General features: G+C 55.2%; 19 protein-coding genes across 19 annotated transcripts in view; 9 read left to right on the forward strand and 10 right to left on the reverse strand.

The window, feature by feature from the left end:
- Positions 1-1,753: 1,753 nt before the first annotated feature.
- Positions 1,754-2,785, forward strand: E0L32_011681 (uncharacterized protein; the record flags this gene model as incomplete). Its single annotated transcript, XM_031134438.1, has 5 exons — positions 1,754-1,844; positions 1,947-1,994; positions 2,195-2,353; positions 2,445-2,545; positions 2,624-2,785. 5 exons carry the CDS (start codon positions 1,754-1,756, stop codon positions 2,783-2,785), a joined length of 561 nt encoding a protein of 186 aa, XP_031000105.1.
- Positions 2,786-3,356: 571 nt separating this feature from the next.
- E0L32_011682 (uncharacterized protein) lies at positions 3,357-3,959 on the reverse strand (the record flags this gene model as incomplete). Its single annotated transcript, XM_031134439.1, has 1 exon — positions 3,357-3,959. One exon carries the CDS (start codon positions 3,957-3,959, stop codon positions 3,357-3,359), a length of 603 nt encoding a protein of 200 aa, XP_031000106.1.
- A 1,195-nt stretch (positions 3,960-5,154) lies between these two features.
- Positions 5,155-6,858, reverse strand: E0L32_011683 (uncharacterized protein; the record flags this gene model as incomplete). The annotated part of the gene is made up of 3 exons (XM_031134440.1): positions 5,155-5,975; positions 6,079-6,516; positions 6,735-6,858. 3 exons carry the CDS (start codon positions 6,856-6,858, stop codon positions 5,155-5,157), a joined length of 1,383 nt encoding a protein of 460 aa, XP_031000107.1.
- A 2,564-nt stretch (positions 6,859-9,422) lies between these two features.
- Positions 9,423-10,595, reverse strand: E0L32_011684 (uncharacterized protein; the record flags this gene model as incomplete). Its single annotated transcript, XM_031134441.1, has 5 exons — positions 9,423-9,488; positions 9,565-9,648; positions 9,718-9,750; positions 9,816-9,863; positions 9,939-10,595. 5 exons carry the CDS (start codon positions 10,593-10,595, stop codon positions 9,423-9,425), a joined length of 888 nt encoding a protein of 295 aa, XP_031000108.1.
- A 10,163-nt stretch (positions 10,596-20,758) lies between these two features.
- Positions 20,759-21,942, forward strand: E0L32_011685 (uncharacterized protein; the record flags this gene model as incomplete). Its single annotated transcript, XM_031134442.1, has 2 exons — positions 20,759-20,896; positions 21,028-21,942. 2 exons carry the CDS (start codon positions 20,759-20,761, stop codon positions 21,940-21,942), a joined length of 1,053 nt encoding a protein of 350 aa, XP_031000109.1.
- Positions 21,943-23,986: 2,044 nt separating this feature from the next.
- On the forward strand, positions 23,987-25,970 carry E0L32_011686 (uncharacterized protein; the record flags this gene model as incomplete). The annotated part of the gene is made up of 4 exons (XM_031134443.1): positions 23,987-24,120; positions 24,184-24,191; positions 24,275-24,387; positions 24,441-25,970. 4 exons carry the CDS (start codon positions 23,987-23,989, stop codon positions 25,968-25,970), a joined length of 1,785 nt encoding a protein of 594 aa, XP_031000110.1.
- Positions 25,971-26,686: 716 nt separating this feature from the next.
- E0L32_011687 (uncharacterized protein) lies at positions 26,687-28,618 on the reverse strand (the record flags this gene model as incomplete). Its single annotated transcript, XM_031134444.1, has 5 exons — positions 26,687-27,028; positions 27,142-27,547; positions 27,621-27,707; positions 27,774-28,172; positions 28,335-28,618. The coding sequence occupies 5 exons, from the start codon at positions 28,616-28,618 to the stop codon at positions 26,687-26,689; spliced, it is 1,518 nt and encodes a 505-aa protein (XP_031000111.1).
- Positions 28,619-30,058: 1,440 nt separating this feature from the next.
- Positions 30,059-33,965, reverse strand: E0L32_011688 (uncharacterized protein; the record flags this gene model as incomplete). Its single annotated transcript, XM_031134445.1, has 4 exons — positions 30,059-31,726; positions 31,800-32,787; positions 32,850-33,246; positions 33,323-33,965. The coding sequence occupies 4 exons, from the start codon at positions 33,963-33,965 to the stop codon at positions 30,059-30,061; spliced, it is 3,696 nt and encodes a 1,231-aa protein (XP_031000112.1).
- A 944-nt stretch (positions 33,966-34,909) lies between these two features.
- On the forward strand, positions 34,910-35,951 carry E0L32_011689 (uncharacterized protein; the record flags this gene model as incomplete). Its single annotated transcript, XM_031134446.1, has 2 exons — positions 34,910-35,244; positions 35,315-35,951. 2 exons carry the CDS (start codon positions 34,910-34,912, stop codon positions 35,949-35,951), a joined length of 972 nt encoding a protein of 323 aa, XP_031000113.1.
- Positions 35,952-36,037: 86 nt separating this feature from the next.
- E0L32_011690 (uncharacterized protein) lies at positions 36,038-38,524 on the reverse strand (the record flags this gene model as incomplete). Its single annotated transcript, XM_031134447.1, has 3 exons — positions 36,038-36,121; positions 36,214-37,048; positions 37,113-38,524. 3 exons carry the CDS (start codon positions 38,522-38,524, stop codon positions 36,038-36,040), a joined length of 2,331 nt encoding a protein of 776 aa, XP_031000114.1.
- Positions 38,525-39,901: 1,377 nt separating this feature from the next.
- On the forward strand, positions 39,902-41,034 carry E0L32_011691 (uncharacterized protein; the record flags this gene model as incomplete). The annotated part of the gene is made up of 3 exons (XM_031134449.1): positions 39,902-40,304; positions 40,404-40,906; positions 40,987-41,034. The coding sequence occupies 3 exons, from the start codon at positions 39,902-39,904 to the stop codon at positions 41,032-41,034; spliced, it is 954 nt and encodes a 317-aa protein (XP_031000115.1).
- Positions 41,035-41,461: 427 nt separating this feature from the next.
- Positions 41,462-42,593, reverse strand: E0L32_011692 (uncharacterized protein; the record flags this gene model as incomplete). The annotated part of the gene is made up of 2 exons (XM_031134450.1): positions 41,462-42,268; positions 42,339-42,593. 2 exons carry the CDS (start codon positions 42,591-42,593, stop codon positions 41,462-41,464), a joined length of 1,062 nt encoding a protein of 353 aa, XP_031000116.1.
- A 6,238-nt stretch (positions 42,594-48,831) lies between these two features.
- Positions 48,832-49,963, forward strand: E0L32_011693 (uncharacterized protein; the record flags this gene model as incomplete). The annotated part of the gene is made up of 2 exons (XM_031134451.1): positions 48,832-49,086; positions 49,157-49,963. 2 exons carry the CDS (start codon positions 48,832-48,834, stop codon positions 49,961-49,963), a joined length of 1,062 nt encoding a protein of 353 aa, XP_031000117.1.
- Positions 49,964-50,390: 427 nt separating this feature from the next.
- Positions 50,391-51,523, reverse strand: E0L32_011694 (uncharacterized protein; the record flags this gene model as incomplete). Its single annotated transcript, XM_031134452.1, has 3 exons — positions 50,391-50,438; positions 50,519-51,021; positions 51,121-51,523. 3 exons carry the CDS (start codon positions 51,521-51,523, stop codon positions 50,391-50,393), a joined length of 954 nt encoding a protein of 317 aa, XP_031000118.1.
- A 1,377-nt stretch (positions 51,524-52,900) lies between these two features.
- On the forward strand, positions 52,901-55,387 carry E0L32_011695 (uncharacterized protein; the record flags this gene model as incomplete). Its single annotated transcript, XM_031134453.1, has 3 exons — positions 52,901-54,312; positions 54,377-55,211; positions 55,304-55,387. The coding sequence occupies 3 exons, from the start codon at positions 52,901-52,903 to the stop codon at positions 55,385-55,387; spliced, it is 2,331 nt and encodes a 776-aa protein (XP_031000119.1).
- Positions 55,388-55,473: 86 nt separating this feature from the next.
- On the reverse strand, positions 55,474-56,515 carry E0L32_011696 (uncharacterized protein; the record flags this gene model as incomplete). The annotated part of the gene is made up of 2 exons (XM_031134454.1): positions 55,474-56,110; positions 56,181-56,515. The coding sequence occupies 2 exons, from the start codon at positions 56,513-56,515 to the stop codon at positions 55,474-55,476; spliced, it is 972 nt and encodes a 323-aa protein (XP_031000120.1).
- A 944-nt stretch (positions 56,516-57,459) lies between these two features.
- Positions 57,460-61,366, forward strand: E0L32_011697 (uncharacterized protein; the record flags this gene model as incomplete). The annotated part of the gene is made up of 4 exons (XM_031134455.1): positions 57,460-58,102; positions 58,179-58,575; positions 58,638-59,625; positions 59,699-61,366. 4 exons carry the CDS (start codon positions 57,460-57,462, stop codon positions 61,364-61,366), a joined length of 3,696 nt encoding a protein of 1,231 aa, XP_031000121.1.
- A 1,440-nt stretch (positions 61,367-62,806) lies between these two features.
- Positions 62,807-64,738, forward strand: E0L32_011698 (uncharacterized protein; the record flags this gene model as incomplete). Its single annotated transcript, XM_031134456.1, has 5 exons — positions 62,807-63,090; positions 63,253-63,651; positions 63,718-63,804; positions 63,878-64,283; positions 64,397-64,738. The coding sequence occupies 5 exons, from the start codon at positions 62,807-62,809 to the stop codon at positions 64,736-64,738; spliced, it is 1,518 nt and encodes a 505-aa protein (XP_031000122.1).
- A 716-nt stretch (positions 64,739-65,454) lies between these two features.
- Positions 65,455-67,232, reverse strand: part of E0L32_011699 (uncharacterized protein) — a gene marked incomplete at both ends in the record, with an annotated part of 1,984 nt that continues 206 nt past the window's right edge. Inside the window, 2 exons of the mRNA XM_031134457.1 lie at positions 65,455-66,984; positions 67,038-67,150. Of these exons, the coding sequence (XP_031000123.1) occupies positions 65,455-66,984; positions 67,038-67,150 (1,643 nt within the window). The remainder of the gene's footprint in view (positions 66,985-67,037; positions 67,151-67,232) is intronic.

Raw genomic sequence — 67,232 nt, forward strand, 5'->3', positions numbered from 1 at the left:
ATCTTAGCTACGATCAAGTCAACCACCATTGCTCAGCAGCGCCCATCACTTACTGCTTACATAAACCCACACGCTTCCGATCCTACGAAGTAGTCTTGCCTCTTGGGATCAAGGATCGTCACATTAAGAGATGATTAGGACTAGTAAAAAGAATAGTAGTCTCTAGTTATACTAAATAAAAAGAACTTCTTAAGACCTAAAGATACTAAGAAGTTTAGAAATCTAACTAGAAATTAAACCTAGACCTCCTACTAAGAAAGATAGGTATCCTATTACTAAACTATTAGAACTACTTATAGAAAGTACTATACTATTATTTCCTATATATCTCTTTCTATTATTATTTAAGAGAAGGATAAAAAGATTAATATCCTCTATAGGGATTGAACCTATAGAATCTCCTAGTCTAGCCAACCTAAATAAGAAGCTAATAAACCTAAGAAACACCCTAGCTAAGACTATTTAAAACTATATCTTAAAGCTTAGAGGCATTTAAAACCTAGTTTAAAGATCTAACTAAGGTTTAAACCTAAGTCTTCTACCTTAGAAGGTAGGCATCATAACTACTAGACTATTAGATTAATTATTAGAAAGAGTAGGAGTTATTCAGAGCTATATAGGATATACCAGAATATATAAGAAAGGCATAAGAGTTAATAGTAAGAAGAGATAGTCCCTATAGGACCTCCTGCCTAATATATATCTATATTAATATCTAATATATAGTTAAATAGGCCGGAAGTGACTAATTGGTCTTTAACACCAAGTAAAATCATTAATTTCCTATTTAGAACATAGAAATAGCTTCAGATCTCCTGGAATCCCGGATTCCAGAGATCTAGAGGGGTGTATCAGAAGGGGCTGGTCCACTAAGGACAACCCCAGGGCAAATTTAGTATGTAGAGCTGTCTCTGCCCAACCATACCGCTCTTTAGGGCCACCTCAAAGGGCCGGCGGCCCCCTGGCGGCCTTCCCCTTTTCTCTCTTAGAATTAGACACCTCAACGAATAGAATTCGATTGATCCGACCCTTAGTTGACAAAAGTAGGTAGTTTGTATACTACCTGATGCAACGTCATTGACCCTGATGAACTCAGTCTTGCAGCCTCAACAGCTGTCAAAGACTCTTTGAACACTCGGACAGACCGGCTGTGTGTGCTGGATAGAGAATAAACAGACTGTTGTCAGAAGGCTTATTGTCAGACTAAAAAGAGAATTCCCTAGTAGCCTTCAGTACCGGATACCTTTTATGTCCAGCCTCTGACACTTATAGCACGCGCCTCTGGGAAGAGCCATGGCTCGTTCCACAGCCATATAACTAAGTAACTCAGGTACCTTACCTCTATGCTGCTGTACATACATACTACTATACCTAAAGTTAAGTACCTACCTTAGGTTCTGTATTCAGCTTCGTGCACCATGTGTGTGTTGCAGCTATGCGGAGTAGTGAGTGGCCAATGAGGATGCTCGAGACCGAGATGACATGACTTTTGGCAGACCGGGATCACGTGCACCTGGCCTGGTCCGTTGCTCTACGGAGTAAAGTACATGAGCAATTCCCAAAAAAATACCATGGTGTGGCCCGTGCTTCACTCCCCCCCGAAACTCACCCCCCAAAATCATCATCAGGCCATTTCCCTTCCGCGCCTACAAATCCCTCCCTCTCCTCCAGAACCCCGAATCTCTCCTCCCTCTCCAACCCGCCACCGAGACACCTCTTGACCTCTCGACCGCATCAATTGGTCTCTCGCACAATGTTTTTGCAGCGCTCTGCCATCGCCGTCGCCCGCCGGGCCGCCGTCGCCCCCGTCGTCCGCCGCAGCTTTGCTACCTCGATCGTTCGCTGTAAGAAATCTTTCCACTCTGCTCCAAGCTCCCGGCCGGCTGCTTCACCACCCGGCCCTGACGAGGCTTGCCTAAACTGACTCCTTTCTTCCTCTGCTATAGTCGATGCCGTCCCTAGCAACACCTCGACCAAGGTGAAGGGCCTGTCCGGTACGATACCATACTCTCTCCCCATTGCCGAGCTGTTACCGACCCACGATTCCCCAAAACATGCCATGCTGGTGGAACCTCATTCGAGCTACGCTACGCATGCCGTTCTCGACGACCAATTGACATGTTGACATTGTCTACTCACAACCAAAGAGGATGCGCGCAAAGGCTAACCAGAGCTGTTTTCTTCTGCAATATAGAGATCAAGACCTCGGCCGACCTTCTGGGCCCTGGTGCCAAGCCCGGCACTGTTCCTACCGACGTCGAGCAGTCAACCGGTCTGGAGCGCCTCGAGATTATGGGCAAGATGGAGGGTGTCGACGTCTTCGACATGCGACCTCTCGATGCCTCCCGGCTCGGTGAGTTGGGCCCCCCCCCCTCCCATCCGGGCACCCGCGCGCGCGTCGCGGATTGACACTACGATTGTGGACTGACTCTGTTACGATACAGGTACCATGGCTGACCCGATCCGCGTCCGTTCCGCCGGCGAGGAGCAGTACGTCGGTTGCACCGGCTCCCCCGCCGACTCGCACGTTGTCAACTGGCTCGGCGTAAGTGTTCTGACCCTTGCCGAAACGCATACACACGTGCCCATGTACTAATCCGTGTGATTTCTTTCCCGAATGCAGATGTCCCGTGAGCGCCCCATCGAGCGATGCCCCGAGTGCGGCAGCGTCTACAAGATGGAGTATGTCGGCCCCCAGGATGACGGCCATGGCCACGGCCACGACCACCACGGCTACGAGGAGCCCAAGACCTTTGCCGACTTTGTCAAGCCCGAGTACCGCTAAGTGGTTATGACGGCACGGTGTTTGGTCTGAACGGAGTAGATGAGAGCAGTGCAGCCGGCACCACTGCGGTGCGCGAGGCTTTGGTGGTGCAAAGCAATGAGTATGGAGTCAGCAGCAGATCTGCAGCGTGTGTGTAGAATAGTCCCGGGCAGTGGCAGCTGTATAGATTGTTTTCTATGTTAAGGTGTGATCTACTCAATCTTTTGAAGCAATCCCCGCTGCCGTGACAAGGGGCGCTATCAAGGCTGTGTGCCTGGCTCTGCAGTGCCTGTGCAGTGTCGTGAGCTCTGGCCGGGTTGGCGTGCCGTAACAGCACGCCTTTGCGCCGCAATAGGTTACGCCTGACCACTCATCCGTCCTTGGGCAGATCGATCCCATCCAGGTGCGATGCGGAAAGTCGCAGTCAGCGAACCTCGAGCCCGGCTCGGACCCTGCCAATACCGATATCCAAGGCTGGGCCGGCTTGTCGACATGGCCCTGGCGCCGCCATTTTTCGGCCTGGTGGTCTGCAACAGCTGGCAATGTAGATAGAATGCCGAAAAGCCGGTGATTCACCCACGGCTTGCCTCTCTCAGTCTCCATCGGCGTCGCCAAAGCTCAGTTTGATCTTCTTGGCCTTCTTCTTGCTCTTGGGGGTCTTGTCTCCCTTGGTCTCCCTGCCGGAACCGCCGTGCTTCTCTGGTCGTTTTCCTTGCCCCGCTTTTCCTTGCCCGGCATGCTTGCTCTCCGGTTCGTTCCGTTCTCCCTTTCCCTCCTCCTCCTCCTCCTGGGCGTCATCACCGCCGACAACCCTGCCGACCTTCCTCTTCTTGCCAGCGCCAATACCGGCCACCCTCTCACCCTCCCTCTGCGCATGGGTCTTGCCGTCCTCCTCCGCCGCAGCAGCACCAGCGGTGGCACCACCGTCCTGCGGCCCTTCCTTCCTCGACACGCTCCCGTCGACGCCGACCGCGACGTCGCTGACCACGTTGCCCTCCTCGTCGAGCACCAGCGGCGCGTCCTCGCTCGCCGAGCCCCTGCGCCTGGCCGCCGGCCGCCGGCTGCGCGCGGCCAGGATGGGGTCCGGCCCGTCGGCGTCCGAGGGCGCGTGCTGCCCGCGCAGCGCGGCGAGAAAGGGCGGCAGGTTCTGCGAGTAGGACAGGTTCTTGGACGTGATCTTTTGAGACGAGGACATGGCGCCCCAAATGTAATCCGTGCACGTGGGCACGGGCACAGAAAAGGGTGGGAAGGAGGCTCCTGGCTAGATGGCCCCGAGTAGATCGGCTGGTGCTTTGTTGCAGAGAGATAGACGCAGCCGAGAATACTTTTGAAGCGATGAAGAGTCTGGGAAGCGTGAGGGAAGGGGGGGAACAGAGTATTGCAGCCGAACAGCGATACTTCTCGGTAGTACTCGAACTGGAGCTCTCCCTCTCTCTCTCTCAACTTGACCTCCAAGGTCTCGGATGCAGAGGCGTTGTGTACCTACTTAGGTAAGTAGTGAAGGTAGGTAGTACCTTAAAGACTTGTAATAATTGGCGGCGCTGATTGGGCGGCTATTGGGCCCTGACTGTAGTGGGGTTAGGTACATCATATACCTGTACCGGGCCTGTAGCTACAGCTGTGGAACCGCACTTGTCACCCAGATGTTGAGCCAGGCCAGGGTCGGGTTTCAGCGCCGTTTAGACTTGCATCCAAGATGAGAGGTCGCCCAACTTTGATACAACCATTTTGGCATCTCAACTACAAGGCGCGGCACGCGAGGTCGTCGACCGTTCTCGCGAGAACCCGAAAAGGAATCTGGGGATGCCAACTCGCATGAACTGCATGAACTGATTTCTTCATCTCGTCCTACGCAAATACATACTCTCAGGTGTATATACACATGGATCACTTCATCATCTGTCAGTGCTTTTGCGAATCTTCGTCCAAAGCGACGAGAACAAGCTCTTTCCAAGCGACACGGCCTTGCACAGCCCTCGCACTCACGTCGTTGCTTTTGATAGATCGTTCAAAGGAGCGGACGGCCCAGAGAGCCATTACCTCCCTCCCTCCTGCGTACCTGGCATGCTTCCATCAAGCTCTAGAGCTCAGATGAGGCATCATGCCACATCAAAGCTCCAGACCCCTGTACCAGTTTGGTATTACATGTGTCGAGGCCATTAAAAAGTTTTGTTCGTAAATAACGGAGCTCCGCCAACCCGAGAGCCAAGGAGGCGGAATAAAGTATATCAAGGAAAATAAACCAAACCATACCCGCATGTAGTCGACCGGAAGAGCCGGGGAATCGAAAAGACGACAGACCATTAAAAGACAGACACCGGCAGCAGTATGCAGTTTATAAAAAGAAGGAAGCAGCTCCATTGGCCACAAGACATTGCACGAGGCACAGCTTACAGGAGCAGCATGCCCGCGAGCGCAACGACGGCAGCCAGACCGCTCGCGCCGAGGATCCTCTCCCCGCCGAGCTTCTGGCCATCGCTCTTGCCGCTGTTGCCGTTGCTGTTGCCGTTGCCGCCACAGCTCTGCGAGAAGCCCGTCGATTCGCACTTGGGGCCCGAGTCGGTGCCGCTACCGCCGCCGCCGCCGCCGCCGCTGGAGCCGCCGCTGCCGCTGCCATTGTCATTCCCGGCAGCCGGGCCATTGGTGCCCGGGCCGGTGCTGGTGCCGCCGGGGACGGTGTTGGGGGTGGCATCAGACGCGGAGCCGCTCGAGGTGCCCGAGGCCTTGTTGCCGCCCTTGTCCATGTCCACACCGGTGCCCTGGAAGGACTTGAGGATGGTGGGCTTGTCACCGTCGATGACGGTGTCGTTGGTGCCCTTGGCGCTGTTGTAGGTGTAGGACGTGCCCGTGTTGGTGCCGGGGGGCGACTTGGCATCGAAGCACTTGACTTCGATCTCGCCAAAGGTGGCAAAGTAGTAGCCGTAGTTCTTGATCTCGGCCGAGTTCCAGTCGATCTTGCCTCCGGCCCAGTCGACGGTCCCTTTAGCATTAGTGTCGGCGCCGCCGGGCCAGATGGACAGCTGCACACGGGCCGGGGTCTGGGGGTAGTCGTATTGGTTGGTGGTCGCGTTGAACGTCTCCGACTTCTTCTTGGTGCGGCCGACCTTGCCGTCTACGAGCCAGGTGATCTGGTCCGGGGTCCACTGGATCTCGTACTCATGGAAGTTGTCGTAGGTGTTGGACAGGCCGGTGATGTTGCCGGAATTGACATCTAGACGGGCGCGTGGGTTAGCTTCAGCTCTTGTCTCGGGGGCCCGATGCTTCCGCGGCGGCTCGTCCAATGCCACGTCTCGTTCGAGACTTTTGATACTTACAGCTCGGGATGCCCTGGTAGTAGTAGTTGGTCTGGGCAATGTCCAGCTCGGTACCAACAAACTCGTAGTCGATCTCATCCTTGACGTCGCTGAGCAGGATAAAGGCGGTGACCACGCCGGCGTCGCGCGAGGTCTTGAGCTTGGCCTTGACGCTCCCGTACCACATGTAGGTCGAGCTAGCGAGAACGGTGCCGACAGACTTGGCGGGCATGGTCAGGAGGACGGAGCCGTCGAAAAGCAGGGGCTCGCCCTGGGCGACCCAATCGGCCGTCTTGGGGTCGCCCAGATACTTGCTGACGTCGACGATGCCGTCCAAGCTGGTCATCGGGTACTTCTTGCTCTGGCAGACGGGGGCGGGGACGCAGGAGTCCAGGGTGTGGGACATGCGAGGATCGCAGCCGCCGAGGCAGTAAGCACCGACACCGCATTGGCCGTATTCTTGAACAAGGGCGAGTCAGCAAACGGCCGAGGGCTAGTACGATCAGAGGAGATATGTGCTGTGGTGCCACCCCAAGGTGCAGCGCTAGCTGCTCCAGCTCGTGCGATAGCAGCACAACAGCATCGCACGGGTCCCCTTGTCGGCAGAGGACGAAGGACGACACCGTCCCAGGGCCATGGGGTCCAGGTCAAAGGGGATGTTGAGGAGTGAAACTTACGAGAGCAGCAGGGTGCCGATTCAGGGCATTTTTGCGTAAGGGAGCAGGTAGGCTGGTCGGCAGCGAGAACTGTCGATGCGCAGCCAAGTAGGGCGGCGCCCACAGGAAGCACCGATCGGATCATGTTGGTCGGAGAGAAACGCGAGGTTAGAGCTCCGATCGGAGAGATGATGGCAGAGTGCTGTCTGTCCGGGGGTAAGCGATGATGGCCCGAGGAGGCACAAGATGCTAGAGTTGTGGTTATTCCCGCTTGTGTATGGACAACGGGCCGTCGGCGATGGCTGGAATGCTGGAATGCTGGAATGCTGGAATGCTGAGATGCAGGCGGGCGGCAGCAGCGCAGAGGAAGTAGGTGAACAGTCGAGGTCGGTCGTGGACGCGGAAGATGATGATGATGGTGATGATGATGATCGCTAGAGACCTTCCTTTGTTGTCCTCTTTAAACACACAAGTTGGGAGCGAGGGGAGCGGGTGTGCGCGTCCTCTGTCGACGCCAACGAGACGACGATACGACGAGGATGGCGAGCCCAATTAAAACGAGGTAATAGGTACAAGATTATGCTGGCTGTTTCTTTCCGAAACAAGAAGACCGGGTGGATCTGCTCCGTCACAGAACCAAGTTGAGGCTGCGGCTTTCAGCGCGTCAAAGAAAGAAAACGAATCCAACAGCTGGGAAAGCAGACGCGAGAGAGGGGAGAAAAACGAGAGGTTTGCCAAAACGATGGACAGGACGAGGTGGAAAAGATGGGGGTGAAGGTGAAGAAAGCCTCGAGGTTTGGTGGAGTCGCACTTCCAAGGGGGGGGAGAGTAGGTCTGTACAAGTAGTTATTAGAAGGGAAAAAAGAAAATCACTCCAGCTTCCAGTCAGGCCAGGGAGTTGCAAAGGGCCCAGGGGGATCACTGGGGGTTTACGAATCCACCCACCAAGCCCACCCTGCCTCCCTCCACCACAGGAGGGAAAATCTGCTTGGCGTGCGTACGTAGGCTCGAGGTAGGTCTACATGGCCCTGTCATGGAGTCCATGCCTCTTTTCGCCTAGCCGGCATTGCAGGATGCCAATCCATATCCAAGTTTAGAATGGTGGCAACCAAACAACAAACGGCCTGAGCCTTTTCGAAGCAGGTCACGCCACGCGGGAACACTGGATGTTGGGCGGTGCGAGGAGATGCTACAAGTACGGAGTCACGTATCCCGGTCTTCGTGCTCACAACAGATCGAGGAGAGGCTCCAAAGCACCTGCGGCAGCTCCCTGGGCCTTGCATCGTCTGTCCATCCTTGCAGTCGCGAGCAGGTGTCAACATCTTGCACGACAGCCATCGATCGTGCTCCCGCCCGCCAATCCAAGGTACTGAAAACTCGCTCGGTCCTGTACCTAACCTACCTTACCTACAATGCTACTTTAGCTCCCTAGAGTACCTAGGTAGGTACCTACAAGCAAGGTAGGTAGGTACTCTGCAGAAAGGCGAGCTCCAGCTCGCATGCGCATGCCGCATAGCAGCACATATCCAGACGGGATATTTGATATTAGGTTAGGTAGATACTGACACACAACTGCATTGCCTACGGCTTTTGGTCATCTATGAATTTCCTTGCCTATGGCCAGCCCGCCTCGTCAACCTTTCTCTCGTATTGTTTCACCAAGTGCGAGGCATGAGCCTCCAGATCAGGGGAGGTTCTTGGTGTGGGGGAAAGGGAGGGGGGTTCATTAAAGCTTGGCTCTGTAGTCTCATGCAAGCGCCGCCACGCCCGCCCACTTGGCTACCTTACTCCGTACCTTACCTCTACTTGTACATTTGATATGACCGGACCTGATACGAGCCCACCAGCCGACCCGCCAGCCCTTTTCAATCTTGTGGAGAGAGAGGGATATTTGTTGGGTATGGACCATTTACCTTGGGTAGATCGGCTTCCAAGACCACCGAAAACAGATCACGATCCAGTGTAGCTCGCCCACTCACTTCTCTTGTATCAACACCTTTATTACCCAGATCCTCACTTTTTCAGTCGCCAGCTCCCAAGCCTAGTCATAACAATGGAAAAAGCAGCTTTCCCGTCCCTCTATCTTCCATCGCGCACAAAAATATAATTGCCCTACAAGTAGTATCTGGTTTCCTCCAGCATCCGCAGGTGCCCAGAGTGCAACCCTAGACCAGCCATGGCCAGGCAGCGAGTAACACGACAACCTCTCGCGTGAGCATACCTCGTGACCGAGTCCAAGTCCGTACTCCCCTGTAAACCTTGACCTAGCCCCCCCCAACAACATACCAAACAAATCCATACAGTAAAAAGTAGACAAAAATGTCGAGAACCAGGGACAGACGAAAGCCACCGTCGTGCTGATATCCGTCACCGACTCGGGCAGACATTCGATACTGACGTTCCCGTCAGCGCCTCTCCCGTTCGACAACTCTCCTTCCGCCATTGCCTTGCGAGCCTTGTGAAAGCACGAATGAGACGCCGCCACTATCGAGTCAAGAAAAGAAGCCGACAGCCACATGTAAGGGAAGAAAAGAACAAGAAAAAAGAACAAGGGATATCGTTTCGCAGGATGGACGAAGTCGCGCGGCAAGACATATATAGCTTCCGAGTCAGGAGGGAGAACCTCTGACAGGCGCCGACAGCCGTCCATCATAACGCTCGCCGCTGGATGGAAGATGGCTGATCAGGTCGCAATCCGCGGCAGAGCTGTTAGCGTTTTCCAGAGCTCGATTGGAAATGCTCGGCAAAGTGTTCCTTGGCATATTGTTCGCAAGCCTGTGGGGGGCAAAGGGAAGAGAATGTCAGCATGTGATGGGTATGCATAGAATATGTAGAGTCGAGGACAACGAACCTTGGCCGGCTTGCCGACTTTCTGGCCAATAACTTTCCACTTATTGTTCTCGTACTCCTTGATGGCATTGAGCAAAGCTTGGCTCTGTTGTCTGCGTCAGCACAATGCTGATACAAATGAGGCTCTTCAGAGACAATGAGAAGGGATGCTTACCTCGTCCTCGGCGAACTCTGCATAATGCATATCCTGTGTGGGGTTAGCAGAGGGCAAGCGGAGACCCGAGAGAGACGTCGAGCGGGACAGCGACAAACCTTATACCAGTGCTTCTTGACGCTACCTTCTGTACGAGAGGGGAAAGTCTGCGGAGGGATTCAGTGTCAGTCATCGAGGCGCCATTCAGCCAGGGCCGTGCCTTCCGATGGTGTTGTACATACCTTGGCAATCTCAGCCCAGCTATTTCCCGCATCCCTCATCTGCTTGAGCCGCTGCTCTTCAGCAGGCGTCCAAGGTGTGTTGGTGCGGCTCTTCTTGGCGGGCGGCTGCGACGGCGTAGCATTGGCATCGTCGGCAGCGGGCGCTTGCGCGGCAGGAGCAGTCTGAGGGGTCGGAACGGGGGTCGGGACAGGCACGCTGGTCGGAGCGGCAGGAGTGCCCGGGGCGGGAGGCTGGACCTGAGTCTGCGGCTGCGCTTGGGGAGGGGGCTGCACGGGAGGCGCAACCGGAGATGGCGCGGGGGCAGGGCGCTTCCGCTGGCGGCTCGGCGCGGGCTGCGCTGGGGCAGGGGGTTGCGGCTGAGCTTGCGGGGGCTGCTGCTGCTGCTGCTGTGGGGTGGGAGGTTGGGGGGCATGTTGTGGCTGATGTTGAGCGTGCTGCTGAGCGTGCTGCTGGTTGACGTTCATGGGCGGCTGCACTGGAGAGGGCTGGTGCTGCTGAGCATGCTGCTGGGGAGGAGCACCGTATCGAAAGTCGGGCATGCCATCATTACGGCGTCCCATGTGTTGCTGATAGGGATGGCCAGGGCTATACCACGAAGGGGGAGCGTTAGCAAACGGCGACTGGACTTGAGGTTGCAACTGAGGTTGCTGCTGCATGGGCGCCCTGGCTTGGGGGCCCGGCTGGGTCGCCCATGGCTGCTGCGCTATGTCGGGCCTCGCCTTCTTCATTGATGGCGGCAGAAGACGACCGCGACCGCGACCACGGAGTGCGCCGTAGAGCCGGGGACAAGGCAGCGACGGCGCCGAGACGGGTGTGGAGGGTGGAGGGAGGGTAGGAAGAAGGACAGGGAAAAGGTACGGCTAAGTCTCAGCGGGGCCAAGGTAGGTTGAGTGGGTGTGCGGGGGAGAGGAGGGAGCCAGGCTTTGCAAGAAGAGGGCCGGGAATGATGACGATTTAGTGGTAATGGTTCTGTGACTTCTCGGCCGTGGCCTTTTTTTTTTTTTTTTTTTTTTCCTCCGGGGTGGCAGTCGTGCGGCCAGGCAGGTAGGTGTAGGTACGGTACGGAGAGGAGAAGGCACAGGAGTCCCAAAGGATTCAGAAGGTTGGGACTGTGCGGTGGTGAGGAGGGGAGGGGAGGCCCAGGTACATCAGGTACATATAAGGAGGAGCTTTGGCTCGTCGAGCTGTCGAGCTGCTCGTTTCCCTTGCCTGCTTGGTCGCTCGCTCAAGCCCATGCAGGATGGAAGGGGAGGGGGGGTGGAGTGACGAGAGGCGAAGGTAGAGGAGAGGTAACGGTGGAGAGGGAGGAGAATGACGAGGTGATCAGAATGGGTGGATGGGGTAGAGTATGTATGAATATGTGTCTAGGTACGTTGGATGGGGGTTGGGGCCTGAGATTGGGATGAAGAGGATGGAGGCTAGGATGGCTTGGTTGGTTGGTCGATGCATGTATTCTTGTCCAAGGCTGGACAGCAAGTGACAACAGCGCAGAGCTTGCAATTGCAATCGAAAGCTGAACTGGTGGTGCAGCCAACCCCGGGATCTTGACAAGAAGGAAGGTGTGTGTGTGTGCGAGTGTGTGTGGCCACCGCCCGCCGCCAAAGAGGGAGGTCAAGCCAGAAGTCCAGCAAGGAAGAGAGAGAGGTACATAAAACGGTGGTACTTACTGCATCTCCTGGGGGTGGTTGGTGGAGTTGCCATAGATGTACTCCGGTACAGGGCCGACCTGCCACTGCTCCATGGTGGAATATGTAACTGTGTGCGTCAGTCTGGGTACCTGGCCCATCCAAGGGTCTCGACAAGTATCGAGAAAGCGAACAAAAGAGAATGATTGCAATGTTTCAGCGCTATTTTCCAAACAAATCAACAAAAACAAGGGCCTGGGTGAAATTGGAATGATGAGAGAGGGCCGAGAGACCAATCGAGGGCAGGGCTGCTCAATGACCAAGAGACTGGACTGTCGCAGCTTCGAGTGCACTGGGTGCGCGCTGTCTGCTGCTTGCTGAGGTCATGCGCGCGTACATACACGCACGCGCAGAGATGCGGGCAGCAGCGGCAGCAGCAGCACAGAGCCACAGCAGCAGAAGCAGGATACAGGATGATCTCGACTATCCGGGCGCGCCCGTAGATGCACAGAGCGACAAGCACCTTTCGCGACTGTATTTGGCCCCCCCCTCACTGGCCAAACAGTCTGCGTGTGCATGCCGGCTTCGTCGGCCTAGGTCGAGTCGGAGCGAACATCAGATGGCGATGCGCATCTGCCCGGGTGTTGGAGCAGACTGCGACATCACGCATGTTGTGTGCGCGCGCACCATCGCCATCGATGTCATCTCGAGTCGATGGTCTCGAGGTCCAAGTCCTTTTTTTTTTTTTGGATTGAACATGTCCAGTGACATGCGAGGCTGGGGAAACAAGGGTGAAGGGGGAAAAAAAGGTACTTACTGCTTTGCTATGGTGTATTAAGGCGTCGTGTGCATAAAATGTGTGAATGAGAGATAAATGTGGACTTTTTGGGGATGTCAGAAGGTACAGTTGTACTTGAGTCCAGGTCACCACCAAAGTCTCGAGCAAGGGAAGCTCTATTCTCTCGTCAAATGACAGTCAAAATGACACCGCCTTCCGGAGACGCAGGGCTGGGCGCTTGCTTGCTGGGGGTTTTGCGGGAGGAGAAGAGGATGGAGGAAAGAGCGGTCGAGGTACAGTACCAGGGGCTTAAAGAAGAGGGAGAAGGGAAACAAGTATCGGCAGGAGTGGGCTGGAGCTGGAGCTTTGCCAAGTGGGGAGGGGAGGCCGCGTGAGTTCGCGACAAGGAGGGAGGGAGGGAAGGAGGCGTGGGAGGCAAAAAAAAAAAAAAAAAAGAGTCAGACTGGAGACAGCCTCTGTTGGATTGGCACGATTGGGTGGACGAGAGAGAGCGAGACTGGATGGGTTGGTCGCGTCGACAGGAGAAAACAGAGACTCACTGATTCTGGACGGATGGAGCTTGGAAAGAGAGAAGAGGAAGAGAACGAAGGAAGACTGGGGTGGCTGGTACCTGCCTACCTATCGATCCCACAGTCCCGAAGTCTGGTCTGTAGAGCTGGCAGGTGCAAGGTGGAAGGAAGGTGAAGGGAGGTGGGCTTGGTGGGGCTGCGTTCTTTTGCCTGCGGCCCACTTCTTGGCGGCCTCTGATTGGCAGCAACGCTCTTTTTTTGGCTTTTGGCTGCGTGTTTTGCGCGCTCCTGATTGGCTCGTTTCTCAAATTGGAGAGGCGGTGCAGAGATCAGTCACCCGTTACCTCCTCGTTTGTCTGTCTTTTCTCGCACAACCCGGTCTTTTCCTTTTCCCTTCTTGGTCGCGGGGCTGGCTGATGGCTGGCTGGCTGGCATTGTTCGAGTCGCCAGCAAAGCCTTTCTCCCTCCCCCGGCTCTCACACAGCCAAAAAGTAAGGTTGGTATGTAGGTAATGTAGCTAATCTGGCCAGCCACTGCAAGACAGGACGGGAGTGTGCAGTATTGCTCGTCGCACAGGAACCAGTGGCTAACCCCAACACGATGCTGGCCAAGTCCTGTGCGACCGCAGTGGAATGTGCGTGTGTGCCTGTGTTTCTCTGTGTTGTGTACTCTGGGTGTATGTGCAATGACGTGACAGAGCAGAGGTACCGAGGTAGAGGGTACCCCAGAGCCGCGTACCTAGAGACGCACAAGAGTGGTTACTTCACCTAAGGGCCCCACTGTACTTGTTCGTAGGTACTCGCGAGATCACAATATTGAGGCGTTGTCACTCGCGGACCCCAGCCAAATTACCTACCTCCCTACCTACCTTAGGTACCTAGGTAGGTAGGTACCTACATAAGGTACCTAAGGTAACATAGAGGAGCTACCTATCCAGCAACATGCACAAGTTGATCTAGCTCGAAGTGTTTCATTCAAAATTGGTGTTCTGCGGTTGCCATTACGAGCGGACGCCGCAGACAAAGAATGAGAATGCCATGTCATGGTGTTACTCTGGGGAAAGGAATCACTTGCGCGGGATGGAATGACGACCTGCTATTGCTATCTATTATCTCTTTGCTCAGAGATCTACCCGTCTATCAGCAGGCCTCGGCTTAACCCATCATCGTCTCCACGTGTCCTACATGTATGTCTGGTATTTCAAGTTGCTCGGGACCAAAGAGAGCGTCCAAGAGCGCATTACAGAGTACGCTCTCCTCATGCTACAGTTTAGGTACTTCTGCTCAATACATGCGGACCCGAGGTCATCTCTTGGCACCAGCTCTGGTCTCGGGACCCGCCAAGCTTCATTCCCCGGGTCCTTGTTACCCAGCTGTTCTACGAAGTAGTAGTTCTTTCCAAGTAGACCAACAATCCTTTGACGAGGCCATCCTCCTGAAGGCAAGTGGAAGTCGGAGACCAGACGGTTTGCTTTACGTAGACCTTCCCGAGCTTGATGTTAGACATAAGAGGCCCGGCTGCAGGGCACCATCGTGGGTGGTCAGCCCCAGAACCTACTCCGTAATCTGGTTTTCTCCCATAGAGACATCCGGAGGTGTTGTTCTGCCTCTGAAGCCCTTGCAACCTTGGAACCCTTACCCAGGCGAGCCTCAGGGGCTTGATTTACCGTGTGGGCGGTACCTAACACGAGGCGGCGGCCACTAGCTCTGCTGACAACTCCCGTGCCAAGCTTCACCAATGCAGGCCCGTCACTGGAAAGCAAGCGCCCAACTTCTACGTGCCTCCAGCGCCAGGGTAACCTCGTAACCTACCTAGCCGGTCCTTTGAGGCAAGGTACTGTACTTACATGTACATGCCGTGTTTGCCTGGCATAAGAACCTGCCAAAGAGCCAACGGTCCTGTCTCCATCATCATCCACTACCGAGTACCCTTCTGCTCAACTCGGAATACCACTACCAACTTAAGTTTGGACACTTCCTTACTTTACCTTACTTCAAGCAATACTGAAGGTAAAGCAGGTAGTTGCAGCATTCCAGGACTTCTGTCTCACTCGCACGCCCAGTGTGCCACATGCCTTGCTTTGTTCTATTTGTCCTTCTTCCCACGACACAGGATTATCATCAAAACTAGGTGCGCCTTGAATGGCAGAGTTGGAGTGCTCTGCGAAGCTATGCCATCCGGATCATGTATGCCACGCCTCATTCCAATCGTCAGCTTCCCTTGGATCCAAGGATCTCCGATCTGCCACAGGTGCTGATGTTGCTCCGAGCCCCAGGTGCAGGTGATAACCAACGACAATGATTCGGCCTTCATCCGACATGACAAAGGACTCATTCGAGGTGTGATGGCGGTCAGATTTCTGCGCGTTCTTGACCATTCGTGCTGGTCTATTGCCCTCTTGCTCAGCAGGCATTCACACGGCCTACCCTTTCGTTCCCTCCAGCAACCTGGGCCCTCATCGCAGACTACTGGCAACTATCTTCGAACGCGGGCTCTTGCCATGTTTCTCATCAGCCCAGCACATATGATGCGCTCCCATCCGTCATGAAACCGCCCCAGTCGCACCCCGCCCACGACAGCAAGACATCTGTTTGAGCCGTCTGCCTATGAAGGTCATTTATGCAAAGGGGAGGGCACGGTTGACATGGTTACCCACCCTCTGCCATCCTGCTTCTATTCCAAGACCTCTCACCTGCGTTCTGTTTCAACTCTTGATAGGTTCTCCACCACGGTCCAAGAGCGCGAGCATTTCCAGGATGCGAAAGGAGCAAGACATCAGACGATGCCATTCATGCAAGAAACCTAGCCAAACATGCTCATCTGCACCCTCCCCCCCCCCCCTCCTTCTGTCTCCAAAATATCATCACCATGCATCACTCTCATACTCAATTCGCGATAACTCGTCCTGCTCTCTTATGCACTGGCCGATACACGTCTGCCTTCTCTAGTCTCGCAGTCTCGAGGATGACCACGCTGGATCAGTTGGCCTTCCTCAGCTCCATGCCTTCTCCCTTTCATACGACATGATGCAATGAGATCCACGGCATTGGGCATAGGACACCAGGGAGTGTTCGCAAGACTTTTCCAAAGCGGTGGCGGCAAGTTTTATCAGCCACGGGTACCAATACGAGTCCCCATGATTGATGGAGCTCGTCTCAACTGGATGCATAGCACAGCATCGCTGGCAACCAGGTCTGCCACCATAAAGATGAGCGCATTCGAGACTTCCACAGGCGAGAACGTCAACATCAGACGAGCGTTCAGCGGTAGATGGGTCAGATTGTCAAATGATGCACCGTTCCACGCACACCTCTCAGCATTTCCAGGTTCGCCTCGGTCTCCTCAATGTAGATCGTTTGCCGCGTAATTGGCAGGCCCATGGCTCCAAGCGCCGCCAAATCTATGTTGGTCGGCTTGGATGACTGATGTCTATCGTCTGAACACAGACATTTGTACTTCGAAAAGATCGGATCAGCCCTGTTCCGAAAAGGAGCACCGGTTCTTCCAGAGGTGATGTCCGTGTCGACAAAGAAGAACGCAACCAGACCCTCCGACGTGGGAAGAGGCCTAGCAAGAGTCACATAGAGCCACGCTGACCGGCCCATCTAATGTGCCCTGTAGTTCAATGATATAGTAACGTCCGTCCATCCACCAGCTCGCGATGATCAGTGTACACGTCGCCCTCTGGAAGGCCTCCCTCCTCGACGAGACTACGCATAGATGGCTGGCCCCGCGAGCGCCTTTTGAAGGAACAAAGTCAGCAATTACCTCGTCTCAGATGGATCCGTCGAGTCCTGGCCGAACCTGCACGGGTTGAGGCGATCGTATCCGCCTTCCAGAAGCTCGAACGATGGCCATCTTGCCTGCCTGCCGCATCTGGAGATCCTTTGACACAGCGTGTAGAGACACCTCGGCAGCCATGGCTGGACTGACAAGACCGGGCGCCATCCGGCGCATAATCATGGTACCAAGCATCGCAGACGGGTGACTCTGGTTGATCAAAGCCCCGGTCCAGTCCGGGCATCTCCCTCCTCTGAAATGCCGCATTGATCACCGTCATGTTCATGCACGGGTCTTGGCCTGAAGGAACAGCCTTGAGTTTGGATGATCACTCTTGTGAAGGATTGCTTGTCCAGTGCCCGGGCATTGCTGCAGTAGGCTCGCCACGGTATGCCTTTTGGGGGGTGAGCCAGAGGGGCCCCGGCCTGAGATATTCATGGAAGAAGAACGAGCTGTGCGAGTCTCGGGGGGTGCCTTCGGACCCCGCCTTGCCCAAGCCTCGCCGAGAAGTGTTTCTTCTTGTACAAGACTTGGAGCGAGTTGTTTCGTCCCGCCTTAGTGGTCAAGCAATATGCTTTGCGCAGGCGCGTGTCCAAGTCACAGGCCAGCCCTGTGATCTCATCTTAGGAAGCCGAGGGCGAGGGCGAGGGACGCAAATCTAGGCTTGCCAGGTTCGAGATGGATGGCGAGCGAGGCAAAATCTTGACACGAGACTGAAATTGAACCAGGGATTTAGCGAGTTTCAAGGGAGACGATTCCTGGACCGGAACCGGTGTGCCAGAGCTACCGCCAAGGCGCGCCTGTGAGCAGTCCCGGGCTGATGACTGCAGCCCATGAATCAGAGGCGAGGAAAGGTTTGCCGATGCCATTCGGCGGCTCTTGACTAGCTGCACTCGGTAGAAGTACACCGTCCCAACGAGGCCAGCGGGTGGCGTCCCGTACCTCGCGTTAGTGTGTGCATCTGGACACACAAACACACCAAGATGGAGATGTCGCATGGGTAAGAGAAGAGGGGTGGAAGCAAGGCTACCCTAAGGTAGGTAGCTGCGGCTGCTGTTTGCTCAGTCTCTTGGAGAAAGTCAGCGACAAGGGAGACCATCTAGACTATCCGGGATCAGAGTTTGCGCGAAGACCCTTCTTTTGATCACCTCGGTACGAGAGAATGAGCATGAGCATGAGTATCGGCATGAGCATGAGCATTGCCAAGAGAGAGAGAGAGACAGAACTGGTCGTTTGTTTGGTCAAGGGCAACTTGGCTGCACGTCGCGATTCAGAAGAGGAAACGAAAAGGAGCAACAAGGAGAAGGCCAGAGAATGAAACCCCCAGAGAGGAAATAAATTGGAGAGCAAAGGGCGGGCAAACGCAAGGGTGGCTTGGGTTGAATCGAGGCCTTGGCCAGGGTATCGAGATTTCTGGATGGAAACACGATCTCGTTTCAATGGTGGTTGGATGTCAAACCGTGCGGGTGGAGTTCAGGTGGCCTTCGCTAGCGAGAACCCGACGGTCCTTGGGTCGCCTGGATCCCCTAACGGTGCGCTATTTCAGGACCCCGTTAGCGCTGGTCAGACTCGAGTCCAATGCTCGATCCAGCTGTTCTTCTTTCCCCTTTCGTTCTTGGGACGAACAAGGGGGCATCGATGTCCCGGGAAGGCCTGGACCCGTGGCAGGGCTGGCCTCGGGCGGACCAATCGACGGGCTGCAGGTGGAGGCTAGCGAGCAGTCTGTAACAGCCTTGAAGCAACGACGACGAAACAAACCGGCCCCGTGTATCGTCAAACACACAACGGCACGCTTGAGTCCTTGCATTGAAACCGCCTCGACCCAGGTACGGAGCGTGGCACTGACCACCAAGACCATCGTCGACGACTACCTGCCTAGGTTAGGGAGGTAGCGCGTGTGTGCTGAGTCGCCAAACCCTCCCCAGCCCACAGCCAAGGTCTGGGACCGGGTCGCGCGTTGTTCTGCAACTACCGCCGTCGCCCGACAACGGCGCCGTTGGCCTGCCTGCTCTGTGGACGAGCAGGCATCCGTATCGGCATCCCCTCCAGGCGGCGTCTTTCATTAGCCAGGCCAAGCTCGTGCTGTGTTCCCACCACCAGCTCGGTACCTGTTCTCGTTCGATCGATGTTGACAGTCCCATCCGCCCCTCTCCTTACGCGTTGCTCCCTGCTCCTTGCTCCTTGCCTCCCCATTCACGTCATCTCCTCCGTGCGTACGTGCATGCCCTTGCCAGGGCGGCGCGCACAGGACACGAGGCTCTTCGATCTGGGTGGGCTCCTCTGTCATTCAGGCATAGAAACAATGGGACCGAAACAAATGGCTCTCGCGCCGGGCAAGGGGTCGTCTGGTGTCGTTGCGAGCTCTGGCCTGTCCTTTGCACACCGCACCCAAGCTCACGGCTTACGAGGTACTTGGCACCGCCTTTGGAGATGCCATCATTTCTCTCTCTCTCTCTCCCTCTCTCAATCTCTTTCTCTCAGATGCTCCTCTGTCAGCCAAGGGCAAGGGTCGCCGGGGTGACACATACTCTGAATCAAGAGATGGCTGCAGTTTGCTCGACGCATGTTTCCATTGCCGCTGGTGCTCACTCTCGAGAAGCCTGCTTCCCTTTTGCGTGAACCGTCCTTGTTCTCTTACCATTTGTCTCCACTCTGTACCCTGTTTTCCATCCTCCCTTGCAGCTGTCGAGACGATCAGCTCATGTATCAAGCCGTTCGTTCTTGACTGTCTATCTGATCTAGCGCCAGTACGAGTCAGTCTCTCGCGGGCGGGTTGAAGAATATCTACTTCGATATCTAAGCTGTGTTTCTAGAATTCATGCTAGGCGCTGCAAGATTGTTGCCCAGGCTTACTCCGTACTCCTCGACCAGGTGCAGCCAAATGCAGGTACAGACAGACGTGTGTATGTGAGTCAGGGCCGGGGTCAAGGAACCAGGCACACACACAGGCCGGTTACGCAAGATCAGATCCGCGCACGTCCGCACACGTCAGTCGAGCCCCGACTAACTACGTTCTCGCTCTCTCTCTCTCTCCTCTCGATAACTAGGCCCAGTCCGGTACGACATGGGTCTCCCGGACCATGGTCTGTGTCGCTACGGTCACGGGTGTGCAGCCCTTCCCCCGCAACTCTCATCCTTTACCACGACAGGACAAAGACCAGGGCCAGGCCCACTTGGCGACCCGAGCCTCAAATTCATGCTTGTTCCATCCGTCACAGTATCTGTGGCCGACCCTGGGCCTCGGGGCCACCCACGCACACCCTCGCGATCCAGTCTAGCGTTTTCTCTCTCTCGATGCGGATGTCTGTAACGAGGCTAGAGGCCTGCGGATGCGCTCGTCGCCTACTCCACCCCTGCGTCCCCTGCCCATCCCTCCCTCTGGGTGCCTCAGCCGGAACATCAATGCATGGCACACACTTGGGACACTCTCCCGAACAGCAATGGCAATAGCAAAACGTTATTATCCCTCCTCCTCCTCCTCTCCGTCCCGGGCTTGCACCCTTTTTCTTTCTTGCTTTTCTTCTTCTATCGTCCAGGCTTGACCTTCACCGAGCATCATCGTCTCTTGATTCACGACGCTGTTGCGTGTGTCCCTTTCTTTCTCTTCTCTTCTCAGCTAGACCGTTACGTTCTTTACCTTGTCCAACTGGTTTGGCTGCTTTCACTCTTTTTGGAAAGAAATCTACCATTCTCAAAGGTCTAACTTACGAGTTTTTATTCACGTCCACCATCTTCGTTTCGTCGACCCAACTCCACTCATTCCTGATCTTGGACCCGTCTTGAACCACAAGACTCATCCTGTGTGCGTACACCCATATGCATCTTGCTACGCCCGGCACTCCGTCCTCGAGACGGCCTTGACATGGCATCGGGACTGACTTGTTTGCTGACGGGAGGAAAAGACTTGGGCAAGAAGCAACCGAAACGATTTCGATTCTTGAAAAGCAGCAAGTTCTGCTTGTTCTTTGTTACGAACACCACTTTTTTGTTTTCGCTCTCGCCATTTTCGATTCGTGGAACATCCCGCTCAGTAGTCACAAGAGATTCTCTTTGGGAACGCACAAAGCCTTTCGTCTCGCATCCCTCGACAGAAGAACGAAATCAGCATGTCTCCCACGATGCACATGACAGCCCCGAGCGCATACACGCCCACCTCCGACCTGATGGACCGGCATGAGTATGGTGTTTCCAAAAATCGGAAGACGGCGTCGACTGGAGGCGGCAGAGCTTGGAGCGAGGATGAGGTACGTGTAGTTCGGTGTGTTGGGGGCGCTTTGGGGTATCTGTCGCCAGCACGTCATGACCCCGGCAATGGAGCTTGGGACGGCGGCGCAAGATGAAGAGTTTGATTGGAGCTAACCAGGGCGCTGTACAGGAAGTGTATCTTCTGCAGACACGCCTGCAGAAGATGCCATACAAGCACATTGCCGCTCACTTGAAAAAGACCGAGCTGGCATGCCGGCTGCACTATCACCAGCTAAGCCACGGCAGTAACCGCCGCAAGCGTACGACCAGCGTGTCGTCTGGGTCGTCTACCAGCGGCCTCTCGCCTACACTGGCTGCCTCGGTGCCTTCGCCTATCCACGAGGACTCGTGCTCGCCGTCGCCTCCAGGCAGCGCCGGCAGCTATGGGCCGACGTCGGCCGCCGTGCAGCTTCCTAGCATCGTACCCGGCGGCACAACAGGAGCATCACCTCGGCTGCCCGCCATTCTTCCCAAACCGACCTCGATGACTCTGGCCCTGGCGAGTATCTCGCCGTCTGCCACTCGAGGCAGCTTCCCCACCCCGCTCTGCGACGTCATGACACCTCACAGCGCGCCGCTTCTGCCTTCAGCCAGTTTTGTGCCGACCCCGACCACGGCCACGACCCCTATTCCGCCCCACTCCGCCACCACTCCCAATCTTCGCCTCGACTGCTCAACCGTGCCCCCTCCGCTGCCCTCGGCTCATGGCGCCGTAGACATGTCTCGTCTGCAGGCCATCTACGCAGCACACCGGACCTCGTTCTGGACTTCGGTCGCGGCCGAATACGGCGCCGGTGCCAGCGCCACCATCCTTGAACAGGCCTGGAAGTCGGGCGTATGCTGCGGCGCTCACCAGCAGACCGCCACGCCCATCACTCCGGGAGGGTCTCCTGATGACCGAGATGCCTTTTACAGCGGGCTCAAGTCGGCTGGACAGCAGGACAAAACTCGCATCTCGGCCATTCTTGGGATCGATGCCAACCCCAGAAGCCCAAAGGAGAGGGAGATGGTCAAGCGGATGGAAGAGGAACGCGTGCCTCTTTAAACCGCCGCCCAACTCGTTGCGGTATTGCTAACGATGCTCCAACATCTGGGCAAGCCGTTGCTGCAGACGCAGCTCGCTGCTGATTGGAAAGCTTTCAGAGCGGGTGACGGTCGGGGTGGATTGCAATTTTTACCATTCTTGAAAACCCACTTCTGAAACTGGCGGTTTGATGGCTGCATGAAGGAAGGATAGTGTCGATGACCATGTTTCGTCAATCACTGTCGGTGGCTTTGTAACTTTGGTTCCCGCTTCTTTTTCTTTCTTTCTTTCTTCCTCCCTCTTTCGCTTTGGTCCCTCGATTGCATTTCTTGTGTCGTTTTGTTTCTTGCATCTAGGAGGAGCCGGTCGAAGCTGGGTCGACGGATGGGGGCTTGTGTCGCGGTCTCCGGGAACCGAGGATATGGGTGAAAACCAAAAAGGTGCTGGGAAGATATGTCGAGTCCGGGACAGGCGGCCATGCCACTATTTGGGCGCCAGGAGGCGGCGGATGGGTGTCTTTTTTCGAGGTACACAACGTCGTGTGCAAAGTTCAGTCGGTCTTTTGAATCACTGCTTCCTCAGAGAAGGACTCTCTTCTCCGCATCTCTGCCATACAATCCTTCTGACGTTCCGGTTTTCTTTTGTCGTATGTTTTGTATGCCCGGGAATGAAGAATGAGTTTGATGACACCACTGTACAGCTTGTCGCGCGTCGGCCATATCCATTTCCATCCGTCAATTCAAAGAGACGGGGATTCTACAACCCTTATTCCTTTCTACTTCTTCGTCCCATCCTGAGAAGCCTCGGCGTCACGTTTGAAGTCATAAGCAAGTTTTGCCGCCTATGACGAGTACGAGCTTACAGTCAGGGTGGAATTGGGGGACGCACACACACGCGCGCGCGATGGGCATGGATGATGGATTGGGTGGGATGGGATGGGATGGGATGGGATCGGGTGGACTGGCTGGCTGGCATGTACATTAGATTTGCCATTGCGACGATACGATTTCTCTTATAGAAGTCTGGTCTGTGTATTTGTTTTACTCACCTCTTTTCATCTCTCAACCACCATCCGGGACATATGAAGTGCCCGTCTCTGCCGCAGGACACAAGAGCTGCTCTTGGGGATCGGTTCGCACCGGGTCTCGTCGGAGCAACAGGCTGGTGTGGGTGGACCCTGGCAGCCTGGCTCTTGGTAATGGGAGCGAGATGATTGCACAAGCGCTCCGCTTCTCGGGTCTTGGACCGAGATTTTGGGGTCATCCATGGCGTGGGGTAGCTCGAGCATGGTTTCACTTCTCGGCGTCAGCCTTTCCAAACATCTCGACTGGTACCCGAGTGTACATACGGATACTGCAGCTGCAAGGTAGTCAATTGCCCTGCCCGGACTATACCGACTTGCTCGTCGACGTCGCCTGGCTTCCCTGGGTCCTGAAGGAAGGAGAAGAACCGGTGCTGCTCCGCTTGCCCATGCGCCTCCATCTCTCTCTCTCTCTCTTTCTCTCTCTCCTCCTCCGACATCGAATCCTCGCTCTACCTACACCCGGCGACGACCCCGCAATTCCAGGCCCTTGTCTTGCTCACCCGCCCGCCTTTGCGCCGAGAACGGTCGTCCTCAGGCTCGAGCTGTCCCTAAGACGCAGGACATACGCCCAACCCCCATTGCAAGAAGACTTGATTGATCCTCGGACGTTTCTTGACTTCTGCATTTCTGATTTGCCAACGCCAGGAAGTCCCCTGCAGTTGATAATATGGCCGACCAAAAGAGACAAAAACAGGAACACTCCCGGGAGAGCAAACCCGGCGACTACATTGCCTTTGAGCACCTGCCGCCAGAGGATGGGAAGCTGAACAGGTGGTCGCAGAAGATCACGAGGGGCCATGAATATCCGGGCGCCCAGGTAAGCCCACTCACCGGTCCTTGCTTCGCCTGCGTGTTCGTTGTTGTTTACGGGTGCGGGTACCTCGTGGTGCGGGTGAAGAGTTGGGAGTCGATAACTCCTGGAAATGTCCACGGCGAAGAAAAGAGAAGACGGAGATGATTCTTGGGTGTTTGTACAACACGATGCACACGGGCAACCGGCTGACAAGCAGCCAAAAGGCCATGCTCTACGGCGCTGGTGTACCTGATGAAAACATGATGAAGAATGCGCCCCATGTCGGCATCGCGACCGTTTGGTGGGAAGGCAACCCATGCAAGTAAGCCGACGCCCTGCACTCCAAGTTAGCTAAGAGCCATGGAGCTGACGCTTGCCCTGATAGTACGCACTGTAAGTCACTGGCCTACTCATCCTTGAGTGTGCGTGGAATTCTACAGCTTCACTAACACGGGCCCCTTTGCTGTCAAAACCAGTGATGGACCTCGGCAAAATCGTCAAAAGGGGTGTTGAGAAGCAGAACATGTTGGCATGGCAGTACAATACCGTCGGTGTGTCCGACGCCATCACCATGGGCGGCGAAGGTATCGTCATTCTTGTCCTCTTGATCATGCATATACACATGTATATGCACATCTTCAGATTGAGCCGCGAATGCTGACATACAAGTTCGCACGGCCATCAGGCATGCGGTTCTCGTTGCAGACGCGCGAGATCATCGCCGACTCGATCGAGACGGTCACTTGCGCGCAGCACCACGACGCCAACATCGCCATTCCGGGGTGCGACAAGAACATGCCTGGCGTCATCATGGCCGCCGCTCGCCACAACCGGCCCTTCATCATGATCTACGGCGGTACCATCCGCAAGGGCCACTCGCGCCTGCTCAACGGTCAGATCAACATCAGCACCTGCTACGAGGCCTCGGGCGCCTACGCCTATGGCAAGCTCCGGGCCAAGGACGGCTCTGCTGCCACGGCCGACGAGGTCATGTCGGACATCGAGAGGCACGCCTGCCCCGGCGCCGGCGCCTGCGGAGGCATGTACACGGCCAACACGATGGCCACGGCCATCGAGGCCATGGGCCTGTCCCTGCCTGGCAGCTCGTCCTACCCGGCCACGTCGCCCGAGAAGGCGCGCGAGTGCGAGCGCGCCGCCGAGGTCATCCGCACCACCATGGAGCTCGACATCCGGCCCCGCGACTTGCTGACGCGCGCCGCCTTTGAGAACGCCCTTGTGCTGACCATGGTACTCGGCGGCAGTACCAACGGCGTGCTGCACTTCCTCGCCATGGCCAACACGGCCGACGTGCCCCTCAGCCTTGACGACGTGGCCCGCACCTCGGACCGCGTGCCCTTCCTGGCCGACCTGGCCCCCTCAGGCAAGCACTACATGGAGGACCTGTACGGCGTGGGCGGAACCCCGGCCGTGCTCAAGATGCTCATCGCCGCGGGCCTGATCGACGGCTCCGTAATGACGGTGACGGGCAGGACGCTGGCCGAGAACTGCGCCTCGTGGCCGTCGCTGGACCCCAACCAAAAGATCATCCGTCCCCTGTCGGACCCCATCAAGGCGACGGGCCACCTGCGCGTGCTGCGCGGCAACCTGGCGCCGGGCGGCGCCGTGGCCAAGATCACAGGCAAGGAAGGCCTCGAGTTTGTGGGCAAGGCGCGCGTCTTTGACAAGGAGCACGCGCTCGACGACGCCCTGGCGCGCGGCGACATCAAGGCCACCGACGGCAACCTCGTGCTCATTGTGCGGTACGAGGGCCCCAAGGGCGGACCGGGCATGCCCGAGCAGCTGCGAGCCAGCGCGGCCATCATGGGCGCCGGGCTGAGCAACGTGGCCCTGGTCACGGACGGGCGCTACAGCGGCGCCAGCCACGGCTTCATCGTCGGACACGTGGTCCCCGAGGCGGTCAACGGCGGGCCCATCGCTCTGGTGCAGGACGGGGACACGGTGCGCATCGACGCCGTGGCGAACCGCATCGACATCGTCAGCGTCGTCGGTGGCGGGGATGGTGACGAGGCCGTCACGCAGGAGATTGAGCGACGGCGCCGCGACTGGAAGGCGCCGCCCATGCTGCCCGTGCGTGGTGTGCTGGCCAAGTATGCCCGCTTGGTCGGCGATGCAAGCCACGGAGCCGTGACTGATGTCGGCGAGTCGTGGTAGGAGAGAGAAGGCTTCCATAGTGAGCATGCAGTGAAGGGTAGACAGACAGACCAAGGGCGATAGACCAAGGGGACTAAGGGGTGTGTGTACACCGTTCACAACGAATCGTCATGCAACCCAGTTTTGAATCCGTTGGATGGGTCTCGCCAAGAAACAAGAATGGACACCAGCGATGCACCTATGTATGTATGCATGCGATTGTAAACACTATAAGTCGGACAGCAGTACTCTCCGATGCATCCTATATCAACCGCCCCCGTCTATACCTTTCTCCCAGCGGTATATGAGCAAGCCGCACTCGGGTGGACTTGCCCGCTGACCCCGTCATTATCATCCAAAAAGAAAACAGAAATATTAAGTTGCTCCGAGAGGGTGCAATCAACGTCTTGCAGGTGCCGCTCCTGTTTACGCTTTCCCTAATGTTATATCCCCGCGTCCGATGATCTTGTACAGTTTGAACACTCCCACTCTTGCGCCGTATCGAAAGAACAACAAATGATAATAGAGCTGTCGAGGCAAACAAGGCATGAATGTGCGAATATGCCAGTAGCTGCGAGTTCGCAGCACTCAGATCGCATGGGAGGAGACAAAACTTGTCACCCTGATGCGTTCTCAGAGAAGAAGCGCACTGTCTCGGTCTCGGTCTCGATCCCAGAGGTGTGGCCAGCAGCAGCCCAAATGAAGAGACGGCATGGGAGAAAAGAGACCCTGCTCTCTCAAGGACTTGCCCAGCCACCAGCAACATCAACCCACTCAGCCAGGCAGCTGCCTTCTTTGCCCTCCACATCGACAATGTCTGTATCACAGCGGCAGCGACAGCCCACGCCGTTCTCCTTGGGTGGGTCAAACTGATCCCAGTACTGATCTTCCTCGAGACGCTTGCGCTCGTCCGTCGTCGTAGTCTCGAGGAAGGGCTCGCGGGGCAGCTGACGCGCTGGGGCGTTGGCGGGACAATGCTGGATAGTCGTGTGTCGGTATCCAAAGTCGCGGAAGTAGTGGATGTCGCGGGGGGCAAGCAGAGCGCCGGCAGCAAGGGAGTGGATGGGCGCATCACCCCACTACAGTGTCAAGACAAGTCAGTACTCCAGCCACAAACTCCAGTCAGAATGCGCGCCGTGGCGCGGCTTGGGGATCGCAGAGGGAAAAAAAAAAAGGGGGGGGCGCAGCATACCCTTTCCATCCAGAAACCACCGCTTCGATCCATCATCTCAAAAAAGTCATTGTATTCTTTGCTGCGGAACCAGCTAAGGCGAGCAATTTCAAAGTTGGACCAGAAATGGCACATGTTGTACTTCTCACCCTCCATCGCCTCGGGATCGATCTCGATAGGGGTGTTGCGGTTGGGGTCATTGCGGGTGACCTCGTCAGGAAGCGCGTCCTCGGGGAGATCGGCAGGCTTGGCCTTCTCCGGCTTGGGCTCGACAAACATCTCCCAGAGGCCTTGGGAAGTGATGTTATTCAGGCGCTTGTAGGCGGAGGCATAGCGGAAGATGTTGGGGACAGTCTCGCGGAGCTCCTTGACGGCGATGGTGAACCCGTACGTCTTGTTATGCTCGATCATCTTCAGGAAAGGGTCACTGAGGCAGAGCGAGTAGAGTGGTCAGTGTTGTGCCCGCGCATGCGTGCAGGACAGCTTCGCGTGGTGCTTACTAGGTGATGTCGCAAAAGTACTTGATCTCGGGCTCAAGGCGCCAGTACCATTCGTATTTGGCCAGAAGAGGGTGCTTGTAGAAGAAGCTAGATGACACGAAGAAATCACGTTAGTCATTGAGGGGAGATGGCCCTCTCGGGGAAGTGACGTACCCAGAGTAGAAGCGGCACATGGCATGGTAGCTCTCGAGACCGCCATACATGACGGCGGCGTCGCCCTGTTTGGCAATGCCCTCCTTGGCGACCTTGTGGTCGATCCAGTCGGGATATCCCCACATGTCGGGGCCGACGACGCCAAACTCACAAGGAGCCGAGGTGTAGTTGGTGACGACGGCCTTGAAGGTCTCGTTGAACTCGCCGTCGTTGAGAAAGACATAGGGGTAGTGGTACCACCTGTTGAAATGGCGCTCGATGGACTTGATGGACTGGATGACGCCGTCGAGCTCCTTGTTCCGCGCGAGAACGACAAAGGCAGCCTTGGCACGGGGGGTGTCGGTCTTGGGCTCGAGGCAGCCGGTGACGAAGACCTTGTCGTGCTCTTCGCTGATTTTCCTGTTGAGAGACAAGCACCAGTGGTCAGCAGGCGGAATCTACTAGAGGCGGCAGAAAGTAGAATGAGATGGCGGGAGTAGCGGGAGTGGCGGGAGTAGCGATGACGAACGACGGCGACGAGCCGGTCCTGTCACACGAGTCCCAAGGGAGACGCGAGCTTACCTGATGGCGGGAGGTGCTCCGGCGGGCATGAGGATCCTGCCCGGGGAGCTGGGGTGCCTGACAAAGAGCAGCAGGATGAGGACGACGACGATGCAGGGGAAGAGAATGACGACGCCCAGGGGCACCGAGATGGTCGAGTTGCCTCTTAAGCGGAGGGGTCGCTTGAAGAAGGCCAGACCGGGCAAGAGTTTGGGGCGTTGAGCGCGACCCTTTTCATCGGTAGAAGGCAACTGGGGCGTTCGCCCCAAGGGCACGTATCTCTGAGCTCGGCGTACGAGATCCATGGTGATGGAAAGGTGCGACAGTCGGATGCGTCGAGCAGGGAGGTGTCGATAAGGGGGGCAGCCAGGGAGCTTGGCCCCTCGTGGGCGCGGGTCGGGGTTGCGAGTTCACAGTGAAGAGCTGCGTGTGTCGGGATGCGTCGGGCTACCGGATTGGGGCAGTGGCCGGTGCAGTTGTGATGTTGTGATGAGGAGGAGGAGGATGAAGAGGATTGTGGGAAGATATCCGGTCCAAAGGGATGGCGAAGTCGACAAGGGCGCTTGCGAGGCCAGGTTTGCAAAGCTGGCCAAGAAGCAGCAGGAGCAAGGGCCCGGGGAGAGGGCCCTCGATTTTGATGGCCGAGCGAGAGGGCAGTGCAGGCGACGATCGAACGAGTGGCAGAGGACAGGCGCGGGCGCTGTTCCTCGTCGAGACGGCGGAGGTGGTGATGATTTCAATATCCGTGTTGGTTACGCGCGGCGTCAGTCGGAGAGAGAAGGAAGAAAAACAGGAACCCAAAAACCCGCGCGGGATAGCGCGTCCCAAGAGGATTCAACTTGTCCAGACCGTGGCGGCGAGCTCTGGAGAGGAGACGAGACGAGACATGCAAGAGGTTCCCGTCGAGGTCGAGGTCGTCTGTAGTGGAAATCCCTTCTCTGCTCCCTTTTTTCCCCCTTTTGTTGCAGTGGAATGGAGTGAAGACAGCTAGAGCGAGATTAATGAGATTGGGTCAATCGGTTGGGACAGATAACTAACGCTCGGTCGAGACTGAGACTGGTAGTGAGTGACCTGGCCCGGGGATGTGCCCGCTACAGTTGGTTGGCAGTTGGGGGGCAGTTGGGGGGTTGGTCCAGGGGGGGTTCTAGGCTTTCCAGGCGGCTCGTTATTAGGGAAGGCGGGTCCCGATTGCAGGAAATTGGAACCATCCAAGGAAAAGCGAAGGAAAAAAAAAAGAAAGAAAAAAACCAAGAGGACAGAGAGGGAAGGCACGACACTTGATTGGTGCCAAACAAAGTGTCCGCAGGTGGAGAGAAGTGGGGGACATAAGGTACTTGTACAGGTTCAAGTACTGACTGGTCTTCCTTAGTCTACCTAGGTACCTAGGTAGGTACTTAAAGTACAAGTAGGCACCTACTGTGCTCCGTACTTACTGCCTACAAGTACCTAAGGTACTCCTCGTGAGGAGAGCCAGACACTTGATGAGATATTCAAGTAATATTGGTATCGTGATGAATAGCTACGACACCACCCCATGAGACTGGTCGGGAAAGAGAGCACCGACACAATTCCAATATCATTTCAAAATGCTAGCTAGCATGACAATCCATATCTAAAGACACGTGCTCGAGGTAGACACAGGCCGTGCATGAATGACTGCGATGCCACAAGTGCTCAAAGTAGCAGATGCTCCACAGGCCGGAGAGGCGGCTGCAGAGATGCGCGCGCGGCCTCACTGGTTGCCGTCACGAAAGCCGCAGCGCCCTGTTGATTGCCCAGCGCACTTCCTCCAGGACGTCTTCCATAGTTCCCTCAGCACCGACAGGAACAACGTCGACCTCATCACTATGCACCTCCTCCCGCTCCTCAACCTGGCCCAGGGCCATCTGTGCGGTCATATCCTGGCCCCTGAGCTTCCCAGCCCTCTCGGTGAGAGCCTCTTGCGACGCTTGGAGGTCGATGAACAGCACTTCCATACCGTCTCGAGACCGCAAGCCCTGTCTCAGATGGTCCCGGTGTGCTCTTTTCAGGGCCGAGCAGCTTGCTACCACAACGTCATATCCCAGATCGAGGGCTGCTTCGCGTACATGCCCACGGATGCGGTCAAGCCAGTCCCGTTGATCCTGGCCGACGAGCGCCATGCCGCCGCCCACGCCGGGCACGGCGCGGCGCTTCTGTAGTGAGTCTCCTTCAACAAAAGCACCCCTTAGCCAGCCAGCTACAGCGTTGCCGACGGCCGTCCTTCCGCTACCGCAGGGGCCAGCCAAGATCACGGCCGTCTTCTTCTTGGGCTCCCGGATCACGGCCGTAGCCGTACAAGACGCCTTCCAAGGCCCGTTCATAAAGTAGCCTACGAACGTCTTGACGAGGCCTAGGTCCAGCACAGGGGCACGAGCGAGGGCCGGGGAGAGAGCACAGGCCGCTGTGGTCTCGTAGCTTTTGGACGCGTCGATGGTATCCTTGTCGTACTTGGAGGCGAAGAAGTCCAGCAGCTTCATGGGCGGGTTCGCCACGGGGTCCGGGTTCGAGGCACCGAGGCGGCGGACCCATTCTCTGGGTTCGACCTCCTCAAAATCCAGTCCAGACGCGCGTAAGAATGGGAGCAGGTCATCGTTCCAGCTGAACGTCCTGCTGTTTGCGACATTGACGACTTGGCTGGCCGCGTCTGACAGCGAAATATCAAGCACCGCCTGCGCGACGGTGTCGACCGGTAGCCAAGAGGGGTTCTCGGGCAGTCGTGGAAGCGATCCCACCGTCAGCGCGGTCTGTAGCTGCATCGGGATGGCCTCGGTGGCATTCCATATGCCGTGTTGTGTGTCTGCAATGACCTGGCCAACACGGAGGACACGCGCCTTGACGCCCGTGACCTTAGCAGCTTGGAGGCAGATGTGTTCAGCCACCGACTTGGACTGCGCGTAACCCATACCTTGAGCCCAGCTGAAATCAGGCAAGGACTCGGACACACGACTCGAGGGACAGCGTGCTACCGAGCTGACCGAGGAGCAGAAGTTGAAAGAGGCGGGCTCGGCGGCGCCAGAGGCGAGGCACAGGCGGAGCAGGTTGTGAACCCCGGCAATGCAATCCCTCTCGAAGCTGTCAAGGCTGAGGTTGAAATTGACGGACCACGCACAGTGGATGACGGATCTGAGGTTGCGAGAAATGGCTTCGTAGACGTTCTTGCCCAGGCCGAGGTGCTCCTCCCCCTGGTCAAAGGGGACTGCCAAAAGCTTATTGCGGCTAGCCAGGGGAAGAGAATGGTATACTCTGCGCTGCATCATCGAGTTCCTCACGCGCTCTAGTGCGTTCCGTTCATCCTTGGCACGCACGAGACAGTACACTTGTTTAACAGATGGATCACCAGCAAGGCGTGCGACCACATGCGCGCCCAGCGATCCCGTGGAACCTGTTACAACCTATCTCCTTGTTTAGCACCCCGTCTGTCACCCGGCCCCCCTCCCCGAAACAAGTAACACGGGCTATGCTTACCACTGCAGACGCTCTCCGGGTCGTTCTGGGAGCAAAAGTGGCATATCTGCCAACTAGTGACGCCATCTGCTCCTCGACCGGAACTGACGCAACTGCTGTCCCGGAGCGGAGGGAGAACAGAAAGTTGCTGAGCTTCTCGATCGAAGGATAGTCAAAGACGATGTTCAAGCCCAACTTCTTGCCCGCGACATCGACATTTTGCAAGATGGCACTCCGCAGCTGAAGCGCCTGCAAGGAATCCATGCCCAACGAGAAGAAGTCGGTCTCGTCTTGAACCCCGATCTGCTTGTGTAACACCCTGGGCGTCACATCTCGCAGAAATGCCCTGATCTCTTCCAGACCCATGACCGTCGGGTCGCTTGAACTGATGTCTGCGCTGTCATAGGCCTCGTCGATGACCGCGGCAAAGGCCTTGTAGAACGCCTGGCGGATGACACTTCCCTTGTCGGTTCGCGGGAAAGGAGTGTCGTGCTCCAGGACCTTGACCATGTTCTTGGAGATCCGAGCGAACGCATCGGCCTCTCGATTGGCCTCCTCGACGGCAGGCCATAGCTTCTCCAGGATGACCTCCCGGGCCATGGCGCGCGTCGATTCTGACGGGACGACGAGAAGGCCGAGGAATGGGCGCCCGGCACCAAATACAACGGCCTCGTCCACGAGATGGTCGGAGCGGATACGGCCCTCTATCTGAACAGGACTGAATTTCTCCCCGTTTACCAAGACGAGCGTGTCATCGAGGCGAGCGATGTATTTCCATGCCCCGGGGATTGTTGGGTGCGGCTCGAAGAGATCCTTGGTGGCATACGAACCATCGGCCTGGTTCGACTGGAGCTTTGAAGGCCATCCATCCATGACACAGCATTCATAGAGATTGTTGCCTCGAGGGACCCACTTGAGAAATGGTGAGAGCTTGGGATGCTCACGCACATAGTTCCACGCCTTGTCCCCGGCCGGGCGGAACGAAGTCATGAGCTGGCCAACTTCGGTCCTAGGTCACGGATCAGTCGCATTCACAGGATTGGATTTGGTGGCGTCCAAGTGCCGACTCACGCTCCGTAATGGCTGACAAGGTTCACGCCATGGTCAGCAAGCAGGTTTCCCAGCTCGTCAGGGCAGGCTGAGCCCCCATACATGACGATCTTTAGCTGGCGTAAAAGATCAATGCCCTTGTCGGTCTCCGAGAGCAGTTTCAGGGCATAGGGCACGCCGTAAAATATCTCAAAATGGAATTTCTCAAAGATGGCGATGAGGTGGCCCGAGGTGAGCGGCAAATCTGCGTTGTACATGTGGATACTCTTGCCACAGTAGATGGCTCGGAAAAAGTTGCAAATGCCATGGTTGTGGTAGAGGGGCAGCGTGATGAATGCCTTCATCTCCATGCTGATGGCGTAATTGGCCAAGGCTGCCTTGTGCGTCTGATAAATGGCCTTGGGAAACCCGGTCGAGCCTTTGCCGGCACGTTAGTCGGGCTTGCGCCAGTCAAGTCGGCGTCGGCGTCGGCGTCGGCAGAAGTCGGTACTCACCACTAGAATGTATTATGTAGACATTGTTGTACGTTTCTACCTGGTGATCAAGCGTCAGGTCCAATCTCGTATCCACGTAGGCCTCGACAGGGAATTCAAACACTGGCCTCGATGCGATCTCGGCGGATTGCACGAAAGGGAGAGTCTGTCCCACGCCGGCTGCCAGCTCGGCATGTCTGGGGTCAAAGAGAAGAACCCCTGCGCCTGTGGATTTGACGAGGGACTCGACGGCCTCCTGCGAGATCCTGGTGGACAGGAAGAGAATCGTGTGGCCAAGCTTGATGAGGCCCAGCATGGTGACCAGATACTCGACGTTGGACGGGCCGAGCATGGCCACGATTCTGGGCCTCTCCTGCGAGGAGGATCGGGTCGGCAGCAGACGCTGGTAATGCTTGGCGACACGATATGCAAAAACGTCCAGTTGTTGTGCCGTATAGTCTACATACTCGAGGCCTGACGATGGGTATGAGACTATTGGTGTGTGAGGCCAGAGTTGTGCTCTGTGGCGAACGAGGTCATCGACCGTCTCCAACACTGCATCTCTCGACGGCGCAGTGGCCTCTCCCCGGATCTTGGAGCCCGCCCTTGCATTGTCCTGCAACGGCGCAGGGGCAATATATTCTGTAGCGATTGGGGGAGCCATGGCAAACGATCACCGAGCAGTTGACCAAGTGAGTGATCCTTCCGAAGGACTGCGATGGCTGTGAACAGCGGCCTCTACCACGAGGAGCAGTGATATATGAGTCCAGTCCAGCAGTTGTTAGATCGTTGATTAAGGCTCGGGACATGAGTCGCTGCACCCCAGAATACAGAAGAATATGATTGTTGGAGACGGGGTGGCGGCCATCCCATTGCTAATGCACATTCAAGACAGGACTCTTAGGTGAGGTACATACTCTCTACACGGGAACAACGGATAACCACGCTAGGTGAGCCGGAAAAGCGAAAGCCCGTTCGTTTACCTCTGGGTGTGGTTTGGTTGGATTGCACGTGGTGCACAATGTCGAGCTCGGGACTAGATCGAAATGGCACCAATAGGTCAGCCAGTTGGACAGAATGGGTGGACGTGTGAACAAAGGGCGGCGGATAAGCAAGTCACTACACGATGTGTTTTCCGCCACCATGATAGCTAGCTAGTAGTGCGGAAAACGATGGTGGTTCTGGCAAGGCTTGGGGGGTGGACCAAGTGGACCAAGACGGCGCGGGAATAGAAAAAGGTATAATATCTTCAACACGGCACTTGGTCGGATGATCCATCTCGTGTGGGGAGCCGGACCCCGGATACCGGAAAAGCCTCCCAACCCGCCCCCTCACCGTGTTATGCAAGAGTGAGCTCTTCTAGAGCTGGCCGACGATATTTTCCTCTTTGCGAAGTGTGTTTCCTTTGGCTCCGAAGCGCTGGTCTTAAGAGAGGAAGACAGCCTGCAGAGATTCACGGGTGGACAGCAACAAATTCTCGGCGCGCTGATACAATAGGCTTTGCTGCTTTATAGAAGACCACGTTGTGTATAGACGGCCCCCTTGCCGGCAAATGTGCGCGCACCGACACGCCACCTACATCTCGGTATAGGTCAAGCCTCAAAAGCGATGCCCCTCCCTACGCACTTCAAGCTCAACACCGGCGCGGCAATTCCCGCAGTGGGATTTGGCACCTGGCAGGCCGGTCCGCATGAGGTTGAGCGTGCCGTCGAGCTGGCTCTGCGCTGCGGATATCGCCATGTTGACTGCGCAGCCATCTACCGCAACGAGACCGAGGTTGGCGCGGGGATCAAGGCGAGCGGTGTGCCCCGGTCCGACGTCTACATCACCGGCAAGCTTTGGAACACCATGCACCGCCCCGAGGACGTCGAGGCGGGCCTGGACAAGACGCTCAGCGACCTTGGCACCGACTACCTTGATCTCTTTCTCATGCACTGGCCCGTGTAAGTTGGAGCACCATGCAAGCGCCTGGCGCTCCGTGGCAGTGGTGCTGACCCGTGCTCCTGCGAACAGTGCCTTCAAGCCGAGTGACAAGTGGTTTCCAATCGACCAGGACGGGGTATTTGAGCTAGCCGATATCGACCCTGCAGAAACCTACGCCGCCATGGAGAAGCTGCTCTCTACTGGCAAGGTGCGGGCTATTGGGGTATGCAACTTCAACATACGCCGGCTGCAAGATCTACTGTCCAAGACCAAGATCGTGCCCGCCGTCAATCAGATCGAGGCACATCCGTATTTACAGCAGCCCGAGCTTGCCCGATTCTGCCGGGCCAACAACATTCTCATCGAAGCGTACTCTCCCCTCGGGAATAACCAGCAGGACGTCCCCAGAACTGTGGACGACCCGGCTGTGCAGGCTCTTGCCGACAAGATCGGCATGGACGCTGGTCAAATGCTCTACTCTTGGGGCGTGCAGCGTGGGACTGTCGTGCTTCCCAAGAGCGTCACGCCCCATCGCATCGAGTCCAACAGGCAGGTGCAGGAATTATCCAAGGAAGCTTTTGATGAGCTCAGCTCCCTGGAGCGACACAAGAGGTTCAATGGCCAGTCTCAGTGGGGTTGTGACATATTCGAGGAGATTGGCGAGGAGACGGCCAAGAAGATCGCGAGAGAGTGCGGGCCCACGCACCTCAAAAAGTTCACTGTTTGATAAAGACAAGCGCAAGCCTGGCGTGGCTGGCATGGGCCGAACAGCGCAGCCAGCGCCGGGACACGTCCCGCCACCACGGCTGTTGGCTAGGGTGGGTATGGGGTGGAATCGAACCCGCCGGGATACCATGAATCTGGTGAAGCCGCATATCCGGAAAATGGACCCAGTGCCTAGAATTTAGATGGCTCGTCAGCTCCAAGAGACAAGACGTATTAGGGACAATAGATTGCCACAGTCGCCGCAAGGATACAGGCATACGTACCATTGAATCAAAATCGAGCCAGTCGGTGGTCTGCCATCCATCCCAGAGGCTGGGCATGGCGGAAAAGTTGGGCCCGACCGAGTGGTGCATGATGCTGCTAGGATCGTAGGCCATTCCGTTCCCATGCCCTGGTTCCAGGCCGTCGTGGCCGTTGGGTCCCGCGTTCGAGCTAGGCAAGACAGCCCGAGGCGTCGTTGAGATCTCCTTGACCCGGCCGGGAGATTGGCTGTAGGCCTCTTGGCGAAGTTCCTCGAGGATGATGCTATAGCGCCGGCTGGGCGAGTTGGATGCAGTGGCCTGGGCCAGGTGGAGTTGACATCGTTCAGCCAGGTCAAACAACCCTTCTGCGTCCAGAGCGCCGCTCCAGGAAGTCGCGGCGGCGGCGCCCGATGCGCCCTGCTGAATCTCCCAAACATAGATGACGGCGAGCGCGCAAAAGGTGACATAATGCGTCCACCAGAAGGCATGGAACAGAGTGCCGTCGCGAGCCATGTCATCGACCATCTCCAGCACGTCCTTCGCAGCCAAAATGCAGTCGGATATGATCCTGCTCACTACGGTGGACTGGGTTCCTCTGTTATCGGAACTGCCGAGGAGGAACGGCCTGTTGGCATGCATGACGGCATGGTTGCGGGCCAGCTTCATCGCGGTAGCCTGGCGGCGGAAAGGGTGCACCAAGCTGGAGGGGTTAACCGAGCCCAGGAGAGGGGGGAGGTCGGCGTTCCACTGGGAGATCTCGTCGTTTAGGCGCTGGACGAGATGAACCAGTGTTTCCTGTGGGGATTGGCTGATGGCGTAGACGCGCTGCGAGGTTTCTCCAACAATGCGGGTGATCCTATGGCGGTAAGCGGTAAGCTTCATGGCACTCACGGGCAGTCGGGTTCGGTCGTCAGACCCACCTTGCATGGTGTATGAGCGAATCGGTCGAGCAGTCCCTGCGCTTCCTGTGCGGTTTTGGCCCTTCCGGCGTCATGTCCTCGTCGTCGACCGGATCCGGAAGTTCCTGGTCGATGTTCTCGTCGTGGTAATGACGAGGGCGGCCAAAGATGACGCCCAGGTAAATGTCGAGGATATAGGAGACCCAAAAGGCACGCTTGCGACATTGGGCAGTGATGTAGTCACCCGAGCGGTCCTTTGCCAGGGTCCGGTTGCGGTGCGTGCGCCTGTGCAGACCCAGTGCAGCGACGGTCTGGATGACGTTGCCAAAGACATACCAGGCCTGGTTCATGCGCGAGGTATGAAGGAGGTACAGGACTTGGCAGAGCCGAGCCTGAACCGAGTCTAGGGCAGGGTTGCCCTTGGCTGTGTCTGCGAGCCGGCAAGCGGTGCCGAAGAGCCGGTCGCTACGCTTGATGAAGGCCAGGGCCTCGTCTTGGGAGTCGGCGCCCCTCGACTTGCCGCGGTGGAAGTCGGCAATGGCTAGGATGGTCAGGACGGTGGCGGCCTTCATTTCGCCGAGTCCCTGATCGAGGGGCATGCCAGCATCGAGGTTCTGCTGGAGCTGCTCGTGCCAAATCTCGACCGTCTGGCGGTGGAGGAAGCGGTATGTGGCGATGCAGACCTCGAAGTAGGAGGCTATGAGCTCGGCACAGGTGGCACGGTCCGGCAGTGGCAGTATGGACGAGAGGTGGCTGTCGTGGTCAAAGGGCTTGTCGCCGGCACTGGTCTGCAGCTGAAGCCGCTCGGAGCCGGCGTTGTCCTGGGCAATGGCACGCGGCTGTTGGGTGGAAAGCCTTTTCCAGGCACGGTGGAGGAAGGCCAAGCCGGAGGTCGGGTCGACATAATGACCCTGGCTATCGGTGGCGCCCAGCTCGGGCGACGCCCGGGACTGGATCAACGGCGTGGGCTGGGTGGAGGGCGGACGACCCGGCACGTAGGTGCCAGCGATCGCCGGCAAGCGGGCATCCTGACCCTGGCGTGAGCCGCCGATGGGCCCGCCGATCTGCCTACCGTGCCTGGCCTCGTCGTGTGCGGGACATGCATCGACGGCAGCCGCAGGTGCAGCGGCAGCGGTAGCGGGAGGCGGGGTGGGGGGCCTTCCACGGCTGTATTTGGAGGCGTAGAGGCAGGGGATGCCCTTGCGAACACACGCATCGCAGGGCAGGGTGCCAGTGCATCTGGCTTTGCGCTGCTTGCAAGTGTCGCAGGCTCTGCTTACCTTCTGTCTCTTGTCTCCAGACTCGTCAGCGCCCACGAGAGCTCTCGGCCTTTTCCGGTCGGTGCTCAGGGGCGGTGACCAGGAGGGCGATGTCGTCTTGCTGGGCCCTTCTGAGAGCCGCGCTCGTAGCGGAGATGCGGCGGAATCCGACATGGTTCTCTGGCCCTCTGGCCCTCTGGCTAACGGTGCTATGACAGACAAACAGACAGTGTAGGCCCAGTCTGGTACGGCCAGGGGGGAAGGGAGTTCACCCGAGGAGTAGCCGGACGGACAGGATGGGATCGCTTTGACCGGCGGCGTGTGGAGCTCTTGTCGGCCCTCCGGATTACCCAATGGATGACCAAGAGATGAGAGGGAGGGAGAGGAAGAAGGAGCTGGTTGGCTCTGGGTGGCACTGCTGCAGCTGCGGCCAGGATTTGCGTGTGGGACGGAGACACTGTCGCTCTGTATTGTTCTGTGTCGGATTTATTGGCCGGGCGTGTGTGCGTCTGGAGAGACGATAGGCACTTTCAGGCACTCAGCTTCACATTCCCGGCGTGTTTCCCGCTCTGAGAGGAAGAGAGGGGAGGGTGGGGAGAAGGGATGACCATAAGACTGCACCAGAGAGCGCAGTGTGCTGATATTGATTGAGTGCTGGTTGGTGGGAGGCAGAAGAAGAGGGCGGACTCGGCGGAGGGTGGAGGGCGGAAAAGGCGGCTCTTTAGGACAGAAGAAAAGAGGGCCACGCCGGAAAAAGGAGTAGAGTGGCCTGTCTGGTCCCATCGTTTGGTGTTGGTACTTAAGGTACCTAGGTAGGTAGCTTGATTCGAGAGCGGACCCGCGGGCGGATCAATCCCGCACTCGGCGTGCACGGGGGAATGTTACAGCGACTGCAGCGGCCTCTCCCCGCCACCCCGCCTCCCTGGAGGAGGTAGGCCAGGTACTTTACCTTACCTGCACTCCCCGAGGTCGGTACCTATCAAATAGTCAAATAGACTGGACTGTCAAACTCACAGTCTAAATGGCCTACTTGGCGTCGTCCGGCGCTGTTCGATGCGCTTGGAAGGGGGTTTGGTAAATCGACTTCATGTGATGGCAGACAACAGGCTGGAGAAGCAGAAGGAGATGGACATAACTGATGTATAATGTATGGTGATCGTGGTCTTGGTCTTCTTGACTTCTCATTCTCTAAGTAGAGTAACTAATTACAATACAAGTAACTAGTTAACTACCTACCTACCTACTGCGATACATCCGACGGAACTCCTCCTATCCTCCTCCCCTCCTCTCCTCATCTCTCCACCCTGCTCTCCACCTAACCGTCGCCCCTCGCTCTATCTTCTTCCCAAGTGCCGGCCATCGAGGGCTCAAAGACAGGACAAGAGGGGGAAAGCTGCCGTAGTGGCAGGCAGTGCTAAGAATTGTATGATTAGATCCTCTCCCCCGCGCGGCAGAAAATAATTCGCCCTCATCGCATGCTCCGTAGTCCTGGGGCCTGAATCGTTGAGTCTTCATCTCTCTCACCCACTGCCCAGTTACCCTCGCTCCACCATGTCCCTCTCCAAGCCGTCCTTTAACTCCCTGCCCCTACGCAAGGATGGCCCCCACGGGAATGCCTGGGGCCTGTTTGGGGACCAGGACCAGTGCGGCATGCTGAACCTCTTGACGCCCGCGACCACCGCTGCTGCCGCCAAGGAGATCATCGATGGCGTCCGCATCTCGACGGACTGGCCTCTCGATCGCATGTCCAAACCGTGCTTCGGCAGAGCCCCCTTCTCCCACACCATCAAGACCAAGGCCCCGCGCTCTGTCAATGACGACAGCCTGGCCTTCAACACCCAGTCGAGCTCCCAGTGGGATGGCTTCAGGCACTACGCCTACCAAAAGGAGAAGCTGTGGTTCGGCGGACGTACGCTCGACGACCTCTTGACCTCGGATGCTATCGGGACAAATCGTAAGTAGAGCTGCCCTGCAACTCCGACCGCGCCCTACCCAAGGTCTGGTTGATATTACCCCGAGGCCACCTTTGCTCACGCTGGTCTCTACCCTCCAGTCTGGGTTGAGAACGGGGGTGTTGTCGGCCGGGGCATCCTCCTCGACTACGCCGCATGGGCCGACGCCCAAGGCATCAAGCCGGACTGCTTCGCCACAACCTCCATCTCCGTCTCCGTTCTCGAGCAGGTCGCGGCGAGCCAGGGCACTCGGTGGAGGCAAGGCGATATCCTGTTCATCCGCACCGGCTGGGTTCGGGCATACGACCTACTATCCGACACCCAGTGCCAGGCTCTGGCCGACCTGTCGACGCCGCCCGCCATTGGTCTCGAGTCCTCCGAGACGACTCTTCGTTGGCTCTGGGACCAAGGCTTCGCCGCCGTCGCTGGTGATCAACCCAGCTTCGAGGCTTGGCCTTGCCAGAACCCGGACTTTTGGCTTCACGAATGGTTGCTCGCCGGCTGGGGAATGCCAATCGGCGAGCTGTTTGACCTGGAGAGGCTGGGCGAAGAGTGCAGAAGGAGGCAACGCTGGTCCTTCTTCTTCAGCAGTGTGCCTTTGAAGGTATGTCCATTATGCACCGAGGCCTCAGTGTGGCCACCGCATTTCCACGCACGAGCTCACGACTGTTGGTATATGAGCAGGTCCCTGGAGGTGTGGCTAGCCCGCCTAATGGCATTGCTATTTTCTAAAATTCATGGTCACCGCCTCCCCCTCTGGCCCAGACCATGGAGCGTCACGATGTTTCCGACGACGTACAGGACCAAGGAGGTGGCCGATAACAGAAACCCATACACATGTCCCTGCATCTTCCAGAGACTGGTCAATGGATATAAAGTACTGAGGGCGGGATCAGGTGAGATAGGAGCACTCAGACTAGTCTTGAGGGCGAGTGTACCAACCCAGGCCATCCCCACCCATGCAGAAACAGTAAAGAAAGACAGAGAGAGAGAGAGACGAACAAACAGACAGACAAACAAACAATCATAACCACCTGGACCGATACCCTTATCCTCGTTCCTCGGTATCTTCCCATGTCTTCGGTGTCTGGAAAGGCCCGGTCTCCCTCCACGAGCAGACAGCGAGCAATACGAGACCAGACATGAGCCGGAAGGCACGTCAAGGCGCATAGGTTTTGAGGAGGGAGTTGTAGTAGGTATAACCCTTCCCACTCGGCGGCTCGAAACTGTAGATGTAGTCTGCCCACCATGGTCCGCCAGCCCACCAGCAAGCGCCTGTCCAGACGTCGCTATTGGCCTTGAGATGGTCGAGCATACCCTTGATGGCCGTCTGGCATTGAGCGTTTGCCCCGCCGGCGAACTCGCCTAGAATGCCAATCTTGCCATTCTGGCGCAGCCACGCCGTGGCACCCGTGACGCGTTGCACACCAATGTCGACAGAGACGCAGGCATCTGATGTTCCGGAGCCGTCAGAGTCCAGATACTGATGCATTTCGTACACGAGCTTGCCCTTGGGGTCGCTCAGAGCGGCGAGGTTGTTGTTGGTCACATTCCAAGTCCACGCGCCAGACCACGAGTTGCCCTCGACAAAGATATACTGGCTCGAGGCGCCCGCTGCGCGTATCCCATCAATCGCAGCCTGGTTGAGGTTGAGGACGAGCGTCTGGTCCATGTCATGATATTCGTTGTTGGTGTCGAAAATGACCTTGTCGTTGGTCCTGTACGCCGCCGCCAGGTTCTCCCAGAACTTCTGGAAGGCAGCTTTGTCGGTGATGATATTGCCGTAGTAACGGCCGAAGTTGTGTGGGTCGACCACTGCCCAAGCCCCCTTGCTGGTGATAAAGTTGACTGTCTGCGTTAGATTCTGTAGATATGCTGCCGCGAGAGGACTGGTGAGCTGTTCGGGTGCCATGCGCTCCATGGAAAAGGGTATGCGAAACATGTTGTAGCCGTCCGCGATGAGCGTCTTGAGAGCAGTCAGCAGATGTTCACGTGCTTGCAGAAACGTAATTTCTCGCCACCACAGAGATACTCACAGATAGGCTAGATTCCGCCGGGAAGATGAAGTCCTTGCCCCAGACACCGGGATACTTGCCCTGGCCGAATTCCGCACACGATTCGTCCACGCCGAGCCACTTGAAGGTACCGGGCTCGCAGCCGCCATCGGGTGAGGTGGGCTGCGAAGTCGGGGCTGTGCTGGTGCTTGAGCTGGTCGTAGGTACCGCCGTCGACTTCGAGGCGGTGGTAGGGTCCGAAGACCCCGGGATGCACTGGAAGTACCAGTCATTCATCTTGGTACAAGTACTTTCAAGGTTCGTCAGCTTGATATTTATCCATCCCAGCCAATAAAGTCCAGAAATACGGGAATTGACATACTTCCCAGATGAACAACAAGTGGCGCCTGACCAGCCCATTCCACCACATTGGGTCCTTGCGGGATGTTAGCAGCGTTCCGGTATATACTGGAGGTCGCCATCAAAGACTTTGAGAAGAATCACCATGTTGATCCACATGCCTGCTGACGCTCATCCAATGGTGCTGCCAGCACAACAGTGCCAATGATACCTGCAAGCACTAGATACTTCATCTTGTATCAAGACCGTCTGTATACTGTGATTTGGCTTGCCTCCCAAAGGTCGGTGGTACTGTCCGGATGGGGCGTAGGAGGAGCCATGCGATGCGCTTTATACACAGGCGGTCTAGATAAAGAAATCCATGCTTGAAGCTTGACAGGCATCGCTCTGCTCGATGCCGCTCAGTTAGATTTGTCGCCGCAGCTCCTTCCGAGCATCTCGGGCCCATCTAGAATAGGCTAGATGATCGAAATTCCTCTTAGGCACAGTACGACGAAAGCAGTATACGGAAGCACGGTCCATGGAGGACGGGGCTTCGCGACCCGCAATCCGGTATCGTGAGCCAGCCAGTAACCAATGATATGGGGCCCGGAGGCCTGGAGACGCCGGGTCCCATGGCCCTTGTCATGGCCTGCACGGGCGTGGCGTCTTAAGGTTGTCGCCCGATGTAACATGAGCGGATGTGCAATATCCGCATCACTAGGATTTAGGTTCGCGCTCTTTATCCGCCAATAGAAGCACACGCTGCCCATATCCCAGGACTCAAGTCGCCGAGAAGGCATGGTCAGTCCCCAACACTCCTCGCCGGTGGCTTCAATGCGGCACGTCAGAACCAACATCCACCGTTGTTTCGCTCTTATGTATCTCATCACATTCATCGGAGACAGCGCCTGTACTCCACCGTCATGATCATCAGCACAAGCATCGCTGGAACCAGTTGGCCACTGCCGCTTAGGATGGCGAGCTCCATGCCTGTAATAGTACAGCTTTCAGTTTAGAAGTGATTGCCATTGAAATGGATGTAGGCATCCCTGCGGTCAAATTGCACGGACTAATGACCGTGAAGTCGTTGCTTTACCACCAGCTGCGCTACAAGCAGCTGTTGGACCGCTGATCGTGTGTATTGTTGTGTTCTCTCCTCTTGTTCTAGAGGAGGCTGGTTGTGGGAGATATCTAGGGGAAACTACAGTGACCCACCAAAAGTCTGGCACCACCCACACCATTTTTTGGATCACCACCACCACCACCACGACCCCCTTAATCATTCCATGGCCGATATCTACCGCAAATAGGCATAAAAAGAAGCAATTTTTTAATATAACTATTAGAAGATCGTTAATTTAACCATGAATTTACTTTAAAGCAAAGAGCTATTATAATTATTATAATATTAGCTGGTATATTAATATGATATGTTATATATATAATATATATATCCTATATAACTATATAATATATAATTAAGTATTATTTTAATACTAACTTTCTTAAATCTATCTAATAAAAAGAATAGTTCTATATTCTTATACTAAGAAATTAATATCTAATTAAAATAATAGTCTATTAGAAGTCTTAGACTATTATAAGAGAGCTTTAAAACTAGCTATTCTTCTCTATAAGTTAAAGATCTATTTAATAGATCTTATATAAATTTATAATTTATTAGTAATACTATATTAAATAAATATAATTAATTATAAAAGATATATAATTATAGTATCTTTATATCCCCTCTTAGAGGGTTTATAACTATAGTGTAATTCTATAGTATCAGATTGATTAATTAATTAAGACCTTATATATAAGTTATTCAAATAGCTTCTATTAACTCTATTTAATTTACAACCCTACTAAGACAACTATTAATACAGCAAAACCACTTCTATTCCTCCTTTCTTCTCTAAAGACACTTAACCATCTTCCTTAGATATTCTAGTTATAGTTAGTATTTCTTAATACTAAAGAGGTAGTTAAGATTTAGATTATTAGATTATATCTCTTTAAGGATAACTAGACTCTTAAGTAACTTTATAATATTAATAGTCTCTAGTAGGCTGTATCTAAAGCCTAGAAGACTATAGTTATTAATATTATTAATTCCTTTAATAGCCTTATATAATTTACTTAGATTAGACTTAGAAAAGATAAACTTCTTAACTTTATTAAAGAGTTATTTATTCTTCTTATTAAATATTATAGAAATAAGAAAGAATAGTATCTCTTTAGTCTTAGATATATATATTAGTATTATATAGGATTATTTAATAAAGAATATACTTAAGAGTCTTAATATAGATAAGTATAAGAGATAGACTTAAGAGAGCTAGTAATAGAAGGATAGATTATTTTATATATATTTAAGATAATCTCTTAGTAATAGTCTTAAAGTATATTATTATAGCTTATAAGATAGATTACTTATTATTAAGAGATTATTTATTATAATAATTTAGTTATATCTATTATTATTAAGTAAATAGCTTATATATCTAGACTTATAAACTTATATATATAGATATCTAGATAAGTTAACTTATTAGTTAATTATAGGCTAAACTATAATTAAGAGATTAAAAAGTCTAGAACTAATTTTAAATCTTAATTATAGTTAAGAGGTTTAAAAGTCTAGAACTAATTCTAAGTCTTAAATCTATATTAAAGATAGTTAATAGTTATTAGACTTAAGAGTCTTTATAATTAGAGGACTATACTTAATTAATCTATAATAATAATTATATTCTTATTATTAGATATTATTATAATATCTCTAGAATATAGGTATTATATTTATTATATCTCTTTTAACTATATTATATTAATAGTATAACTTAGTTTATATCTAATAGGTATATTAAAAATAAATAAAATAGATAGATAGTATCTTTATATATATAAATAGAAAGATAAAGAGGAGGAATTAATAAATATATATACTTTTAAATCTATAGAGTTTCTCTAGCTAATTTTAATATAGTTATACTTCTTAGATAAGTATATTATATAGAATAATATTAATAATTCTATTAAATAGATATAGTAATTTCTATTAAAGAGATAGTAGCTAGATTTTATTAATCTTTAAGCCTATATTTAAAATTATAAAATTAATTTATAGTTAGTTAATTAGTTTATAGTTAGTTATTAGTTTATAGTTTTAATTATTAAATTAACTAATTATAGACTAATTACTAACTATAAATTAACTACTAAATAATAATAATTAAATATAATAAATTATCTATCTATTTTATTTATTTTTAATATATCTATTAGATATAAGCTAAGTTATACTATTAATATAATATAGTTAAAAGAGATATAATAAATATAATATCTATATTCTAGAGATATTATAATAATTTCTAATAATAAGAATATTATTATTATTATAGATTAATTAAGTATAGTCCTCTAATTATAAAGACTCTTAAGTCTAATAACTATTAACTATCTTTAATATAGATTTAAGACTTAGAATTAGTTCTAGACTTTTAAACCTCTTAACTATAATTAAGATTTAAAATTAGTTCTAGACTTTTTAATCTCTTAATTATAGTTTAGCCTATAATTAACTAATAAGTTAACTTATCTAGATATCTATATATATAAGTTTATAAGTCTAGATATATAAGCTATTTACTTAATAATAATAGATATAACTAAATTATTATAATAAATAATCTCTTAATAATAAGTAATCTATCTTATAAGCTATAATAATATACTTTAAGACTATTACTAAGAGATTATCTTAAATATATATAAAATAATCTATCCTTCTATTACTAGCTCTCTTAAGTCTATCTCTTATACTTATCTATATTAAGACTCTTAAGTATATTCTTTATTAAATAATCCTATATAATACTAATATATATATCTAAGACTAAAGAGATACTATTCTTTCTTATTTCTATAATATTTAATAAGAAGAATAAATAACTCTTTAATAAAGTTAAGAAGTTTATCTTTTCTAAGTCTAATCTAAGTAAATTATATAAGGCTATTAAAGGAATTAATAATATTAATAACTATAGTCTTCTAGGCTTTAGATACAGCCTACTAGAGACTATTAATATTATAAAGTTACTTAAGAGTCTAGTTATCCTTAAAGAGATATAATCTAATAATCTAAATCTTAACTACCTCTTTAGTATTAAGAAATACTAACTATAACTAGAATATCTAAGGAAGATGGTTAAGTGTCTTTAGAGAAGAAAGGAGGAATAGAAGTGGTTTTGCTGTATTAATAGTTGTCTTAGTAGGGTTGTAAATTAAATAGAGTTAATAGAAGCTATTTGAATAACTTATATATAAGGTCTTAATTAATTAATCAATCTGATACTATAGAATTACACTATAGTTATAAACCCTCTAAGAGGGGATATAAAGATACTATAATTATATATCTTTTATAATTAATTATATTTATTTAATATAGTATTACTAATAAATTATAAATTTATATAAGATCTATTAAATAGATCTTTAACTTATAGAGAAGAATAGCTAGTTTTAAAGCTCTCTTATAATAGTCTAAGACTTCTAATAGACTATTATTTTAATTAGATATTAATTTCTTAGTATAAGAATATAGAACTATTCTTTTTATTAGATAGATTTAAGAAAGTTAGTATTAAAATAATACTTAATTATATATTATATAGTTATATAGGATATATATATTATATATATAACATATCATATTAATATACCAGCTAATATTATAATAATTATAATAGCTCTTTGCTTTAAAGTAAATTCATGGTTAAATTAACGATCTTCTAATAGTTATATTAAAAAATTGCTTCTTTTTATGCCTATTTGCGGTAGATATCGGCCATGGAATGATTAAGGGGGTCGTGGTGGTGGTGGTGGTGATCCAAAAAATGGTGTGGGTGGTGCCAGACTTTTGGTGGGTCACTGTAGTTTCCCCTAGATATCTCCCACAACCAGCCTCCTCTAGAACAAGAGGAGAGAACACAACAATACACACGATCAGCGGTCCAACAGCTGCTTGTAGCGCAGCTGGTGGTAAAGCAACGACTTCACGGTCATTAGTCCGTGCAATTTGACCGCAGGGATGCCTACATCCATTTCAATGGCAATCACTTCTAAACTGAAAGCTGTACTATTACAGGCATGGAGCTCGCCATCCTAAGCGGCAGTGGCCAACTGGTTCCAGCGATGCTTGTGCTGATGATCATGACGGTGGAGTACAGGCGCTGTCTCCGATGAATGTGATGAGATACATAAGAGCGAAACAACGGTGGATGTTGGTTCTGACGTGCCGCATTGAAGCCACCGGCGAGGAGTGTTGGGGACTGACCATGCCTTCTCGGCGACTTGAGTCCTGGGATATGGGCAGCGTGTGCTTCTATTGGCGGATAAAGAGCGCGAACCTAAATCCTAGTGATGCGGATATTGCACATCCGCTCATGTTACATCGGGCGACAACCTTAAGACGCCACGCCCGTGCAGGCCATGACAAGGGCCATGGGACCCGGCGTCTCCAGGCCTCCGGGCCCCATATCATTGGTTACTGGCTGGCTCACGATACCGGATTGCGGGTCGCGAAGCCCCGTCCTCCATGGACCGTGCTTCCGTATACTGCTTTCGTCGTACTGTGCCTAAGAGGAATTTCGATCATCTAGCCTATTCTAGATGGGCCCGAGATGCTCGGAAGGAGCTGCGGCGACAAATCTAACTGAGCGGCATCGAGCAGAGCGATGCCTGTCAAGCTTCAAGCATGGATTTCTTTATCTAGACCGCCTGTGTATAAAGCGCATCGCATGGCTCCTCCTACGCCCCATCCGGACAGTACCACCGACCTTTGGGAGGCAAGCCAAATCACAGTATACAGACGGTCTTGATACAAGATGAAGTATCTAGTGCTTGCAGGTATCATTGGCACTGTTGTGCTGGCAGCACCATTGGATGAGCGTCAGCAGGCATGTGGATCAACATGGTGATTCTTCTCAAAGTCTTTGATGGCGACCTCCAGTATATACCGGAACGCTGCTAACATCCCGCAAGGACCCAATGTGGTGGAATGGGCTGGTCAGGCGCCACTTGTTGTTCATCTGGGAAGTATGTCAATTCCCGTATTTCTGGACTTTATTGGCTGGGATGGATAAATATCAAGCTGACGAACCTTGAAAGTACTTGTACCAAGATGAATGACTGGTACTTCCAGTGCATCCCGGGGTCTTCGGACCCTACCACCGCCTCGAAGTCGACGGCGGTACCTACGACCAGCTCAAGCACCAGCACAGCCCCGACTTCGCAGCCCACCTCACCCGATGGCGGCTGCGAGCCCGGTACCTTCAAGTGGCTCGGCGTGGACGAATCGTGTGCGGAATTCGGCCAGGGCAAGTATCCCGGTGTCTGGGGCAAGGACTTCATCTTCCCGGCGGAATCTAGCCTATCTGTGAGTATCTCTGTGGTGGCGAGAAATTACGTTTCTGCAAGCACGTGAACATCTGCTGACTGCTCTCAAGACGCTCATCGCGGACGGCTACAACATGTTTCGCATACCCTTTTCCATGGAGCGCATGGCACCCGAACAGCTCACCAGTCCTCTCGCGGCAGCATATCTACAGAATCTAACGCAGACAGTCAACTTTATCACCAGCAAGGGGGCTTGGGCAGTGGTCGACCCACACAACTTCGGCCGTTACTACGGCAATATCATCACCGACAAAGCTGCCTTCCAGAAGTTCTGGGAGAACCTGGCGGCGGCGTACAGGACCAACGACAAGGTCATTTTCGACACCAACAACGAATATCATGACATGGACCAGACGCTCGTCCTCAACCTCAACCAGGCTGCGATTGATGGGATACGCGCAGCGGGCGCCTCGAGCCAGTATATCTTTGTCGAGGGCAACTCGTGGTCTGGCGCGTGGACTTGGAATGTGACCAACAACAACCTCGCCGCTCTGAGCGACCCCAAGGGCAAGCTCGTGTACGAAATGCATCAGTATCTGGACTCTGACGGCTCCGGAACATCAGATGCCTGCGTCTCTGTCGACATTGGTGTGCAACGCGTCACGGGTGCCACGGCGTGGCTGCGCCAGAATGGCAAGATTGGCATTCTAGGCGAGTTCGCCGGCGGGGCAAACGCTCAATGCCAGACGGCCATCAAGGGTATGCTCGACCATCTCAAGGCCAATAGCGACGTCTGGACAGGCGCTTGCTGGTGGGCTGGCGGACCATGGTGGGCAGACTACATCTACAGTTTCGAGCCGCCGAGTGGGAAGGGTTATACCTACTACAACTCCCTCCTCAAAACCTATGCGCCTTGACGTGCCTTCCGGCTCATGTCTGGTCTCGTATTGCTCGCTGTCTGCTCGTGGAGGGAGACCGGGCCTTTCCAGACACCGAAGACATGGGAAGATACCGAGGAACGAGGATAAGGGTATCGGTCCAGGTGGTTATGATTGTTTGTTTGTCTGTCTGTTTGTTCGTCTCTCTCTCTCTCTGTCTTTCTTTACTGTTTCTGCATGGGTGGGGATGGCCTGGGTTGGTACACTCGCCCTCAAGACTAGTCTGAGTGCTCCTATCTCACCTGATCCCGCCCTCAGTACTTTATATCCATTGACCAGTCTCTGGAAGATGCAGGGACATGTGTATGGGTTTCTGTTATCGGCCACCTCCTTGGTCCTGTACGTCGTCGGAAACATCGTGACGCTCCATGGTCTGGGCCAGAGGGGGAGGCGGTGACCATGAATTTTAGAAAATAGCAATGCCATTAGGCGGGCTAGCCACACCTCCAGGGACCTGCTCATATACCAACAGTCGTGAGCTCGTGCGTGGAAATGCGGTGGCCACACTGAGGCCTCGGTGCATAATGGACATACCTTCAAAGGCACACTGCTGAAGAAGAAGGACCAGCGTTGCCTCCTTCTGCACTCTTCGCCCAGCCTCTCCAGGTCAAACAGCTCGCCGATTGGCATTCCCCAGCCGGCGAGCAACCATTCGTGAAGCCAAAAGTCCGGGTTCTGGCAAGGCCAAGCCTCGAAGCTGGGTTGATCACCAGCGACGGCGGCGAAGCCTTGGTCCCAGAGCCAACGAAGAGTCGTCTCGGAGGACTCGAGACCAATGGCGGGCGGCGTCGACAGGTCGGCCAGAGCCTGGCACTGGGTGTCGGATAGTAGGTCGTATGCCCGAACCCAGCCGGTGCGGATGAACAGGATATCGCCTTGCCTCCACCGAGTGCCCTGGCTCGCCGCGACCTGCTCGAGAACGGAGACGGAGATGGAGGTTGTGGCGAAGCAGTCCGGCTTGATGCCTTGGGCGTCGGCCCATGCGGCGTAGTCGAGGAGGATGCCCCGGCCGACAACACCCCCGTTCTCAACCCAGACTGGAGGGTAGAGACCAGCGTGAGCAAAGGTGGCCTCGGGGTAATATCAACCAGACCTTGGGTAGGGCGCGGTCGGAGTTGCAGGGCAGCTCTACTTACGATTTGTCCCGATAGCATCCGAGGTCAAGAGGTCGTCGAGCGTACGTCCGCCGAACCACAGCTTCTCCTTTTGGTAGGCGTAGTGCCTGAAGCCATCCCACTGGGAGCTCGACTGGGTGTTGAAGGCCAGGCTGTCGTCATTGACAGAGCGCGGGGCCTTGGTCTTGATGGTGTGGGAGAAGGGGGCTCTGCCGAAGCACGGTTTGGACATGCGATCGAGAGGCCAGTCCGTCGAGATGCGGACGCCATCGATGATCTCCTTGGCGGCAGCAGCGGTGGTCGCGGGCGTCAAGAGGTTCAGCATGCCGCACTGGTCCTGGTCCCCAAACAGGCCCCAGGCATTCCCGTGGGGGCCATCCTTGCGTAGGGGCAGGGAGTTAAAGGACGGCTTGGAGAGGGACATGGTGGAGCGAGGGTAACTGGGCAGTGGGTGAGAGAGATGAAGACTCAACGATTCAGGCCCCAGGACTACGGAGCATGCGATGAGGGCGAATTATTTTCTGCCGCGCGGGGGAGAGGATCTAATCATACAATTCTTAGCACTGCCTGCCACTACGGCAGCTTTCCCCCTCTTGTCCTGTCTTTGAGCCCTCGATGGCCGGCACTTGGGAAGAAGATAGAGCGAGGGGCGACGGTTAGGTGGAGAGCAGGGTGGAGAGATGAGGAGAGGAGGGGAGGAGGATAGGAGGAGTTCCGTCGGATGTATCGCAGTAGGTAGGTAGGTAGTTAACTAGTTACTTGTATTGTAATTAGTTACTCTACTTAGAGAATGAGAAGTCAAGAAGACCAAGACCACGATCACCATACATTATACATCAGTTATGTCCATCTCCTTCTGCTTCTCCAGCCTGTTGTCTGCCATCACATGAAGTCGATTTACCAAACCCCCTTCCAAGCGCATCGAACAGCGCCGGACGACGCCAAGTAGGCCATTTAGACTGTGAGTTTGACAGTCCAGTCTATTTGACTATTTGATAGGTACCGACCTCGGGGAGTGCAGGTAAGGTAAAGTACCTGGCCTACCTCCTCCAGGGAGGCGGGGTGGCGGGGAGAGGCCGCTGCAGTCGCTGTAACATTCCCCCGTGCACGCCGAGTGCGGGATTGATCCGCCCGCGGGTCCGCTCTCGAATCAAGCTACCTACCTAGGTACCTTAAGTACCAACACCAAACGATGGGACCAGACAGGCCACTCTACTCCTTTTTCCGGCGTGGCCCTCTTTTCTTCTGTCCTAAAGAGCCGCCTTTTCCGCCCTCCACCCTCCGCCGAGTCCGCCCTCTTCTTCTGCCTCCCACCAACCAGCACTCAATCAATATCAGCACACTGCGCTCTCTGGTGCAGTCTTATGGTCATCCCTTCTCCCCACCCTCCCCTCTCTTCCTCTCAGAGCGGGAAACACGCCGGGAATGTGAAGCTGAGTGCCTGAAAGTGCCTATCGTCTCTCCAGACGCACACACGCCCGGCCAATAAATCCGACACAGAACAATACAGAGCGACAGTGTCTCCGTCCCACACGCAAATCCTGGCCGCAGCTGCAGCAGTGCCACCCAGAGCCAACCAGCTCCTTCTTCCTCTCCCTCCCTCTCATCTCTTGGTCATCCATTGGGTAATCCGGAGGGCCGACAAGAGCTCCACACGCCGCCGGTCAAAGCGATCCCATCCTGTCCGTCCGGCTACTCCTCGGGTGAACTCCCTTCCCCCCTGGCCGTACCAGACTGGGCCTACACTGTCTGTTTGTCTGTCATAGCACCGTTAGCCAGAGGGCCAGAGGGCCAGAGAACCATGTCGGATTCCGCCGCATCTCCGCTACGAGCGCGGCTCTCAGAAGGGCCCAGCAAGACGACATCGCCCTCCTGGTCACCGCCCCTGAGCACCGACCGGAAAAGGCCGAGAGCTCTCGTGGGCGCTGACGAGTCTGGAGACAAGAGACAGAAGGTAAGCAGAGCCTGCGACACTTGCAAGCAGCGCAAAGCCAGATGCACTGGCACCCTGCCCTGCGATGCGTGTGTTCGCAAGGGCATCCCCTGCCTCTACGCCTCCAAATACAGCCGTGGAAGGCCCCCCACCCCGCCTCCCGCTACCGCTGCCGCTGCACCTGCGGCTGCCGTCGATGCATGTCCCGCACACGACGAGGCCAGGCACGGTAGGCAGATCGGCGGGCCCATCGGCGGCTCACGCCAGGGTCAGGATGCCCGCTTGCCGGCGATCGCTGGCACCTACGTGCCGGGTCGTCCGCCCTCCACCCAGCCCACGCCGTTGATCCAGTCCCGGGCGTCGCCCGAGCTGGGCGCCACCGATAGCCAGGGTCATTATGTCGACCCGACCTCCGGCTTGGCCTTCCTCCACCGTGCCTGGAAAAGGCTTTCCACCCAACAGCCGCGTGCCATTGCCCAGGACAACGCCGGCTCCGAGCGGCTTCAGCTGCAGACCAGTGCCGGCGACAAGCCCTTTGACCACGACAGCCACCTCTCGTCCATACTGCCACTGCCGGACCGTGCCACCTGTGCCGAGCTCATAGCCTCCTACTTCGAGGTCTGCATCGCCACATACCGCTTCCTCCACCGCCAGACGGTCGAGATTTGGCACGAGCAGCTCCAGCAGAACCTCGATGCTGGCATGCCCCTCGATCAGGGACTCGGCGAAATGAAGGCCGCCACCGTCCTGACCATCCTAGCCATTGCCGACTTCCACCGCGGCAAGTCGAGGGGCGCCGACTCCCAAGACGAGGCCCTGGCCTTCATCAAGCGTAGCGACCGGCTCTTCGGCACCGCTTGCCGGCTCGCAGACACAGCCAAGGGCAACCCTGCCCTAGACTCGGTTCAGGCTCGGCTCTGCCAAGTCCTGTACCTCCTTCATACCTCGCGCATGAACCAGGCCTGGTATGTCTTTGGCAACGTCATCCAGACCGTCGCTGCACTGGGTCTGCACAGGCGCACGCACCGCAACCGGACCCTGGCAAAGGACCGCTCGGGTGACTACATCACTGCCCAATGTCGCAAGCGTGCCTTTTGGGTCTCCTATATCCTCGACATTTACCTGGGCGTCATCTTTGGCCGCCCTCGTCATTACCACGACGAGAACATCGACCAGGAACTTCCGGATCCGGTCGACGACGAGGACATGACGCCGGAAGGGCCAAAACCGCACAGGAAGCGCAGGGACTGCTCGACCGATTCGCTCATACACCATGCAAGGTGGGTCTGACGACCGAACCCGACTGCCCGTGAGTGCCATGAAGCTTACCGCTTACCGCCATAGGATCACCCGCATTGTTGGAGAAACCTCGCAGCGCGTCTACGCCATCAGCCAATCCCCACAGGAAACACTGGTTCATCTCGTCCAGCGCCTAAACGACGAGATCTCCCAGTGGAACGCCGACCTCCCCCCTCTCCTGGGCTCGGTTAACCCCTCCAGCTTGGTGCACCCTTTCCGCCGCCAGGCTACCGCGATGAAGCTGGCCCGCAACCATGCCGTCATGCATGCCAACAGGCCGTTCCTCCTCGGCAGTTCCGATAACAGAGGAACCCAGTCCACCGTAGTGAGCAGGATCATATCCGACTGCATTTTGGCTGCGAAGGACGTGCTGGAGATGGTCGATGACATGGCTCGCGACGGCACTCTGTTCCATGCCTTCTGGTGGACGCATTATGTCACCTTTTGCGCGCTCGCCGTCATCTATGTTTGGGAGATTCAGCAGGGCGCATCGGGCGCCGCCGCCGCGACTTCCTGGAGCGGCGCTCTGGACGCAGAAGGGTTGTTTGACCTGGCTGAACGATGTCAACTCCACCTGGCCCAGGCCACTGCATCCAACTCGCCCAGCCGGCGCTATAGCATCATCCTCGAGGAACTTCGCCAAGAGGCCTACAGCCAATCTCCCGGCCGGGTCAAGGAGATCTCAACGACGCCTCGGGCTGTCTTGCCTAGCTCGAACGCGGGACCCAACGGCCACGACGGCCTGGAACCAGGGCATGGGAACGGAATGGCCTACGATCCTAGCAGCATCATGCACCACTCGGTCGGGCCCAACTTTTCCGCCATGCCCAGCCTCTGGGATGGATGGCAGACCACCGACTGGCTCGATTTTGATTCAATGGTACGTATGCCTGTATCCTTGCGGCGACTGTGGCAATCTATTGTCCCTAATACGTCTTGTCTCTTGGAGCTGACGAGCCATCTAAATTCTAGGCACTGGGTCCATTTTCCGGATATGCGGCTTCACCAGATTCATGGTATCCCGGCGGGTTCGATTCCACCCCATACCCACCCTAGCCAACAGCCGTGGTGGCGGGACGTGTCCCGGCGCTGGCTGCGCTGTTCGGCCCATGCCAGCCACGCCAGGCTTGCGCTTGTCTTTATCAAACAGTGAACTTTTTGAGGTGCGTGGGCCCGCACTCTCTCGCGATCTTCTTGGCCGTCTCCTCGCCAATCTCCTCGAATATGTCACAACCCCACTGAGACTGGCCATTGAACCTCTTGTGTCGCTCCAGGGAGCTGAGCTCATCAAAAGCTTCCTTGGATAATTCCTGCACCTGCCTGTTGGACTCGATGCGATGGGGCGTGACGCTCTTGGGAAGCACGACAGTCCCACGCTGCACGCCCCAAGAGTAGAGCATTTGACCAGCGTCCATGCCGATCTTGTCGGCAAGAGCCTGCACAGCCGGGTCGTCCACAGTTCTGGGGACGTCCTGCTGGTTATTCCCGAGGGGAGAGTACGCTTCGATGAGAATGTTGTTGGCCCGGCAGAATCGGGCAAGCTCGGGCTGCTGTAAATACGGATGTGCCTCGATCTGATTGACGGCGGGCACGATCTTGGTCTTGGACAGTAGATCTTGCAGCCGGCGTATGTTGAAGTTGCATACCCCAATAGCCCGCACCTTGCCAGTAGAGAGCAGCTTCTCCATGGCGGCGTAGGTTTCTGCAGGGTCGATATCGGCTAGCTCAAATACCCCGTCCTGGTCGATTGGAAACCACTTGTCACTCGGCTTGAAGGCACTGTTCGCAGGAGCACGGGTCAGCACCACTGCCACGGAGCGCCAGGCGCTTGCATGGTGCTCCAACTTACACGGGCCAGTGCATGAGAAAGAGATCAAGGTAGTCGGTGCCAAGGTCGCTGAGCGTCTTGTCCAGGCCCGCCTCGACGTCCTCGGGGCGGTGCATGGTGTTCCAAAGCTTGCCGGTGATGTAGACGTCGGACCGGGGCACACCGCTCGCCTTGATCCCCGCGCCAACCTCGGTCTCGTTGCGGTAGATGGCTGCGCAGTCAACATGGCGATATCCGCAGCGCAGAGCCAGCTCGACGGCACGCTCAACCTCATGCGGACCGGCCTGCCAGGTGCCAAATCCCACTGCGGGAATTGCCGCGCCGGTGTTGAGCTTGAAGTGCGTAGGGAGGGGCATCGCTTTTGAGGCTTGACCTATACCGAGATGTAGGTGGCGTGTCGGTGCGCGCACATTTGCCGGCAAGGGGGCCGTCTATACACAACGTGGTCTTCTATAAAGCAGCAAAGCCTATTGTATCAGCGCGCCGAGAATTTGTTGCTGTCCACCCGTGAATCTCTGCAGGCTGTCTTCCTCTCTTAAGACCAGCGCTTCGGAGCCAAAGGAAACACACTTCGCAAAGAGGAAAATATCGTCGGCCAGCTCTAGAAGAGCTCACTCTTGCATAACACGGTGAGGGGGCGGGTTGGGAGGCTTTTCCGGTATCCGGGGTCCGGCTCCCCACACGAGATGGATCATCCGACCAAGTGCCGTGTTGAAGATATTATACCTTTTTCTATTCCCGCGCCGTCTTGGTCCACTTGGTCCACCCCCCAAGCCTTGCCAGAACCACCATCGTTTTCCGCACTACTAGCTAGCTATCATGGTGGCGGAAAACACATCGTGTAGTGACTTGCTTATCCGCCGCCCTTTGTTCACACGTCCACCCATTCTGTCCAACTGGCTGACCTATTGGTGCCATTTCGATCTAGTCCCGAGCTCGACATTGTGCACCACGTGCAATCCAACCAAACCACACCCAGAGGTAAACGAACGGGCTTTCGCTTTTCCGGCTCACCTAGCGTGGTTATCCGTTGTTCCCGTGTAGAGAGTATGTACCTCACCTAAGAGTCCTGTCTTGAATGTGCATTAGCAATGGGATGGCCGCCACCCCGTCTCCAACAATCATATTCTTCTGTATTCTGGGGTGCAGCGACTCATGTCCCGAGCCTTAATCAACGATCTAACAACTGCTGGACTGGACTCATATATCACTGCTCCTCGTGGTAGAGGCCGCTGTTCACAGCCATCGCAGTCCTTCGGAAGGATCACTCACTTGGTCAACTGCTCGGTGATCGTTTGCCATGGCTCCCCCAATCGCTACAGAATATATTGCCCCTGCGCCGTTGCAGGACAATGCAAGGGCGGGCTCCAAGATCCGGGGAGAGGCCACTGCGCCGTCGAGAGATGCAGTGTTGGAGACGGTCGATGACCTCGTTCGCCACAGAGCACAACTCTGGCCTCACACACCAATAGTCTCATACCCATCGTCAGGCCTCGAGTATGTAGACTATACGGCACAACAACTGGACGTTTTTGCATATCGTGTCGCCAAGCATTACCAGCGTCTGCTGCCGACCCGATCCTCCTCGCAGGAGAGGCCCAGAATCGTGGCCATGCTCGGCCCGTCCAACGTCGAGTATCTGGTCACCATGCTGGGCCTCATCAAGCTTGGCCACACGATTCTCTTCCTGTCCACCAGGATCTCGCAGGAGGCCGTCGAGTCCCTCGTCAAATCCACAGGCGCAGGGGTTCTTCTCTTTGACCCCAGACATGCCGAGCTGGCAGCCGGCGTGGGACAGACTCTCCCTTTCGTGCAATCCGCCGAGATCGCATCGAGGCCAGTGTTTGAATTCCCTGTCGAGGCCTACGTGGATACGAGATTGGACCTGACGCTTGATCACCAGGTAGAAACGTACAACAATGTCTACATAATACATTCTAGTGGTGAGTACCGACTTCTGCCGACGCCGACGCCGACGCCGACTTGACTGGCGCAAGCCCGACTAACGTGCCGGCAAAGGCTCGACCGGGTTTCCCAAGGCCATTTATCAGACGCACAAGGCAGCCTTGGCCAATTACGCCATCAGCATGGAGATGAAGGCATTCATCACGCTGCCCCTCTACCACAACCATGGCATTTGCAACTTTTTCCGAGCCATCTACTGTGGCAAGAGTATCCACATGTACAACGCAGATTTGCCGCTCACCTCGGGCCACCTCATCGCCATCTTTGAGAAATTCCATTTTGAGATATTTTACGGCGTGCCCTATGCCCTGAAACTGCTCTCGGAGACCGACAAGGGCATTGATCTTTTACGCCAGCTAAAGATCGTCATGTATGGGGGCTCAGCCTGCCCTGACGAGCTGGGAAACCTGCTTGCTGACCATGGCGTGAACCTTGTCAGCCATTACGGAGCGTGAGTCGGCACTTGGACGCCACCAAATCCAATCCTGTGAATGCGACTGATCCGTGACCTAGGACCGAAGTTGGCCAGCTCATGACTTCGTTCCGCCCGGCCGGGGACAAGGCGTGGAACTATGTGCGTGAGCATCCCAAGCTCTCACCATTTCTCAAGTGGGTCCCTCGAGGCAACAATCTCTATGAATGCTGTGTCATGGATGGATGGCCTTCAAAGCTCCAGTCGAACCAGGCCGATGGTTCGTATGCCACCAAGGATCTCTTCGAGCCGCACCCAACAATCCCCGGGGCATGGAAATACATCGCTCGCCTCGATGACACGCTCGTCTTGGTAAACGGGGAGAAATTCAGTCCTGTTCAGATAGAGGGCCGTATCCGCTCCGACCATCTCGTGGACGAGGCCGTTGTATTTGGTGCCGGGCGCCCATTCCTCGGCCTTCTCGTCGTCCCGTCAGAATCGACGCGCGCCATGGCCCGGGAGGTCATCCTGGAGAAGCTATGGCCTGCCGTCGAGGAGGCCAATCGAGAGGCCGATGCGTTCGCTCGGATCTCCAAGAACATGGTCAAGGTCCTGGAGCACGACACTCCTTTCCCGCGAACCGACAAGGGAAGTGTCATCCGCCAGGCGTTCTACAAGGCCTTTGCCGCGGTCATCGACGAGGCCTATGACAGCGCAGACATCAGTTCAAGCGACCCGACGGTCATGGGTCTGGAAGAGATCAGGGCATTTCTGCGAGATGTGACGCCCAGGGTGTTACACAAGCAGATCGGGGTTCAAGACGAGACCGACTTCTTCTCGTTGGGCATGGATTCCTTGCAGGCGCTTCAGCTGCGGAGTGCCATCTTGCAAAATGTCGATGTCGCGGGCAAGAAGTTGGGCTTGAACATCGTCTTTGACTATCCTTCGATCGAGAAGCTCAGCAACTTTCTGTTCTCCCTCCGCTCCGGGACAGCAGTTGCGTCAGTTCCGGTCGAGGAGCAGATGGCGTCACTAGTTGGCAGATATGCCACTTTTGCTCCCAGAACGACCCGGAGAGCGTCTGCAGTGGTAAGCATAGCCCGTGTTACTTGTTTCGGGGAGGGGGGCCGGGTGACAGACGGGGTGCTAAACAAGGAGATAGGTTGTAACAGGTTCCACGGGATCGCTGGGCGCGCATGTGGTCGCACGCCTTGCTGGTGATCCATCTGTTAAACAAGTGTACTGTCTCGTGCGTGCCAAGGATGAACGGAACGCACTAGAGCGCGTGAGGAACTCGATGATGCAGCGCAGAGTATACCATTCTCTTCCCCTGGCTAGCCGCAATAAGCTTTTGGCAGTCCCCTTTGACCAGGGGGAGGAGCACCTCGGCCTGGGCAAGAACGTCTACGAAGCCATTTCTCGCAACCTCAGATCCGTCATCCACTGTGCGTGGTCCGTCAATTTCAACCTCAGCCTTGACAGCTTCGAGAGGGATTGCATTGCCGGGGTTCACAACCTGCTCCGCCTGTGCCTCGCCTCTGGCGCCGCCGAGCCCGCCTCTTTCAACTTCTGCTCCTCGGTCAGCTCGGTAGCACGCTGTCCCTCGAGTCGTGTGTCCGAGTCCTTGCCTGATTTCAGCTGGGCTCAAGGTATGGGTTACGCGCAGTCCAAGTCGGTGGCTGAACACATCTGCCTCCAAGCTGCTAAGGTCACGGGCGTCAAGGCGCGTGTCCTCCGTGTTGGCCAGGTCATTGCAGACACACAACACGGCATATGGAATGCCACCGAGGCCATCCCGATGCAGCTACAGACCGCGCTGACGGTGGGATCGCTTCCACGACTGCCCGAGAACCCCTCTTGGCTACCGGTCGACACCGTCGCGCAGGCGGTGCTTGATATTTCGCTGTCAGACGCGGCCAGCCAAGTCGTCAATGTCGCAAACAGCAGGACGTTCAGCTGGAACGATGACCTGCTCCCATTCTTACGCGCGTCTGGACTGGATTTTGAGGAGGTCGAACCCAGAGAATGGGTCCGCCGCCTCGGTGCCTCGAACCCGGACCCCGTGGCGAACCCGCCCATGAAGCTGCTGGACTTCTTCGCCTCCAAGTACGACAAGGATACCATCGACGCGTCCAAAAGCTACGAGACCACAGCGGCCTGTGCTCTCTCCCCGGCCCTCGCTCGTGCCCCTGTGCTGGACCTAGGCCTCGTCAAGACGTTCGTAGGCTACTTTATGAACGGGCCTTGGAAGGCGTCTTGTACGGCTACGGCCGTGATCCGGGAGCCCAAGAAGAAGACGGCCGTGATCTTGGCTGGCCCCTGCGGTAGCGGAAGGACGGCCGTCGGCAACGCTGTAGCTGGCTGGCTAAGGGGTGCTTTTGTTGAAGGAGACTCACTACAGAAGCGCCGCGCCGTGCCCGGCGTGGGCGGCGGCATGGCGCTCGTCGGCCAGGATCAACGGGACTGGCTTGACCGCATCCGTGGGCATGTACGCGAAGCAGCCCTCGATCTGGGATATGACGTTGTGGTAGCAAGCTGCTCGGCCCTGAAAAGAGCACACCGGGACCATCTGAGACAGGGCTTGCGGTCTCGAGACGGTATGGAAGTGCTGTTCATCGACCTCCAAGCGTCGCAAGAGGCTCTCACCGAGAGGGCTGGGAAGCTCAGGGGCCAGGATATGACCGCACAGATGGCCCTGGGCCAGGTTGAGGAGCGGGAGGAGGTGCATAGTGATGAGGTCGACGTTGTTCCTGTCGGTGCTGAGGGAACTATGGAAGACGTCCTGGAGGAAGTGCGCTGGGCAATCAACAGGGCGCTGCGGCTTTCGTGACGGCAACCAGTGAGGCCGCGCGCGCATCTCTGCAGCCGCCTCTCCGGCCTGTGGAGCATCTGCTACTTTGAGCACTTGTGGCATCGCAGTCATTCATGCACGGCCTGTGTCTACCTCGAGCACGTGTCTTTAGATATGGATTGTCATGCTAGCTAGCATTTTGAAATGATATTGGAATTGTGTCGGTGCTCTCTTTCCCGACCAGTCTCATGGGGTGGTGTCGTAGCTATTCATCACGATACCAATATTACTTGAATATCTCATCAAGTGTCTGGCTCTCCTCACGAGGAGTACCTTAGGTACTTGTAGGCAGTAAGTACGGAGCACAGTAGGTGCCTACTTGTACTTTAAGTACCTACCTAGGTACCTAGGTAGACTAAGGAAGACCAGTCAGTACTTGAACCTGTACAAGTACCTTATGTCCCCCACTTCTCTCCACCTGCGGACACTTTGTTTGGCACCAATCAAGTGTCGTGCCTTCCCTCTCTGTCCTCTTGGTTTTTTTCTTTCTTTTTTTTTTCCTTCGCTTTTCCTTGGATGGTTCCAATTTCCTGCAATCGGGACCCGCCTTCCCTAATAACGAGCCGCCTGGAAAGCCTAGAACCCCCCCTGGACCAACCCCCCAACTGCCCCCCAACTGCCAACCAACTGTAGCGGGCACATCCCCGGGCCAGGTCACTCACTACCAGTCTCAGTCTCGACCGAGCGTTAGTTATCTGTCCCAACCGATTGACCCAATCTCATTAATCTCGCTCTAGCTGTCTTCACTCCATTCCACTGCAACAAAAGGGGGAAAAAAGGGAGCAGAGAAGGGATTTCCACTACAGACGACCTCGACCTCGACGGGAACCTCTTGCATGTCTCGTCTCGTCTCCTCTCCAGAGCTCGCCGCCACGGTCTGGACAAGTTGAATCCTCTTGGGACGCGCTATCCCGCGCGGGTTTTTGGGTTCCTGTTTTTCTTCCTTCTCTCTCCGACTGACGCCGCGCGTAACCAACACGGATATTGAAATCATCACCACCTCCGCCGTCTCGACGAGGAACAGCGCCCGCGCCTGTCCTCTGCCACTCGTTCGATCGTCGCCTGCACTGCCCTCTCGCTCGGCCATCAAAATCGAGGGCCCTCTCCCCGGGCCCTTGCTCCTGCTGCTTCTTGGCCAGCTTTGCAAACCTGGCCTCGCAAGCGCCCTTGTCGACTTCGCCATCCCTTTGGACCGGATATCTTCCCACAATCCTCTTCATCCTCCTCCTCCTCATCACAACATCACAACTGCACCGGCCACTGCCCCAATCCGGTAGCCCGACGCATCCCGACACACGCAGCTCTTCACTGTGAACTCGCAACCCCGACCCGCGCCCACGAGGGGCCAAGCTCCCTGGCTGCCCCCCTTATCGACACCTCCCTGCTCGACGCATCCGACTGTCGCACCTTTCCATCACCATGGATCTCGTACGCCGAGCTCAGAGATACGTGCCCTTGGGGCGAACGCCCCAGTTGCCTTCTACCGATGAAAAGGGTCGCGCTCAACGCCCCAAACTCTTGCCCGGTCTGGCCTTCTTCAAGCGACCCCTCCGCTTAAGAGGCAACTCGACCATCTCGGTGCCCCTGGGCGTCGTCATTCTCTTCCCCTGCATCGTCGTCGTCCTCATCCTGCTGCTCTTTGTCAGGCACCCCAGCTCCCCGGGCAGGATCCTCATGCCCGCCGGAGCACCTCCCGCCATCAGGTAAGCTCGCGTCTCCCTTGGGACTCGTGTGACAGGACCGGCTCGTCGCCGTCGTTCGTCATCGCTACTCCCGCCACTCCCGCTACTCCCGCCATCTCATTCTACTTTCTGCCGCCTCTAGTAGATTCCGCCTGCTGACCACTGGTGCTTGTCTCTCAACAGGAAAATCAGCGAAGAGCACGACAAGGTCTTCGTCACCGGCTGCCTCGAGCCCAAGACCGACACCCCCCGTGCCAAGGCTGCCTTTGTCGTTCTCGCGCGGAACAAGGAGCTCGACGGCGTCATCCAGTCCATCAAGTCCATCGAGCGCCATTTCAACAGGTGGTACCACTACCCCTATGTCTTTCTCAACGACGGCGAGTTCAACGAGACCTTCAAGGCCGTCGTCACCAACTACACCTCGGCTCCTTGTGAGTTTGGCGTCGTCGGCCCCGACATGTGGGGATATCCCGACTGGATCGACCACAAGGTCGCCAAGGAGGGCATTGCCAAACAGGGCGACGCCGCCGTCATGTATGGCGGTCTCGAGAGCTACCATGCCATGTGCCGCTTCTACTCTGGGTACGTCACTTCCCCGAGAGGGCCATCTCCCCTCAATGACTAACGTGATTTCTTCGTGTCATCTAGCTTCTTCTACAAGCACCCTCTTCTGGCCAAATACGAATGGTACTGGCGCCTTGAGCCCGAGATCAAGTACTTTTGCGACATCACCTAGTAAGCACCACGCGAAGCTGTCCTGCACGCATGCGCGGGCACAACACTGACCACTCTACTCGCTCTGCCTCAGTGACCCTTTCCTGAAGATGATCGAGCATAACAAGACGTACGGGTTCACCATCGCCGTCAAGGAGCTCCGCGAGACTGTCCCCAACATCTTCCGCTATGCCTCCGCCTACAAGCGCCTGAATAACATCACTTCCCAAGGCCTCTGGGAGATGTTTGTCGAGCCCAAGCCGGAGAAGGCCAAGCCTGCCGATCTCCCCGAGGACGCGCTTCCTGACGAGGTCACCCGCAATGACCCCAACCGCAACACCCCTATCGAGATCGATCCCGAGGCGATGGAGGGTGAGAAGTACAACATGTGCCATTTCTGGTCCAACTTTGAAATTGCTCGCCTTAGCTGGTTCCGCAGCAAAGAATACAATGACTTTTTTGAGATGATGGATCGAAGCGGTGGTTTCTGGATGGAAAGGGTATGCTGCGCCCCCCCCTTTTTTTTTTTCCCTCTGCGATCCCCAAGCCGCGCCACGGCGCGCATTCTGACTGGAGTTTGTGGCTGGAGTACTGACTTGTCTTGACACTGTAGTGGGGTGATGCGCCCATCCACTCCCTTGCTGCCGGCGCTCTGCTTGCCCCCCGCGACATCCACTACTTCCGCGACTTTGGATACCGACACACGACTATCCAGCATTGTCCCGCCAACGCCCCAGCGCGTCAGCTGCCCCGCGAGCCCTTCCTCGAGACTACGACGACGGACGAGCGCAAGCGTCTCGAGGAAGATCAGTACTGGGATCAGTTTGACCCACCCAAGGAGAACGGCGTGGGCTGTCGCTGCCGCTGTGATACAGACATTGTCGATGTGGAGGGCAAAGAAGGCAGCTGCCTGGCTGAGTGGGTTGATGTTGCTGGTGGCTGGGCAAGTCCTTGAGAGAGCAGGGTCTCTTTTCTCCCATGCCGTCTCTTCATTTGGGCTGCTGCTGGCCACACCTCTGGGATCGAGACCGAGACCGAGACAGTGCGCTTCTTCTCTGAGAACGCATCAGGGTGACAAGTTTTGTCTCCTCCCATGCGATCTGAGTGCTGCGAACTCGCAGCTACTGGCATATTCGCACATTCATGCCTTGTTTGCCTCGACAGCTCTATTATCATTTGTTGTTCTTTCGATACGGCGCAAGAGTGGGAGTGTTCAAACTGTACAAGATCATCGGACGCGGGGATATAACATTAGGGAAAGCGTAAACAGGAGCGGCACCTGCAAGACGTTGATTGCACCCTCTCGGAGCAACTTAATATTTCTGTTTTCTTTTTGGATGATAATGACGGGGTCAGCGGGCAAGTCCACCCGAGTGCGGCTTGCTCATATACCGCTGGGAGAAAGGTATAGACGGGGGCGGTTGATATAGGATGCATCGGAGAGTACTGCTGTCCGACTTATAGTGTTTACAATCGCATGCATACATACATAGGTGCATCGCTGGTGTCCATTCTTGTTTCTTGGCGAGACCCATCCAACGGATTCAAAACTGGGTTGCATGACGATTCGTTGTGAACGGTGTACACACACCCCTTAGTCCCCTTGGTCTATCGCCCTTGGTCTGTCTGTCTACCCTTCACTGCATGCTCACTATGGAAGCCTTCTCTCTCCTACCACGACTCGCCGACATCAGTCACGGCTCCGTGGCTTGCATCGCCGACCAAGCGGGCATACTTGGCCAGCACACCACGCACGGGCAGCATGGGCGGCGCCTTCCAGTCGCGGCGCCGTCGCTCAATCTCCTGCGTGACGGCCTCGTCACCATCCCCGCCACCGACGACGCTGACGATGTCGATGCGGTTCGCCACGGCGTCGATGCGCACCGTGTCCCCGTCCTGCACCAGAGCGATGGGCCCGCCGTTGACCGCCTCGGGGACCACGTGTCCGACGATGAAGCCGTGGCTGGCGCCGCTGTAGCGCCCGTCCGTGACCAGGGCCACGTTGCTCAGCCCGGCGCCCATGATGGCCGCGCTGGCTCGCAGCTGCTCGGGCATGCCCGGTCCGCCCTTGGGGCCCTCGTACCGCACAATGAGCACGAGGTTGCCGTCGGTGGCCTTGATGTCGCCGCGCGCCAGGGCGTCGTCGAGCGCGTGCTCCTTGTCAAAGACGCGCGCCTTGCCCACAAACTCGAGGCCTTCCTTGCCTGTGATCTTGGCCACGGCGCCGCCCGGCGCCAGGTTGCCGCGCAGCACGCGCAGGTGGCCCGTCGCCTTGATGGGGTCCGACAGGGGACGGATGATCTTTTGGTTGGGGTCCAGCGACGGCCACGAGGCGCAGTTCTCGGCCAGCGTCCTGCCCGTCACCGTCATTACGGAGCCGTCGATCAGGCCCGCGGCGATGAGCATCTTGAGCACGGCCGGGGTTCCGCCCACGCCGTACAGGTCCTCCATGTAGTGCTTGCCTGAGGGGGCCAGGTCGGCCAGGAAGGGCACGCGGTCCGAGGTGCGGGCCACGTCGTCAAGGCTGAGGGGCACGTCGGCCGTGTTGGCCATGGCGAGGAAGTGCAGCACGCCGTTGGTACTGCCGCCGAGTACCATGGTCAGCACAAGGGCGTTCTCAAAGGCGGCGCGCGTCAGCAAGTCGCGGGGCCGGATGTCGAGCTCCATGGTGGTGCGGATGACCTCGGCGGCGCGCTCGCACTCGCGCGCCTTCTCGGGCGACGTGGCCGGGTAGGACGAGCTGCCAGGCAGGGACAGGCCCATGGCCTCGATGGCCGTGGCCATCGTGTTGGCCGTGTACATGCCTCCGCAGGCGCCGGCGCCGGGGCAGGCGTGCCTCTCGATGTCCGACATGACCTCGTCGGCCGTGGCAGCAGAGCCGTCCTTGGCCCGGAGCTTGCCATAGGCGTAGGCGCCCGAGGCCTCGTAGCAGGTGCTGATGTTGATCTGACCGTTGAGCAGGCGCGAGTGGCCCTTGCGGATGGTACCGCCGTAGATCATGATGAAGGGCCGGTTGTGGCGAGCGGCGGCCATGATGACGCCAGGCATGTTCTTGTCGCACCCCGGAATGGCGATGTTGGCGTCGTGGTGCTGCGCGCAAGTGACCGTCTCGATCGAGTCGGCGATGATCTCGCGCGTCTGCAACGAGAACCGCATGCCTGATGGCCGTGCGAACTTGTATGTCAGCATTCGCGGCTCAATCTGAAGATGTGCATATACATGTGTATATGCATGATCAAGAGGACAAGAATGACGATACCTTCGCCGCCCATGGTGATGGCGTCGGACACACCGACGGTATTGTACTGCCATGCCAACATGTTCTGCTTCTCAACACCCCTTTTGACGATTTTGCCGAGGTCCATCACTGGTTTTGACAGCAAAGGGGCCCGTGTTAGTGAAGCTGTAGAATTCCACGCACACTCAAGGATGAGTAGGCCAGTGACTTA

This window comes from Thyridium curvatum (assembly GCF_004353045.1).
Source record: "Thyridium curvatum strain D216 chromosome Unknown NODE_114_length_91424_cov_89.811965, whole genome shotgun sequence".
Taxonomy (NCBI): Eukaryota; Fungi; Ascomycota; class Sordariomycetes; order Thyridiales; family Thyridiaceae; genus Thyridium; species Thyridium curvatum.